Raw genomic sequence first — 72089 nt, forward strand, 5'->3', positions numbered from 1 at the left:
CTAAACATCTTGAATCATTTATAATGTTCACACTCCTGATAAATAAACACAGGGTGCAGATCATGGAATTCAGTAATTTCAAAGACAGAAAATGATCGAGAGTGCCAAGATCATCAAACACTGTTATTAAAACTCAGGCTTGAGCAGCAGCTTGCAAATCACACGGATACTTCCACATTCACACTCATATGAGTTAAATTGAATAAGATCTTTAGTAAACGTTTCTGCTTGCCTCCTTATCCAAAGTGTGAGGCATGGAGAGACATATGGGAGGAGGTATTCTTCATATCAAAAACTGTGAGAAGGTATTGATTTTATATATATGTAAAGAGAAAATATAAAGAGATTATATTTGTTGTTTTTTCCAGATGTTCATCCATCTGTTCAAAAACAATTTTTCTAGGAGATGTTGTAGAACTGCCAAGAACAAGCAAGGTAAACAAACAGGAAGATGTGGTCAATGACCAATGGTTTTCCTTTAAAAAGATGACTGTAGGAAAAGAGGTCAAAGTATTGTTTCCTTGACAAATTACATATTAATGCTTATGACCTCATAATTTTTAATCAAGGTTTTAGTACTTTGTAAGCATATGGTCATTAAAAGTCCTGAAACAAAATATAGACAAACTACACTGATGTGGTTTTCTTTTTTTTCTTTCTTTTTTATATTATGTGACTATAAATTATTCCCTAAGAGTCAAGTGTGGCATCGCGAGTCATGCATTGGGCTGTGAACTGAAAGGTCAGCAGTGAGAAATCAAAAGCCATTCTCCGGGAGAAAGACGAGGCTTTCCACTCCTGTGAAGTGTCACAGTATCCGAAGACCAAAGGGCATTTTGACCCTGTCCTCCAAGATTGCTTTAAGACAAAATTGACTTAATGGCCATGAGTTTGAGTTTGTAGTTCATTGTGAGCTGACCACATTTCCTTACCTCATCCAACCTGCCATGGAGGCTATGTTGACACACAGTGACCCTGGAGGGCGGAGAAAAACTGCTCCCAAGGGCCTTTTTCTCTGTAAACCATGACAGGAGGAAACGTCCTAGGTTTCTCTTACAGAGCAGCTGGTAGGTTTGAACTGTCAGTCTTGTGGTTAACGGCCTTGTCGTTAACACACTGGGCCACTAGGATTTCTAGAAAGTGAAGAACAGGTCTAACAAAGGAGCAAGGAGAAGGCTGTTAATCTGCCCTATGACTTAAACTCATTTTGGCTTGTGACAGAGATGTGAGATCATTATGGGATGTCACAACAACACAGTCACATATAACATCAGCTTAAACAATTCACAAAACAGGATAAGGAAAAGGTACATAATGAGAGACTAATCATAAATTTGGGGGAAAAATGTTTTTGTTGATTGGTGCCACCGAGTTGGCCATGACTGATAGCAACCCTATGCAAAACAAAAGGACACACTGCGTGGTCCTACGTCATCCTGACAATTGTCACTGTGCCTGAGCCTACTGCTGCAGCCGCTGTGTCGGTCCATCTTATCGAGGGCCTTCTCCTTTTTCTCTGCCCCTCCGCTTTACCAAATATGTTGTTCTTCTCCAGGGACTGGGCTCTCCAGACAATATGTCCAAAGAACGTAAGACAACAATCTTGCTACCCTTGCCTCTGAGGAGCAATCTGGGCTCACTTCTTGGATAGCCATGGTACTTAGCTGGTCATGATACTTTCAATATCCATCCCAGCACCAATATTCAAATAATTGATTTTCTATGGCCATCCTTATTCAATGCCTGTCTTTCACATGCATATGATTATGTTAGACCCGGTTAACTACAGAAACAAATCCAGAGATATTCATATGTATAAGAAAGAGCTTTATATCAAGAAATAATTGTACATCAATGACACATCCCAACCCAGTCCCACTCAATTCTATGAATTGCTAGTCCATAAGTCCATCTTCCTACTCATGCAGCCACATAAAATGTTCTTCCTACTACAGGAAGATCACAGGCTGCTGGGTGCAGAGGTGTGTGGATCCAATGGCAGTGGCTGCTTTCTAGGGCTTGGATTGCACAGGTCTCAATGAAACTAACCAACAGGAAAGTGAAAGTTCAGAGAAAGAGAGGGACCAGCCTTCAGAGAGCCATTTATCTCAGTGGCACCTCCAAAGGAGGTTATCAAGCTTCAGCCTGATTGACAGGATAACTCCACCCACATCACCTTAAAGGTGCCATGTTGGCACAAAAAAACCTATCCCAATGATCCAATGGAGATTATCATGGCTTGGTTCAGTCACACCTTAGTCCTCAAGGTAACATCCTTGCTCTTCAATATTCCAAAGAGGTCTCGGGCAGCAAGAAAAATAGGATTTCTCAGAATATGGTACAATGGAATTTCTAAAAAATATATAGATTTATACATTGGAAGTTTGCATTATTGCTTGAAAATGTGTTTGCATTTTAATACAAGTTGTCTATTTCATCATTCATAATATAAGCAAATGTAGTGATAAGAGACACATGATGTCCAAATACTGTCCTCAGGAAAATCCTTGATATTTTATAAATGAAGACATGGGTCATCGATGGTTGCAGAACTTAACTGTATATACATACCTTGTTTCTCTACAAAGAGAAAAGCATAGGCTGATAAAACAAAGTACTGAAATGGAACTTTGCTCAGGATCTCTGTAGTTTATAGTAGGTGTCTATTGTGTGAAATTGTTCTTGTTGTTAGGTGTTGTGGGGTTGGTTCTTACTCATTTTGACCCCACGCACAAAAGAACTAACAACAATCAGTTCTGTACCAGCCTCATCATCGTTTCTACATTTGAGAATGCTGCTGCAGTCACAATGTCAATCATCTGATTGAATGTCTTCCCCTTCCTCTCTGACCCTCCTCTTTACAAAGAAAGCATCATGCCTTTTCCCAGCGACTGGTCACTCCTGATAATGTATCCAAAGTACATCAGAGCAAGTTTCACCAACTTTGCTTCTCAGGAACACTCTGCCTTTCTTCCACGAAAATTTGGCATTCTAGGATGTATTTAATATCCTCCACTAATGCCATAATTCAAAGGCATCGATTCATCTATTATACCTTTTAACTGCCCAGTACTGTATGAAGATGAGAACATTTAAATACCATGACTTAGGTCAGGCATATTTTAGCTTTCAAAGTGATATTGTTGCTTTTTGACATTTTAAAGAGTTTTGGGGTTGTTTTTATTTGTTTTCTTTTGTTTCGCAGCAGTGCAAGAAGTCTTTTGATTTTTTTGACTGCTGCTTCCATGGATTATGATTGTGAATCTAAGCAAAATAAGATGACTGGAATTCCACACTTTTATACATTCTTCCACTTATTCTCATTTCTATTCATTCCAACTGCAATCTACAATCTGCAATTAATTCCAACTGCATTTGGGTTTTGAAAACTGGGGGGGGGCGCGGTTTATTGCTAAGTTCCAACAAATGTAGGAAATGTTCAGATAGTACAATAAGAATAGAAATAGTTGGCTGCTTGTTAAGTTGAGTTCAAGTGGCACTTAACACTTATAGAAAGTATGTGTTTGGAATACCCTATGTCATGTCTTTTATTGTAAAGGAAATGATCATGATATTTTCAATTGCCTACTTGAAATATAATGTATCATATCAAGGGATGATTCCCTGCTTCTCTAAGGGGGCACTGATAAGAAGCAAGATAGAAGGAGGGCGAGGGAGATAGACACTGGAAATGATGACATGTCATGGAGATAAGAGAAAAGGAAAGTCAGTGGGAGACCGAAAATGAGAAGATGGAAGTAACCAGACCTAGGAGAGGTTAAGATGAAAGAAAATACAGACACACATCAAGAAAACAGAAGGAATAAAATCCTACAGAGAAATAAAATAACAAAGAAACCTCTACCAAAGAGAAAATCTTAAGAATATAAGCAGTTACTATAATACATAAAGATTTACTGCAGTATATTGTCCTATTGAAAGAGAAATTTCAAAACTAAAATCAAAATTTGACGGCAAGGTTTCTATTTAGATTTCTTTTGAAAGGATGCCACCTAAGCTTCTCTGTGCTCAAAGCCGAGTGAGAATTCTCACTGATGTGCTCGGCTGCCTTGAAGGAACGAAGAAAGCCCCGCAGTAAAGACTCAGGAAGAGACGGCATTAATAAGTGACCACACTCAAAATTGAGTGGTTCAGTATATTTATGACCTAAGACAATTTAATTACATGGACTATTAATTAAATTTAGTGGTTTATATGTGTGTAATTGGAAGCTTTAAAAAGTCATAATATATTCACTTATGTGAAATGACATAATCTGTTGTATATGCTCCATCATCTGTCAAACATCCTCAGTAATATTCTGTTAAAGCTGGGATTTTCAAGGGTCTTTTGGTTGTATGAGAAAGAAACCCAGCTCAAATAAGCTTAAAAAATAATACATTATACTACTGTACTTTCTTTAGACATGGCTATACCCAGAGACTCAAAGTGACATCACAGGTATCTGTTTCTCTTGGTATCTTTGTTTGGGTCCCATGGTGGAGGACTTGTCCCTTAATGTCCATTTTTAAGGATGACCTCCTCTCTCCCAGGATGAATTAATAAACTTTCAGAGTAGCACCATGTCAACCACAAAGAGTGTGGACGAAATGTTATCCAAAGGAAACACTTTTTCTTTTGTTTTAAATTAAAAAGATGAAAAATAAAGGAATACTGGACAGGCAAAAGACAACAGATGTGTATCTACAGTGCACTTCAGCAACCTCATACACACAGCAATGTTTCTAATTTCAAAATTTCCCTTGCTAATCTAATGTGCACCTGGCCTAGTCATCTAATACTCAAGTCACAGTGGGCTGTGCATAGGGAAGACAAGAGAGGCATTGGTGCATTTGAATTGTGTTGTTGGTGAATATTGAAAGTACAGTAGACCATCCGGAGAGCAACAAACAACAACAACAAAGCTGTTATGGTAGAAGTAAAGTTTGATTGCTCCTTAGGAGCCTAGAGGGAAAACTGTCTCACATTCTTTGACCATGTCATCAGGGGACATTATGCTTCTTAAAGGGGAAGGTCAGTGACAAGAGGAAGACCTTCTGGGAGGAAGACTGACCCAGTGACTGCAATAAAAAGCTCACACATTACAATTACAATGGGGCCAGTATAAGTCAGACCTGATTATATTTGATAGCACCTGACAACAGCAATATCAGACAATCATCCCAACTACAATGAAAATACCTCTGTCTAAAAAACGAAAGATTCCAAGCTGTGTGTTGCAACTTCTCTGTTATTTGTATGCTGCTGTTACCGTAGTGTCTGTGATTTATTTCGATCGTGTCCATCATTTGCTTTACTATACTGACTGCCTCCAAAAAGTTAACTCTTGGCAAATGCTTTCAAGTTGCTTTCTATCTAAAGAGAAAGTACAAATGCAAACTAACATAAGTGATTTTACTTTAATGTACTTAAAATATTTTAAAAGACTAGCTTGAATGTGGGAAAAGCATACTTTGAAAATTGGCTCTACAATTTTCTTGCCTTATAGATAAGGTTCTAATTACTTGGAAAACAGCAACAGAAGATAATTGTTCATTTCTATTACCTCTTCCCCTTTCTTTTCAATAATGCATTTTGAAGAGACCCGAATACTCAAATGGAATGTTTTCTTTGAATTGTAATCTAAACTAATCAAATGTCCTAAATATAACTTCGTAAAATTTTATAAAATTATAATATAAATGACCTACAACACTATCAAGATATTATTTAGAATTTATTTATAGTAAAGACTTATATCTATAATACAAAGTAAAATAATAAGAAAATCTTTCTTAATTGGTAATAAAGTTTTAAAATCCACTAAGTTGATTTTCACTCAAAGTGACTATATAGGACAGAGAAGAATATCTCCTCACCTTTTCTGAGACTGTGAATCTTTAAAGGACCAGTCAAATTAGTCTTACTCCTACAGAGTGGCTGGTGCGTTGATTAGCAGCCAATGCTTATGTCATTGCACCACTAGTGATCCTTAACTGACATAAATAGATAGTGTTACTATGTTAACAGAATATATTATTTGAAATCCATTCAGGTTTAATTTAAGACTTCTTTTTGAAGAATAGCAATAATTCATCCTTGGCCCAAGGTTTATTGATTGCATTCCAAGTCACTAGAAATTCTCTCATATTACTTGTATGAGGAGTTAAGGATTTTCTGTTGACTCTAAATAATCGGATTAAAAATGTTAGAATATAAGAGAAGTTTTAACAATCTTGTCGAAAACCACCAGAAAATGCCTTGTCCTGTAGTTTTCCTTGGCAGTAAAGATCCAGATCATAAACATGAAATACAATCCGCCTTTAGGATAAAGTTGTTGACCTCGTACGACCTTTCTAGCATTTACTTAGTCTGAAGCTTATTAATATAGTGTGTCATGCTTTCAAGAGGGAAATTTCCATTTATTATGAAAATTCGTACTTAGAATACCGAAGTTAACACACTCCACCTGCCCACACAGAAGCAAGAACAAACACTGATTGCTTCCAATGTGTGGTGACCTCCTACGTTATCAAGTTCAACTGTTCCACAGGGTCTTCTTGGCTGGAATCTTTGAGGAAACAAATCCCCAGGACTTTTTTCTGCAGCGGGTGGGTCAAAAACTTTTAAATTGGCAATGAATCAAGGGAAAACTGTGGGCAGATTATCTTTTTTTAAAATCATTTTATTAGGGGCTCATACAACTCTTATCAAAATCCATACATACATCAATTGTGTAAAGCACATTTGTAGAGTCATTGTCCTCATCATTCTCAAAGCATTTGCTCTCCACCTAAGCCCCTGGCAACAGCTCCTCATTTTTCCTTCCCTCCCCACTCCCCCCTCCCCCATGAACCCTTGATAATTTATAAATTATTATTTCGTCATATCTTGCCCTGTCCAATGTCTCCCTTCACCCACTTTTTTCTTGCCCATCCCCCAGGGAGGAGATCACATGTAGATCCTTGTAATTGGTTCCCCCTTTCCAACCCACCCTCCCTCCATCTGCTCAATATTGCCACTCACACCACTGGTCCTGAAGGGATCATCCACCCTGGATTCCTTGTGTTCCCAGTTCCTATCTGTACCAGTGTACATCCTCTAGTCTAGCCAGATTTGTAAGTTAGAATTGGAATCATGATAATGGGGGAAGAGGAAGCATTTAAGAACTAGATGAAAGTTGTATATTTCAGCATTGCTACATCGCACCCTGACTGACTCATCTCCTACCTGAGACCCTTCTGTAAGGGGATGTCGAGTGGCCTACAAATGAGCTTTGAGTCTCTACTTCACACCCCCCCCCCTTATTCAATAGGATACGATTTTTGGTTCTGATGATGCCTGATACATGATCCCTTCAACACCTCGTGATTGCACAGGCTGGTGTGCTTCTTCCATGTGGGCTTTGTTGCTTCTGAGCTAGATGGCCGCTTGTTTACCTTCAAGCCTTAAGACCCCAGATGTTATATATTTTGATAGCCAGGCACCATCAGCTTTCTTCACCGCATTTGGTTATTCACCCAATTTGCCTCCAGCATTTGTGTCGGGAAGGTGAACATCATAGAATGCCAGTTTAATAGAAGAAAGTATTCTTGCACAAGGGAACAACAAGTGATCCAAATTGGTGGTGAGGAGGATGTAGGAGACTCATTAGGGCATGATCAAGGGTAATGTAAGCAAGAGGATTTACTGAAACCCAAATGAAGATTGAGCATTAGTGGGACAATAGGAAACTCAAGGGAAATAGAGGAAAGAGCTAGGAGACAAAGGGCATTTCTAGAGGTCTAAATAAAGGCATGTACATATGCAAATATATTTATACAAGAGGATGGGGAAATAGATATATGTGAATTTTTATAGGTTTAGTATTATGGTAGCAGAAGGACATTGGGCCTCCACTCAAGAACTCCCTCCATGCGATAATACTTTCTTCTATTAAATTGGTATTCTATGATGCTCACCTTCCCGACACAACCACTGAAGACAAAGTGAGTGAATAAGCAAATGTGGTGCAGAAATCTGATGTTGCACAGCTATCAAAAGATGTAGCATCTGGGTCTTAAAGGCTTGAAGGCAACCAAGCATCCATCTACCTCAGAAGCAGCAAAGCCCACATGGAGGAAGCACACCAGCCTGTGTGATCATGAAATGTTGAAGGGATCAGGTACCAGGCATCATCAGAAAAAATCTTATCCTAGTGCATGAGGCAGGGAGTGTGAAGTGGAGATCCAAAGCCCATTTGCAGGCCACTGGACATCCCCTTACAGAAGGATCTCAGGGAGGAGACGAGCTAGTCAGGGTGCGATGTAGCAATGATGAAACATACAACTTTCCTCTACTTCCTAAATGCTTCCTCCTCCTCACTATCATGATGCCAATTCTACCTTACAAATCTGGCTAGACCAGAGGATGTACACTGGTACAGATAGGAACCGGAAACGAATGGAATCCAGGGCAGATGATCACTTCAGAAGCAATGGTGTGAATGGTGATACTGGAACTGTAGAGGGAGGTGGGTTAGAAAGGGTTAACTGATTACAGGGATCTACATATAACCTCCTCCCTGTGGGATGGACAACAGAAAAGTGGGTGAAGGGAGACATTGGACAGGGCAAGATATGACAAAATAATCATTTATAAATGATCAAGGGTTCATGAGGGGAGGGGGAAGTGGAGAGGAAGGGGAAAAAATGAGAAGCTGATGCCAGTGGCTTAGGTGGAAAGCAAATGTTTTTAGAATGATGAGGGCAATTACTGTACAAATGTTCTTTACACAATTGATGTATGTATGAATTGTGATAAGTGTTGTATGACCCCTTAATAAAATGATTTTTTTTAAAAGTATACTTGCATTGAGGGAGTTCTTGAGTGGAAGCCCAATGTCCTTCTGCTACCTTAATACTAAACCTATAAATATATGCATATAGATCTCTTTCCCCATCCTCATATATAAATGTATTTGCACATGTACATGCCTTTATTTAGACCTCTATAAATGCCCTTTGCCTCCTAGCTCATTCCTCAATTTCCTTTGACTTTCCTCTTGTCCCGCTATCATGCTTAGTCTTCATTTGGGTTTCAGTAATTCCTCTTGGTTACATTACCCTTGATCATGCCCTACCAGGACTCCTCAACCCTCCTCACCACCGATTTTGATCACTTGTTTTTCCCTTGTCCCTGGTTTGTTAACACCACTTCCACTCCCCCTACCTCCCCTTCTTCCATGTACCCTCAGAACTGTTGGTCCTATTGTTTTCTGCTCCAGATTGTTTATCCAGCCTATCTTATTTAGACAGACCTGCAAAGATAGTAACATGCACAAAAACAAGACAGGACAAAGCCAAGCAACAATATATAGCAAAACAACAACAAACCAATGACAAAAAACAAACAAAACAAAACTCAACAAGAAAGAAAAGTTTGTAGTTAGTTCAAGGACTGTTTGCTGGCCTTTAAGAGTGTTTTCCAGTCCAGTCTGTTGGGGCACCACACCCTGGCCCCAAAGTCCACCTTCAGCATTCCCTGGGGACAAATATCTTTAGTGTAGTCCAGCAGGAAGAAAAGCCAAACAATGCTGTGCTTAACAAAGTGAAAACACATAGATTACAAATAATTTCTAAATCCAAATAAAGATTTGGAGAAATCCAACATTGATGAACTTATAGAGACAGCAAGTCGAATAAGGGTTTCTGGAAGGTGCAGTTATGGTGGTGGTGGGTGATGTGGGGAATCTGGAAGGCCGCTTGTTTTGAAACCGGTTGTGGGAGAGATTGTAAAATCCTCATTGATGTGACTGAACTATGGAATGATATGATATCTGTATTCGCACGCCATAAAATGGTTTTGGGAAAAAATATTTGGAGAAAGAATATAATTCAAATATTTTTAAATAAAAATAAACCTGTAAATTTGGTGGGGGTTACGTTTCAGATCAATCGTCTGTCCATTCCATGATATTTGTCATTGTTTTTCACAATGTGTAGTATTCCCTGATGTATACACCCCAAAGTTTATTCATCCAGTCTTCTAATAATGGGAATTAGGTCATTTCTGTCTTCTTTATATCATGAAAAATATGTAATAAATTGGAGTGTACACAGGTTTCTGTTATGAATATTACTTACTGAGTGTAAATACCCAACAGAGGTATTACTGGAAGGTATCAACTATCTATGTCCAGGTGTCTGAGGTGACACCGTGTTGCTGTACATAGTGGTTGCACTTAATGACATTCCTACCAGTCACGGATGAGGGTTCTGATCAATGCACCCTCTCTGCAGCCTTTGTGATTATTTATTTTATCCATGCCAACCAACCCTCTTTGGTAATAAATGTATCTGTATATCTACCACACTTGTTTAGCAATAACACAGTGCGATACTTATATGTGGGTAAATCCTTATTTGTGACTGCTATGTGGTAAATAGGCAAGAAGTATATGGTTGCTTAGTCTTGATAATGAGTTACAATGATTCTATTTTCTCTTTTACACTGGAGTTTCTGCAACTAATTGATTAGACTTCCATTCGGAATTTTTTTTTTCTGTAAAAATCGCCAAATTTAACTTGGCTTAGATGTTCATAAATTTCACTATTCTTTGTATATTTAAACCATGTTGGTCATCAATTGCAAAGTATCTAAGTAAATACAAATTCCTCCTGGGTGCTCATAAATTTGCAGGATATTAATGCTTTCACACTGGTGAGCTACATAATATTGTACTGTTTCCAAATTCCAAAGAAACACTTGGCATCATGCTGTTTTAAGAATATAGTACACATCAACAAATGTAATAACATCAGGCAGTTGATGGTTTTCATTCCAGAATTTATAAACTCTATTAAGAATATAAAGAAAAAATTATTTGCATGACACATAGGCAAGATTGTTTTATTATTTATGGTGTTCAAAATGACATAAGCCTTAGACAACTTCTGCAACAATTGTTACTGATCATCCATATTTCTTGTAATACAGATGCAGCTTGCAAAGCAAATTGTAAGATGTTAGAAATTCCTTTTAACTTTCATTTCTCTGGATAAAATATTTTGAGTAATATTCTCACAATAAATCAGATCTTTTATAGACATTTTACTAATTCTAACAGATTTTTAAATCTTGTTTTCTAAATATCATTAGTTCAACTATATCATATCATTCATATAAAATTAATAATGAGTTCATTAAAAAGTTTCATAATGAAATTTTAATACTTTTTATATGTTTTTGACAATTTGATGGATGATAATAAAGGTGGGATAGCTTTAAATCACTTTTATTATTTATTTTTTAGAATTAACATCTTTAACTGTTCAAAATAAAAATAGATATATTTAGCATTATGACTAATACTTTTTTCATGATATAACAATTAAAAAGGGGCCTACCAAAAACACTTTAAGCGTTGTGTGTTAGTCAGGGTAGTCTAGAAAAACAAATCCAGAGACACTCAAATGTATAAGGAAGAGGTTTATATGCAAGAGCAATTGAATATTGAGAAAACATCCCAGTCCAGTCCAGGTCAAGTCCATAAGTCCGATATTAGCCCATGTATCTGATACCGATCTACAAAGTCCTCTTCAGACTCACAGAACACATGCAATGATGCAGAATGCTGGAAGATCACAAGCCAGTGGGTTGGAACTCCTTAGGATCCAGGGGTGTTGTAAGCATCTCAGCAACAGCAGGGGTCTCTAAGTGACTTCCCTGGCTCGAGAGGTATGGTTGCATCAGGGTAGGTCCATGTTGCTTATCCAGCTTCCAGGGCTGGATCAGGGAAGGTCCATGTGACTTCTGCTCAGGGATATCTCACAGGGAGTGAGCCTTGTCAGTAGAGAGTCTCCAAGGGAGAGAGAAATGTCTCCGCCTCCAAGGAGGAAAACAGGAATTCCCAGAATCCTTAGGTGAAGGCCATGCCCACAGAGGCCTCATTGGCTATCTCCTGATTGTCAGTCTAGACTCCACCCCTACACTCTTAAACCTCAAATTGATACCAGATAATGTAACTACTACCACAGTGTGGATTTTAGTCTTTGTTAGGGAGTATTGCTTAAATCATTTAACTGTCTTTCTACAAAGGATCTCTAATGTTAAATGTTAGTCTAGATAGATTTTACAATTCTTTTTAGGTACCATAAATATGCTGGAAATTTCCAAGCTCTGTCTGTGTTTTATGCTAGATATGCTTGAGTATGTGAGAACATCAGAGTCTCACTATCAGTTATACGGCTAGCTGGTGCTAATGTGCATATTTTATATCCACTTTTAAAAGCACAGCTGTTTAAGCAACAACAAGATATACAGATTCAATTATGGATTTCTGCTTTGAATCCTGGCCCTCCTACCCTGTACTTATATGATATCAGGCACATCTTAGCCATTCCGAGCTTCAGTTTTATACTTCAGTTTACTAAGGATAGTAATTCTTATCTTAAAAGGTTATGAAGAATAAGTCGACTACTGTGTATAATGCTTATACATGTAATGTCTACTTCTAACTATAGGTGATACTTTGAAAGACATCTTTCCATGATAAAGTATATATATTTTAATATTGCTAGTAATACTTTTAGTTTTCAAAGCTACTTCATATAGCTCTTAATAGACATTATATTCTCAGTTAATATTCACTATTTTGTTATTTTTTTCAGTTTGATTTTGTCTAATATCTGCTTATTATAATGATATAAATGTTCACTGCTAATATCAGGACAGGTAGAGTTAGCATTGTAGAGACAAACATAAATGAATTCTAACACTACAATTAAGGTTACTTAATTAATAAACTTTTATTCCTATTAATTAAGCATGAATTAGGGAGAATATTTTTATATTTCAGACATCAATTAACTCGCTGATAAGAATTTTTAAATTATCTTTTGATGTATAAAATGATAACAGTTTAGAAATGGATTAATATGAAGTAAATCCAAGCACATATTATAATTATGATTATCTTATTATTAGTTAGGATTTAATAATATATCATATAATTCCAAATTTCAATCATGTCAAGTAGAATGTACAATTGCTATCATAATGATTTTCCTAACATTGCCTATCTCCTTGACATTGTCTCCCTTTGACCCCCATCCACTGCTATGTCCTTCTCCCCCCAAATTGCTGTTCTTCTGGGTTCATTGATCCTAGGCTTCATGTACTGAAAACTGGAAATGCTTCAAGATGATGACTCCCATTGATAGAACACCTCTGAAATACACTCCAATATGAACAAAATTCTAAGAAAACAATAAAACCAAAATTACAGAAAATTTTGGATAGCAGACCAGGTTCAGCCCACATCAGAAGGGGGATATACTGGCAAAGCTTTAATTGGTCAGGTCAGATTTAGGCTTTGGTCTTCTATCGGCCTCTCTCCCAAGCACTCTGTTTAGTGACCGCTTACCTCCCATACCTCAATTTTAGATAAGGGGAGTTCTCCGAGGGCTTATTTCCTAGGTAGTTCCACAAATGAGTCTAAAGCTCCCACTGTCAGCCATCGACTTCTGTGCACCAGATTCTCACAGCTTAGGCTCTGCTACTGGCCCTATCTTCCAGTTCAGCTTATATAGCTTCAAATCCTTCGGTGACTGATGATTCTGTGCTTCTTCCATGTGGGCTTAGTTGACATCTCACCAAATGGCTGCTTATATGGAGACAAGCCTTTAAGACCCAAGATGCTATTTTATCTGGTAGTCGGGCACCATCTAATTTCTTCACCACACTTTGCTATAGCACCTTTATCTTCTGTGTTCCCTTCCAGAGGGCGAGTATTGAGCAGGGCCATGATGTCATAACTAATTGTCCTTAAGTTGGAGCTAGGATTTAGTGAAAGCCCCAAACCCATTCTTGACTGTATGCTTTCTTTTTTAATTTGATGTAACTTGGGAGTTAACACATGCCATATAATTCCATAGTTCATTCATGCCAAGCAGAATTCCACAATTGCTTCCATAGTCAGTCTCCAAACATGCTTTTCTCTCCTGTACTTCTTGACATCAGCTCCCTCTTATCTCCCCCAGCCGTCCATGTCCCACCTCCCCGCCCTCTTTCCCCAACCCGAAACCCTTGTTATATTGGCTTTCCCTAGAGGCTCAATGTCCCAGGGTCTCATTTCCTGTAAAATAGAGAAACAAGTAACACAGCTTCAAGAAGGTGACCCCCAGGGAAACTGCACCTCTGAGATATACCCTAGAGTGAACAAGCATAAGCAAAATATAAAGGAATGGCCATCACAGGATTGCTGGCAGAATGCGTATCTTAATACTGCTTCCTCAGACATCACGTACGTCCTAGCTTATTTCCTCTGGGTAAAAACGTGTGTCTGAGGTACTGTGCAGTTCATCCAGTAGATTCCCGTATGGGGGGTCTCACGATGCAGATTCTGGAACATGCTGTGCTTCCCCAAATCTAGGATTCAGTGTCCCCACATTGCACAGCACCCGGACTGGCTTCCCAGGATACCCACAGATGCCCTAGGCTGATTCTGACCACTGGCTGCATGCCACTAAAGACCCTCCCCACCAAAGGTTCCCAAGAGCATCCTCAGTCTCTCCTCCCACCACCTAGAGATCAGCCCTCCCTTCTCTGCCCTCAACAGACATGCACCTATGTTCCCCCAAATGTGACTAAACCTCTCTCTTGTTCTGTCCTATACCTTCCATCAGTAAGCCTCACCCCTCTGACAGGGCCACCTCCTTCTCCTGGGAACCTCACCCCAGATCCATATGGCAGCCACTCTGCAGACAGCATCTGCCCCCTCTCCCCAGACTACTGGATCCCAGCTGTCATGAGAGACCTGCCCTCTGGCCCACTGACCTACTATACTTCCCTGAAGGTGATGACGTGTGTTCATTGGCACAGGTCTGGCCTTATACCTGACTGTTTGGCCCCCATTCAGAAAAGTGGCTGGCCTGCAAGCTTGAACTTGTGCCCATTCTGCGGCTCATCTCTACCCCAGTGGACTCACAGTTTTTGTCCTTTTGTGCTTGACTAACTTCACTCAGCATGATGTCTTCCAGATCCCTCCACAAGTGGAGGGGTTTCATGGTTTCATCGCTGTTTTTTAGGAATGCATAGTATTCCATTGTATGTATGAGTATGCACACACACACACACACACACACACACACACTTTTCTATTGATGGGGATTTAGACTGTTTTTAGCTTCTTGCTATTGTGAACTCTCCTCTGATCTTCTCAGGATCTGCTTCTTATTTCTTTAGAGTAAATGCCTCAGAATGGTACCACAGGGTAGTTCAGTAGCCATCTATTTTAGGGATTGCCATATCACCTTCCACAGCAGCTGTACATAGTTACAAGTCTACCAGGAGTGCATAATATTTCCTATCTCACCACAGCCTCTCAATATTTGTTGTTTTCTGTTTTTGATTTTTTGTAATTGAGCTTCCAGGGCTCTTAAGTACAGGAAAATTATATTATTTTAAATTTAAAATAGATTTCAAAAGAGTGATGAACATGATTAATGTAACTGATTTAACTAAGTTATATACCTGTAAAGTATTGAGTTGGCAAATACTGTGATATATAAAAATATTATTTTTATACATATTATTTTATATATTAAACAAATAACATATTAAAAGGTACAAAATAACATTATAAAATGATGCATTATAACAAATGTTTATTTCGTCTTCATAGATTAATGTTGTCCAAAAGGTTAATTCAAATTCAAGTTATAGGAGACCAAAAACACTTCAGGATGGCTTGTATAGCATGGATGCATATGTGTTTTATGACGGCTCATCATGATAGAACTGATTCCTAAAGCTGTACTACCAAATATTTGCTCTGATTGGCCTGTAGTCATTGAGGAAACAAAATCTATAGCTATGATTAGTTACTTGCTATAAGTTTAAGGTGTTTTTTGTTTGTTTGTTTTGTCTTATGCATAGCCTAATGCATCTGCACAAATAATGGTATAAACCTAAAAATAACTTAAATGTAAAACAAATAGCATTAGACTAGAGAAAACAATGAAATCAATTTCTTCAAGTGTCTTAAAAATATTCTTAAGCATAGGCAGTGCAGTTAGTAACCTTAATAATAAGACAATAATGAAAACATCTAAAACGGTGCAATTTCTATATCCAGAGCACAAATATATTTAATAAGAGAAAATCAAGGAGAGCCAAACTAAACTCGCTGCATGGAATCGTTCCTGACTTGCAGTGACCCCTGTCACGGTTTGTGGGAGCAGAAAGCCCAGTCTTTCTCCCGCAGAGCTGCTGGGTTCTGCGAACTGCTGGCCATGCTAATCGCTGTCCAGTATGTACCCACTACACCAAGGCGACATTAAAAATTATGTCTGGATTCAAAAAATCTAATTAATTGCCCAAACTGCCTTCAAATCCAGATCCCTTTTACTCTGTTTATACATCTTATGCACTTCATTTTGAAGAATAGACTAAGTAGAAATTATTTAAGTCAGAAAGATTAAACCAAGGAAACAAAATATGGATATGTTTAACTTCACCTCTGTGACTCCACCTGTGACTACCGATTGCATTGACTACTGTGCAGTCGGTATTCTCACCGGCCTATCCAGCCGATTCTAATCCACAGTGAGCCTGTAATGGGTTGTTGAGGTGCAGATCTCTATAGAGATAGTCTCAGATCTCACAGGTAGCTTTGAACCGCAAATCTTGTGGTTATCAGTCCATCACACACTCAAGAGCTGGACCAGGACACCTAAAGGAACACAATGAAATATATAGCAAAAGATAAGTATGGGAGGTGCTGCTGGTATTTTATGATGATGTCATAAAATTGATTATAATATCAGAAGTCCCTAGAAAGAAAACCTGGGCTACTTTTCTTTTTTTTTTCACTACGTCTGCACAATATTTGAGAGCAAACTATATCAGTCTGGCTGATTTTTGTTTAAATCTAATAATTTAAACATCAACAATGTTTTGAAGAGCTTTTTTTAAAAAGGATCTTATTTATTATGATAAATAAGTGGAATTCTGGGTTTTACAAAAGGAATTAGAATTTGTAATAGCAAACTATTTCAAATATAAAATATCTTATTATAATAAGGAGAAGAGAGAGGTAAAGTTTTAATTCTTTTAATTCATACTTAGCTTTAATTGAGGGAATATTAATCATTACTTAAGAAACAAGGAACAGTTTAATTTAAGCAAACTATATTACATTTCTTCTAAGTATTGAACAAGGGTTCTTCAAATTGTCTTCATTTTAAAATATATTTCTTATTGCCATGAAAGTATCACGCTTGGCTTGAGTTCCTTAGATTTACACTTATGAGTACTCACGGTAGTGGCTTTGCTATGTTGAAATACATTGGATTCAAAGGCTTGCTTTTATTCCTACATCTAACAAGCTGTTACTTCCTAGAGCGTTCCCACATTTATTATGTTAACTTTGTGATCTCCGTGAAGTTATCTTTGTAGACATTAGCATTTGCTGAGACATTTTCACCCTTTGGAAAATAATAGGCATAGAATTGTTCCCTTCAGGTAAAATTGTTCACAAAAGGAACAAACAGCTATCTCAGCAGAGGAAGAGAAGGAACAACATAACAAGGAATCTCCTGTCCAGAGGCACAGGGCAATGCATTGTGTCTGTCTATCTAGAAATAATGGGACATTAAAAAGAACCAGTTTGGCATGTAAAAGCAAAATCCTTCTCCTAATAAGCGTTTTCTCACCCTGTTCTCAAAATTAAAACAACTAAATTGAAAAGTAACCCACTTCCAGTGAGTGAATACTGACTCATAACCATCCTATATAGAATTTTCAAAATGCTGTAAATATGGGAGTAGTCTTTAAGACCCTAGACGCTATCTCTTTTGATAGCCGGGTTCCAACAGCTTTCTTCACCACATTTGCTTAGGCACCTGCTTTGTCTTCAGCGGTTGTGTCAGGAAAGTAAGCCTCATGGAATGCCAGTTTAATAGAACAAAGTATTTTTGCATTGAGGGAAGATATAGTGTCTGGGGTCTTAAAGACTTGAAGGTAAACAAGTGGCCATCTAGCTAAGAAACCACAAAGCCCACATGGATGAAGCACACTAGCCTGTGTGATCACGAGGTGCTGAAGGGATCAGTTATCAGACATCAAAGAACAAAAAAATCACATCAGTGTGAATGAGGGGAAGTGTGGAGTGTGGATCCAAAGCCCATCTGTAGGCAACTGGACATCACCTTATGAAAGGGTCACGGGGAGGAGACAAGCCAGCCAGGGAGGAGTGTAGCAATGATAAAACGTGTAACTTTCCTGTATTTTTAAATGCTTCTTCCCCCTTTCCCCCCTCCCACCACTATCATGATCCTAATTCTAGCTTACAAATCTGGCTAGACCAGAGGATATACACTGGTACAGATAGGAACTGGAAACACAGGGAATCCAGGAAGGATGATCCCTTAGGATCAGTGGTGAGAGTGGTGATGACAGCAGGGTGGCATAGAAAGGGGGAACTGATTATAGGGATCTATAATCCCTGGGGGATGGGCAACAGAAAAGTGGGTGAAGGGATAGTGTCAGATAGTATAAGATATGACGAAAGAATGATTTATAAATTATCAAGGGTTCATGAGGGAGTTGGAACAGGAAGGGAAGGGGTAAAATGAGGAGCTGATGCCAGGGGCATACATGGAGAGCAAAATTTTTGAGAATGATGAGGGTAATGAATGTACAAATGTGCTTTATACAATTGATGTGTGGATGGATTGTGATAAGGGTTGTATGAGCAACCAATAAATGATTTATATATACATGTATATATATATATATATGCAGTTTGTCACCCCTGTGTTTTGCAGTCCACTATTTACCCAACAGCACCACCAAGTCACGGAATATGAAAATACGTGAACACGTTTATCAGAGAAGGCTTGTCCAAAGTTTCAACCCAAGGCCCTACAAAGTCATATTTTGGGTCTTTAAAATTATATATATATATAATCTTACCATAGTGAATGAAGGGTGGAGTGCAGAGTGGAGACCCAAAGCCCATTTGTCAGCCAGTGTAGATCCCCTCACAGAGGGGTCTAGGGGAGGAGATGAGTCAGTCAGGGTGCGACGTAGCACCGATGAAGAATATAGCTTTCCTCCAGTTCCTAAATGCTTCCTCCCCCTGCCCCCCACTACCATAATCCAAATTCTACCTTGCAAGTCTGGATAGAGCAGAGGTTGTAGTCTGGTGCAGATAGGAGCTGGAGGCACAGGGAATCCAGGGTGGATCATACCTTCAGGACCAGGGGTATGAGGGATGATACTGGGAGGGTAGAGGGTGAGTGGGTTGGAAAGAGGGAACCGATTACAAGGATCTACATGTGACCTCCTCCCTGGGGGATGGACAACAGAAAAGGGGGTGAAGGGAGATGCCAGATAGGGAAAGATATGAAAAAATAATAATTCATAAATTATCAAGGGCTCAGGAGGGACAGGGGAGTGGGGAGGGAGGGGGAAAAAGAGGACTTGATGCAAAGGGCTTAAGTGGAGAGCAAATGCTTTGAAAATGATGAGGGCAAAGCATGTACAGATGTGCTTTATAAAATTGATGTATGTATGGATTGTGATAAGATTTATATGAGTCCCTAATAAAAATGTTAAAAAAAGAGGAAGTAAAAAAATGCTATATACCTGAAATTCATTCTTTTTTTGGGGCTCATACAACTCTTATCACAATCCATACATATACATACATCAATTGTATAAAACACATCTGTACATTCTTTGCCCTAATCATTTTCTTTTTTTTTTAATTTTTTTTAAATTTTAACAATTTATTAGGGGCTCATACAATTCTTATCACAGTTCATACATATACATACATCAATTGTATAAAGCACATCTGTACAGTCCCTGCCCTAATCATTTTTTCTCCTCTTTTCTTTTTTTACATTTTATTAGGGACCCATACAACTCTTATCACCATCCATACATATACATACATCAATTGTATAAAGCACATCCATACATTCCCTGCCCCAATCATTCTCAAAGCATTTGCTCTCCACTTAAGCCCCTTGCATCAGGTCCTCTTTTTTTTTTCCCCTCCCTCCCCTTTCCCCCCTCCCTCATGTGCCCTTGGTAATTTATACCTCGTTATTTTGTCATATCTTGCCCTATCCGGAGTCTCCCTTCACCCCTTCTCTGCTGTCCCTCTCCCAGGGAAGAGGTCACATGTGGATCCTTGTAATCAGTTCCCCCCTTCCAACCCACTCACCATTCATTCTTAGTGAAATAGCTTAGAGGAAAAAAAATATGCCCTTTAAAACATTTTGTTTTCTCTTTATGACCACTCCTCCCTTATCAACATGATTTGTTTCAAAACAACCGGTTGTTGTAAAAAAATTGGAATTTTGTGAAGATGGAGAAAGACCACATAACATCACAGAATGAAAGATGACTGGAACATTATATTGCTACAGTTACATCATTACATGACTGGAAAACATGGGCAATCATGGTCCTTATAAACTGACAAATAACTTTAACCACAGGAGCCATTGATATTTTCACGTCATATCTATGCATCACTTACCAATAAGCTTATGCTGTTAATATGTAAAATAGTTGGATATTTAAGTTTCAATATTTTCATAGATGGGAAAAGTTAATGAAATAGTTAATATGTGAGTGGTAGATATATTATATTTTAAAAGACTAGTGTTCCAATGGACATATGCCCTTGTGGGTTTTTCCCCCACTCCTTGTACCATAATGTGTTAGTCCTGGCTGACTAGAAAAACAAATCTAATAAATTCGAGAGAGTTGTGAGATACTAATAAATATGTAAGAGATAACTTTATATCAAGAAATAATTATGCATCAAAAATATCCTAGTCTAGTCCAGATCAAATCCCCAAGTTCAGTAGTAACCAGTAGCCTATAAGTCTGATATTAGCCCATGAATTCCTCTTCAGACTCACATTGCACATGCAATGGCCCCAAATGCAGGAAGATCCAGGCTGGTGGGTGGAAGGTCTTGGGGTCCAATGGCATCGTGGCTTCATGTGGCTTATCAACAGGAATGTCAAGCAGAGAGTATGTGTCCTGCCTCTAGGGGGAAGAAGAAGTTCCCAGAGTCCTCAAGAGAAGGCCACACCCACAAGGAGGGATAAATCGGGCTATGACCTAATTGACAAACTAGACTCCACCCCTTCATTCTCTTATCAAGTTGGCATAAAATTATGTAACTACCGCAGTGCATACCTTTTAACCCCTAAAATATATTGTGAATATATGAATTGTGGAGTGTTATATCTATGTATAAAGCTCTCTATCTGCATTGTACCGGGAGACAGGTTGTATCTTAAACTTCTAGTCAAACATAAGATTGGTAGATACTAAAAATATACGAGGATATCTATGAAAGTATTGCTAAAATAATATATGGAAACTGTGTTACACTGGGTTCTCTAGAGAAGTAACACCACGCGCACACACGCACCCACACACATACATTTATTTCAAGAAAGTAGCTCTCACAGATATATAAGTGGCGAAGTTCAGCCTGGTTCAAGTCCCCGTGTCTGTGCCTCAGATGTTCCACCAGGGACTTTTCCTGACACATGTAGCAGCTTGGGCTCAAGAACAAAGAAATAGGAAGAAACATCAAGAGGCAGGAGGATGAAGCAGGAAGACAGAGCAGGGAGATCTTAATTTTGTTGGATCTGGATTCAGCATCTGTATTAGACAGGGTCCTCTAGACAGAGAAAACCAGAATGCTGATAATTTATAGATATATAACACAAGAAATGAACTGTTAAATTATATACAGATAGTTAGATATATAATATAAGAAATGAATAGTTAAATTATAAAGCAGTAAAAATGGCTTAGTGCAACTCACTCTCGTGAGAGAGTTGTGAGACACTAGCAGTCCATCAAGCCTTGAGGGCTGCTAGGTAGTACGCTTAGAGAGAACTAGTCTACCTCAGCACAGGCAGCAAACAGCAAGGCAGGTACCAACTGTCAGCCAGGTCACCAACAGTCAGTCCCCAGCTCCAGATAGGTATATTTCCAACCATGTGGTCTTAAAGGGACCTCAACTTACGACACACTCCACAGCTAAGTGTCCCACAGGTAGTGTAGCCTGTAAATTGAGGCACAGAACAAGCAAGGTAGCTGCACACTGATCCGATGATCAATGAGTGAGAGACGAGAAAGGCGAGGTTTGCCGAGCCATTTATCTCTCCGCCCTTCAATTAATTCCGCTTGTGTTTATAGGCCAGGCTGGCACAATAAACTGTCTCAGCATCTGTTGGCTGACCTCTTGTCATATTGCTTGCTGATTGCAGGAGCTATATGGAGATTGCTGAGTTCTTCAAATGTGTGAGCCTAAATACAGACATGTACATATGTCAATACATTTATGATTATGGGGGAAATAGACCTATGTGAATATATTTATAGGTTCAATAGTAGGGTAGCAGGTGGACATTGGGCCTCCTCACACGCATTCCCTCAATACAAGAGCACCTTGCTCAGCTGACATGATCACTGAAGACAGACGTGTCCATAAACAAACATGGTGAAGAAAGCTGATGGTGCCCGGCTATCAAAAGATATAGCATCTGGGGTCTTAAAGACCTGAAGACAAACAAGCGGCCATCTAGCTCAGAAGCAACAAAGCCCACAGAGAAGAAGCACACAAGCCTAAGTGAACACGAGGTGTTGAAGGGATCAGGTTGCAGACACTAAAGAATAAAAACCATCATTCTGTGATCACCTTCCACACATAAATGCTAAAGATGAATGTGCACATAAGTAAGTGTGGTTAAGAAGGCTGATGGTGCCAAGCTATCAAGAGATATAGCGTCTGGGGACTTAAAGGCTTGAAAGTAAACAATCTAGCCCAGAAGCAACAAAGCCCACATGGAAGTAGTACACCAACATGTGTGATCATGAAGGGCCACGGGGAGACCAGGTTTCAAGCCCCAAAGGCGGGGGAGAAAAATCATATCATCGTTAATGAGGGGAGTGCATGATGAGGACCAATGCCCATCTGTAGACAACTAGATATCTATCCCTTGCAGAGGGGTAGTGGGGAGGAGATGAGTCACTCAGGGTTTAGTGTAGCAATAATGAAGCTCACAACCCTCCTCTAGTTTGTTTTTTTTAAACATTTTATTAGGGGCTCATACAACTCTTATCACAATCCATGCATATACATACATCAATTGTATAAAACACATCTGTACATTCTTTGCCCTAATCATTTTCTTGTTTTCTTTTCTTTTTTTGCATTTTATTAGGGGCTCATACAACTCTTATCAAAATCCACACATATACATACATCAATTGTATAAAGCACATCCATACATTCTTTGCCCTAATCACTCTCAAAGCATTTACTCTCCACTTAAGCCCTCTGCATCAGCTCCTCTTTTTTTTCCCCCTCCCTAAACGCTTCCTCCCCTCCAGCTATCATGATCCCAATTCTACCTTGCAAACCTGGATAGAGCAGAGGATGCACAGTGGTACAGATGGGATCTGGAAACACAGGGAATCTAGGACAGATGAACCCCTCAGGACCAAGGGGGAGGGTGGTGATACTGGGAGGGAAGGGGGTGGCCGAAAGGGGGAACCGATCTCGGGAATCTACATATAAGTTCCTCTCTGGGGGATGGGCAACAGGAAAGTGGGTGAAGGGAGACACTGGGCAGTGTAAGATAAGATAAAAATAATAATTTATAAATTATTAAGGGCTCAGGAGGGAAGAGGGAACGGGGAGGGAAAAAAGGAAAATGAGGAGCTGATTCCAGAAAAAAGGAAAATGAGGAGCTGATTCCAGAAACCCAAAGTGGAAGGTGAATTTTGAGAATGATGAGGGCAATGAGTGTATAAGTGTGCTTTACACAATTGATGTATGTATGGGTTGTGATGAGTTGTATGAGCCCCAATAAAATGATTTTTTAAAAATGTGAGCTATTTCCCTGAGATAAATATATTTTATATCACATATGAGCTTCCCTGGTTTTGCTTCTCTATAGAACCTAGCCAAACACACAAATAAGCATCACACATCCTGTTTTGAATTTGGCCTGGATTTCGGGCAACTCCCTGTTGATGTATTTCTTCATCTATTTTTTTTTCATTTTCATTCATTTTTACATACTTTCAATGAAAATTTACTTTCATATAGTATTAATATTATTAGATAACATGCATTATTTAGGTCACTTTTCTTTGGATATGAATATGAGTTTATTCCAGTTGATTGTTGAGGTAGCTGTCTTTCAAATGTTCCGGATTACTGAATGCTCCCAGTTCTACATCAGCTCATTGCTCTCTTTAAGCAGGTTTTCTGTCTGGTCCTGGGGCTTGTTGTCATCAGTCACAGCGCTGGGGCCTTTGTTACAGCTCGGGCAGCTTCTTACACTCCCATCAATTCTTGGTCCTACGCTCACTCTTGAAGTGCTAGAATATCGACTAATTCATTGCGTTGCAGTGTTTCTGCCAGTCTTCTAATGAGGCTTTCTATAACTACATCTCTCTCTCATAGACTCTTTCAATACTGAAACTCCAGGATTGAATTGTTTTAGTTCAGTTATTTCAGCTTGAAACTTGTGGAGCATATTCTTACCTTTTGGTTTTCTCACTGTCTATTCACTGCCAGCTAGTTGAGTCTGGTTGATAGCGACTTTATAAGTCAGGATGGGACCAACTGCCTCTGTGCCTTTCTTAGACTGTAACTCTTTATGGGAGTAAAAAGCATCATCTTTCTCCAGCAGGGCAACTGGTGGTTTCAAACTACTTACCTTATAGTTAGCAGCTCAAATTGAAACCACTACGCCACCAAGGTGCCATTCATTATAATGGTTTACTTTGGTTTTCCAGCTGTCTTTGAAATTTTCTATTTAGCTCTTTTGCTTCATGATTTCATATTGGCTATTATTCTGCTCTGGAAAAATAATTTCAGTCTCTTCTGACATCGATGTTCATTTTAGTTTACTTTTCAATATTTTAAATGGCTTTTTGCTTTCGTTCTTTATGATATTTTTCAGCTCATCACACAATGCATCTAGTCTTCAGTGATTAACTATTAAAGGTGTCAAACCTGTTTTTGAGATAGTTTCTCAATTCAAGTGATATGTACTCAAGGTTTTATTTTGTCGTTTATGGACTAGTCTTAATTTTCTCCAGCTTCATCTTAAATTTGCATATGAGTTATTGCGGGTCTATAGTTATATAGTTAAGCCCTGTCTGTCTTTGGGTGAGGATATTGAACTTCTCTTTTGTATCTTCCCACACATGTTGTAGATTGATTCCTTATATTCCATTTGATAAATTCCATGTGCATAGTCACCATTCATCTCATTAAAAATATTTTCCATGAAGAAGTCATCAGTTTAGAAAAATTATTTCATACAATCTCCAATTTCATTTCTAGTATAATATTTTTGTCTTTTATCCACTGATCCTTCCTGTTTCCAACTTTCACATTCTAATTCCCGACAATGATCAATGCACCTGATTGTGTGTTTTATCTTATCAATTTCAGACCGAAGAGGTTGTTAGAATTATTAAACTTATTCATCACTAGATTTAGTGGTTGGTGTGAAAATTCTAATCACAGCTTTATTAACTAGTCTTCCTTTTAGAATTATATGTATTATGCTATCACATACAGCATTCTACTTCAAAATAGATTTTGAAATATATTTATGATGACAAAGATGATGGCATTCTGCTTACATTTGCTATCCTCTGCATATTAAATCATATTATTCTCTACTTCAAAATATATAACATAAAGCAACTCTATCTATATATGTCTGCCTTGGAAGAAGTATGACCCAAGTGCTCCTAGAAGCAAGGAGAGCTAGACTTCATCTTACAATCTTTCGATATGTTGTCAGAAGGGACAAGTCCCTGGGGGAAGACATTATGCTTTGTGGAGAGGCAACAGAATAGAGCAAGGTCCTTATTGAGATGGATTGACATTATGGCGACAACAGGCTCAAGCATAGGGACTGTTGTGAAAATGATGCTTGACTGGGCAATGTTTCATTCTGTTGTGCGCTGGTGGTTATGGATCAGAACCAACTCAATGGCATTTAACAGCAACAACAATGTCTAAGATATTGACCATTTTATTTTTTTTAATCTTCCAACTTTTCTAGTTTCATGCTTAGGACATCCCACCTTTCGATTCCTAGATTTCAGATATTTGTTCTCCTTTTGCATCATGTCCCATCAACAGGTGAATATCCCCAAAGCTTTGTGCCATTTACATCATTAAGGCAGAATTTGAAGAGACAAGTCTTTCCCCAGTTATAGTGTCATTTTGGGCACCCTCTCAAACACTGCTTTATTGCATTCAGTGAGGTTTCCACCACCAATCCTTCTTCCTAGTGGTATTTTCAGGATGGAACCTCCACTGCAGCATGTTTACTACGGGTAACCTTCCTGCATCAATAATATTGGAGGCGTGGCTTCCAGTATCAAGCAATACTAAGCCACCACAGGATGGCAAACTGACCGATAAGCAATAGATTTAGCAAGTAGGAAATTATAAATTGAAAATGTCCAACATTGTATAGGTATGTGTGTTCTGTGATCATTAAACTGAACCAAATTAACCTTGGGATAAATTCCAGCTATGAGAATGCAATGTTATAAAGACATGGATCTTGGATGATAGCTTGGGATGAATTAAGCATTTAGTAATCAAACATCTAGGGCCGAATTCCAATAATATCACTGCTGACCGTGATTCAGTCAGCATACAATTTCCTTTTTATTAAATTTTAATCATTTATTGTATCTTTTCATTTATAAAACTGTAGAGTGAATTTGAGATCTATGTTTATAAGTTTGATGTGGAGCTGAAAGGAAGAACTGAATTTCATATTTAGCTCCTATTGTTCTTCTGGTTATTATTATTGTTATTTTCCTCCCAGAAAAAATTCCCTGGTTTGAGGGGAGATAAAAAATATACTCACCATTTCCTGAATGGTGACTGAGAGCATTTACTTTAATTGGAGGCAATGACATCAGCATAACAGAAGCTGACAAACAGGAAGAGATGTGTGACCTCCCCAACCATCCCAGAGTGAGATTCCCACCTAGGATGCATGATGTCTTGTGGGAGAAGAAGGGAGTGGGGGAAGTCAGAAGAACACCTCCCTTGGTTTTAGAATAATTCTTTTCTGTGATTCAAAGCAGCTTTGTCCTATCTATTGCTTAGGAATTGAAACCAAACTCACCGCCATCAAACCAAACTCAGCGGGACTCCAGGTGGGTTTTGAGACTGTAGCTATTTCTGGAGCTGAAAGCAAGACTCCAGATATGTGACAGGAATGATCTTTCTTTTGGTTGGAATTGCTTATGAATTTGCCACGTATAGATTGTGCTTAAAAAGTTAAAAGGACAGTTTCAATGAAAAATAGAAAACTCTCTGAACTTGGCTATTGGATATGTTTTGAAAGTATTGAAAATAAATATGATGAACAAAATAAATATTTTAAAGAGAAAGGTTCAGTGAACTTATTTATTTATATCACTGATCAGAGGATATTTTGATTAATACCCCAATCAATTATATTCAAGTTGCCTAAAAAGACTACCTTGGCCCCATAAAAAAATATCCCTTAAAAATCAATTCCTCTGTTCTGTAATTCCAAGTACATGTAACTATATTAGAATTACTGATTAATTTCCCCAACCACTTGGAAACTGTTAAAGAAATGTGTTGGCCAATATTTAAAACACTATCAGATTTACACTATTTACATAGTGCTTTTACACATTGGCCAGGTTCTAAATCATCTCCCCTCCCCTTTGTTTATCACATACTCAGACCTGTACTAATTTGAAGTGGGGGCGAGTCATGTTATGGTTCTGAGAATGGAATCTCATAAGTGATAGCGCTATGTGGAGACCAGCCAGTAACCCCCTGCCAGTTCCTACTGATTTCAGTTCAATGCCCATATCCTATGTTGTGAAAGCAACACATTCATCCAGCATAAATCAGTGGACCTATGAGTCCTTACAGAGAGAACTTGTTTGCACTTAGGAGACTTATTCTATACCTGTTGATTCCTTGTGTCTGTTTGTACAGTGCTTCTGATTAGATCAGCTTCTTTCATTCTCATGTGTTCTACAGTTTGTATATAAAAGGCTTTGGTTTTTCATTTCCCCATTTCTTTGAATAGTGTTCCCTGTGGTTAAAGGCAATCAGCAATCTGACTTTCACCTGAGCGCCAATCACATGCAATTTATACAATTTTAGAAGAACACAAGGTATGTACTAGCTAGTAATCAACTTAGCAATGAAAGGACAATTTATTTACTTTTTCTCCTTTTACACAGTCATAAGCCTGGGAAGTTGATTAAAATCAGTGAGGTACAATTACTTGTGAAAGACTTGATTTTGACCCCCTTTCGTGGAGTATTTCTTAACAAAATGAAAAAATACAAAGGAGAACAATATTTTTTAAATTAATATGATATAATACCACAAAGACACTTTAACATATAAAATTTGGGTGAAGAACATATTTTTAAAAACTGTTCAAAAGGTGATTTTCCATTTTTTAAGAAATATTCTCAGAAGAAACCCTGGTAAGCAATGGTGAAGTGTTTTTACAAAAGTACGAGATTGTATTGCTGTTTCCTCCCTCATCAGGGAGCAAGTGTGCGGTTTCCTCAATTGATGCTTCAATCTGCTACAAATGTCGTCCTCAGAATTTCCTTTACTGTGTCCCTACTTACAGCCAGGAAAGGAGAATTATCTTTTATAACCCTTTGATATTCCTTAGAATATATATTCTGATATATATGTATATATTCTGATGATAATGCTATTATTTTTATAGAAACTTTCCCTATTCTCTAGGAATGTCCTCATCTTTTTAATTACCAAGTACTGTTTAAAAAAAAAAACTACCTCAATTCTTCGTCACTTAAAACGCAACCAAGTGCTCAGCTGGGACTACTGTCATTTCAAAGCTCTACCTGTACCTGTACCTGTACCTGTACCTGTACTGTACCTGTACCGTGAATCAAGTAGTTGTTACTCAAGTAGTTGTTGGGGGTTTAGATCTTCCAGGGGGCGGGGAGGGGGGTGGCGGAGGAGGGTCAGAATTTCACTTTCTCCTTGCTTGTTGCCTTGAAGCCTCAGTCAGTATATTGCCTCAGGGGCTTTGTCTGCGCATCTGATCAGAGTGTGGACCTGGCTTCACTGGAGCAAGCAAGTTCGAGTGCATGAGAGAGTGAGCAAGACAGAAGGCAGTCTTTTATAACCTCGTCTCTGCATTGATTAATCAAAAGGAGTGGTTCACTGAAAGCCATTTCAGAAGCTAACTACATGTGCGCACGCGCACGCGTGTGCTCTCTGGGGGAAACCGTTAAAGCCATTTCATCTGAGTTTCTTTGATTTTCTTCGTACAGTACCCAGCGCATGAGAAAAACGGCAAACAGCCCAGAGCCTGGCACACTTAATATTAGCTTAGGAGCATAGCATCACCTAGGTGTGTTAAGGATGCTAATTTGGTTTGCAATTATGTGATATGAACATATTCATCTCTCACTATCTTTTCTCTCTCAGGTGGTGGGGACTTAATGTAGATTAAAGCTAACTATGAAACCGAATTGTAAACTGCATACAGGGTGTTAGTGTAAGCATATTCCAGTAAGCTAAGTGGGTCTCTTTACATCCTCATCATCTGCCTCGTCCCGCATTACTTCATTTAGTGTCTATTTGCATCTAACAAAATGCAGCTTCCGGAAGAGAAACTTCGGTATGAAATGGAAATCAGCAGTGGCTAGCCACGAGGAAGGAATTGTAAAGTCATAAAATGGGACTTCTTGATATGGGATTTTTCAGACACTTTTGAAAGACAAAGGAAGTTTTGAAAAGCTTTTGAAGCTCTCTTAAATACTCAACAGGGCTGGTCTATGGGCACTCAACACCCAGTCCCTGTACCTTCACCTCCCAAATGAGTATTCCTGACTTCACTAGTCTTTAAAATCACAAATGCCTGACTGAAAAGCCTAATCCTCAAACATATTAATTATATGTGAGGCATTTAATAATTATCAGATGCTGAGAAATGTGCAGTGACATGTGTCTATCAAATTCCATTCAGGTTTTCCATTATCAACTTTGTTTACCATCTTTCCCATCCTTAACCTCTGGCCACATTTATGCACGTGACTCCTTTCTGACTGGCCTTAAGCTTGAATGGCTTTTCTGAAAACACTTCAACCAGATCATTGGCACTTACCATCTTTTTTATATCCGCAAAGTGAGAGTAAAGCTTATATTGTAAATTTTGACAAAATTATTGCGACAATTTTATGGTAAAGATAGTGAAGAAAATTACAACCCAAAGGCATTTACCACTCACTGTCCCTATAAGTCAGGATTGACTCTATGGTAGTAAGGTTTTGTTTGTTTATGCACACTGTGCATAATGCTTCATAATAGCCCCTTACACAGACATTAATTACTTGTGGAATCTATCAATTTTTTCTCTAACTCCTTGTCAATCTAAATACAGGAGTCCGTATATGAAACCACTGGATGTGGCCCTGAGCATGTCATTTTTACCAAGAATTCAGGCCTTACAAGAAATCATACAGGAAAAGGTATCATTAGACTTTCTCTAGTGACACACCATGACGGTCTCAGTGGAAATCGACAATCCAATCAGGCGAAAAGCTCAATGGCACACTGTGAACTTCTCTGTCTCTCCCGCCGGGCCTCGCTCCTCCCCCATCCTCATTATGCTTCTTCGAGATTTGTCCTCTTGAATAGAATTGCGGAACTTACATTTTCTTTTCCTCTGCTTTCTGACTAAGGCCAAACTAGTGCTTTTACGAAGAAGGTATATTCAGACACACACACGTAAATGCTGCAAACTATCATGTGGGGGGTGATAGGATTGAATAAATACAGGTATGAGACTATATGAGTTCTTGGGGGCGGGGAGGGTTTTTCTTTGCCTGATGTGAAGAATAACCTTTCTAAAAAATGAACAAAACTCATTGGGTCTCATTAGATATTAAATGATGAGTGAAAGAAGAGGTGAAAAAGAAAGCGAATATGTGATGCAGGTGATGGTCATAGTAGATTAAAAGAGTTGAGCCAGGGTATGTGTTTGATAACACTAACTTGTTCTAAAGTGCATGTGTGTATGTGTGGAGTATATGTCTGTGCTGGAGATAAACATTGAAATCATTTTTCAAAAGCTACTTTATTGAGAATAATTATAAATTTTTGGTCATGTGAATCACTACATTGACAAAAACATCATACACTTAACTCTAAAATACAGTCCATGATAAGCTAGGGACCGCAGTTTTATCAAGAATACCCAACCATCTACTATAGAGGAACATTGCGATGCTAATTTTATATAGGTTTACATGCTACAGAGTTGGCTGAAATCCCTAGATTGTTAGACTTCTAAAGATTCATGAGAGATGGAATAGAGTTTGCCTTGGGAGAGAAAGTGAAGATTTTGACATTTACAAAACAGGTTTCTGAATTCCCAGCTCTTTTTTCCCCAGGCAATACTTACCTATATGTTCACTACTTTAAACAGTTAAGAAATTATATACACACACACACACACACATATATATATACACATACCTACATATATACACACATTTATATATACAAAAAAAGAAACAGAAAACTAACACATTTAATTCTCCCTAAATCAGATAGGCCCTTAACTTTAATCAAACCTGATTGCCACTCTCATATCTTTTAGTGGCTGACAAACCTAAGTCAAGAATTGATTTTAATGAAGCTGAGGTGTAGTGAATGAATCGCCTTATGTGGAAGTGTGAGTAGATATTTTTTCATTTAAATATCCAGAAAGACTCATCATTTTCTTAAGAGATTGTTCAATCTGGATCGTGATGCTCATTTGCAATTTAATATTTTGTGCGTGCGTGTGTGTGTGTGTGTGAACTGTTGTTGTCGTCAGGTGCCATCAAGTTGGATATGTACAACAAAACAAAACATGGTCCGGCTTGAAGTTCATTACTAATTGATCCATATGAAGTAGACAGTATTTCTTAAAATAATTTTCTAATGCACCACATATGTAGTTTCTAACATGAAAATTCTTATGGAGGGACATCATCATGAAGCAGATGACAACATACCAGATACTTTATTAAAAGTCAGTTGTAGCCTAATATATTTATGTACAGTAAAATTTACCCCTTTAGATGCAGACTGTAGTGATTTAAAACCCATTGTTTCCATATTGGGAAATTCTCACTTTTTGAATGTAGTATATTTGGAGCTTGGTCAAATGCATAGAGTTATGTGTTGTTGGTGTTTATTGCAGTCACCTAATCTGGTGTCAATTTAAGGATTAAGAGCATAGGGGTGGATTCTAGGCTGTCAACCTGGAGACAGCCAATGAGACACCTGCGTGGGCATGGCCTTCTGAAAATTCTGGGAAATCTGGTACTTCCTTCTTGGAGGCAGAAGACACCTCTTACTCTGCGACTCCCTGGAGACATTGCAGAAGACAAGCCACATGGACGCAACCAGAACTCGGAAGCCAGAGAGGCCACAGAGAGACCCCTGCCAGCCCTGAGATGTTTCCAGTGACACTGGAGCCAAAGACTCGCTTGTGATGGTCCTGCATTTGGCTTCATTGCATGTGCTTCGTGAGTCTGAAGAGGACTTTAGAGATTGGTATCAGACATATGGGCTAACATCAGACTTATGGCCTTGGACTGGATTGGGTTGGGATGTTTTCTCAATGGTCAGTTCCTCTTGTATATAAACCTCCACCATTATATGCGTGTTTATGAATTTGTTTCTCTAGTCTACCCAGACCAACACAGTGTTCCTTGCCTCGGAGGCTGTGTTGTATCATATGGTCGTTTAGTTTGCTTCTCCCTAGTGGCTCTTGGTGCAGCGTCTTCTGCTTTGCTTAGTCACCATTTCACTTTCTTTTTCAGTTCCATAGGTCTCTGTTCAGTAGTTGTGCGCACATCGCTTTTTTTAACCCAATTGATAATTCTTTAAATATTATTGATGCAAGCACTTCATCAGATATGCGACTGCAAACCAGTTTGTTCTGATCGGTGCCAAGGGGGTTGTTTTTTTCTCTTGTTAACATAATTTAGTATAAATGCTAGGATTCCTATTCTTTCATCACTTTTACTGCTTGTGACATGGTTTTCTATCTACTTGTGTATTTTTCTTTTACTGTAACGTGCATTCCTGTCAAAGGAACAGCAGACAAGCATACATATACATGTATCTGCATCAGTGCTAATGCTCTGGACACTAGATAATTATATAAAACTATGTCTATGCTTCTTTTTCCGGGGACCTCTTGGAAAGAAACTGCCCCAGGTCTCTCGGTAGCTCTCAGTAATCGATCACACATCTTAACTTGCAGCTGCATGTGCCTCCGGAGTCTCACGGATGCTCGTCCCTGCTCTCTCCTCTTTATGCATCTTCTTTCACGAGGACACTGGTCATATAGAGAGACCACCCCTCTATTCTAGCATTAACTCATGTGAACCTTCAAAACCCTATGTCCAAGCAAAGTCACAGTCACAGGTACACATTTTGGGAGAAACTATCCAATACTAAACAGTATGTTTTGTGAGTTTTTTTTCATAATTACTGATCAATAATAATCATAATGATTTTTTAAGGGGAAGGAAATTACACTAAGCTGTCTTGTGGAATTTGCTTTAAGTATTTCTGAGATAGTGGTCCATTTTTCTGGCTATTATTGACAGTTTGCATTTCAGTAGAAAGGGGTGTGAAATAATTGTCATACTCTATTCATCTTTGACAATGCAAATAAAGTTAACAAACAAATAAAATGAACATGTAGAAGCACTAGAGAAAGCTCCCTCTCTTTAGCCTGACCTTGGGCAAGTACTTGTTTAAAAGGCAGAGCTGTGCCCTCAGGTTTCATGATTATCTCTGTCAGTGCTGTCTACATGAAACCAGACGCATTTCTGTTTAGATCTCTCTCAGTTCAAATGCTGACCTGTGACAGCCAAGTCAGTGCACATCAGAATTATTTCTCACCAGAAGTGAAGCCTGACATGAAACTCCTACACCGATAGTTTCTTTGAGTTCTCGATTTAACCTTTCATTCTCACCTTTGCTGCCAACTATTATTAAGATCAGTCACTCACACAGATGCTGTTTTCCCTTTTTCTCAGTTTTAACTTGAGAATGTTCTTTTTTGGTGCAAGGGAAAAAAAATGAAGCTGTGAAAAATAGAATGGTTAGGCCCATAAACACATTCCTAACTAACTTGGAGTGATATACAAGGTGTAGCCTATTATATCATGAACACTTCGGTTGCAGTCTGTTCTAAGCAAAGAAACATGCTAAAATTTTCTGAATTGTAGCTACGAAATGATCCAAATTTAAGTCCATGGTTATTACATATTGCATCTATTTCTTCTCAATATAATTTTAACTATAATTCATTGAAACCAATCATTCTCTTTAATGTATTCTTAGTTGGTGGCTCCTATTGCACTACTGTAATTTTAACATGAATTTATATTAAATTATATGCAGTTTTATTAGAAATAGTCAAAGCAATAACATCTGTTATTGTCATTTGTTTCTCAAAATACCTCCTGAACTCTAAGAGTTGAGAATTTCTATAACTCATTATGAAATGTCTTATTTTGACATTTGAAGCATATGAAATTTAATTTTGTGCTTGTAACAAGGAAGCATAAGAGCCCTGGTGGTGTAGTGGTTATATGTTGGTCTGTGATCCACATGATGCACAGTTCGAATCCCCCAGCAGCTATGGGGGAGAAAGCTGGATTTCTCCTCCTATAAACAATTGCACTTTCAGAAACCCACAGGGACTCGCTATGAATCACCATTGACTTGATGGCAATGGAGGAATAGGCACATGCTCTTTGTGACTAAGTATATAATGAGAGACACAAAATAATAACTATAGAGCTATAATTAGGACTTTAAACAATTGCGGGAAATATTCACTTACGCACACATTTTTGAAGTACCATCCAATATTTATATTTACCAAACTCTCCTCATTGCTATCAAGTCAGTTATGACTCATACCGAACTTACTGCCATCTAGTGAAGCCTAACTCATAGCAACCATATTGGACAGAGTAGAACTGCCCTTAGGATTTCCCAGATAGTCAGGACTTACTGACGCTGAACTTGTGTCATTGTCCTATGAAGCAGCAGGTGGATTCAAACTGTTGACCTTGTAGTTTATAACCCAATGTGTAATGTACTACCTCACCAGGGCTTTTACTACTCATAGCAAACCTATATAGGGCTTCTAAGACTATAACTCTTCCTGCGAGCAGGCAGCTTTATCTCTCTCCCACAGAGAGCAGGTGGCTTTGAATCGCCACAGTCTTATTTAGTAACAATTCCTTACTCACAGAGCCACCAGTGTGTCAGCTAGAGAGATAGGTGATAGATAGATAGATAGATAGATACACACATGTGTACATATAAATTATATATGTGCTTATCTATAATGTATTTACCTATGTTGTTGCTATTTTTATTTAGCTTATTACCATGCATTGCCAGAGAACAAACAATTCAATCTTGAAAGAAATTCAACCAGAGTGCTTCTTTGAATTAAAGAATGACTTTCAGAAAGGATAAGTCCTTGAGGAAGGACACTAGGCTTTATCAATAGAGGGTCAGTATAAAGAAAACAAATACAAGGAAAGCCCTCACTAAAGTGGATTGACACAGTGACTCCAGCAATGGTCTCACACATAACATTCGTGAATGAAGATGGTGCACGGTCAGGCAAAGTTTCTTTCAGTTGGATAGCGAGCTCTGTGTATTGTACAACTAGACAGAAACTAGTAGCAACAACAAGATGGCCCAAAAGACCAAACCCCATATTGTGGCTCCATCTACTGTGTTTATATAATCCCACTGCAACGGAGCCAGGCACTGTATTGAGAGGCTAATTCATGAAATCTAAACCCGCTCTAGGGCCACAGGACCTCATGTCCTAGTTCTAGGTAGTTATTAGGAGCCATGTTGGCTATGTTAGGTAATTGTTGGGCTGGGCGTTGGTGGTTTAAACCCATAATCAGTTTTGTAGGAGAAAGCTGAGACTATCATTTCTAATAAAGATCTATAGTCTCAGAAACCATATAATGGCATTTCTATCAGTTGGAATCTACTCAATGAAAGTGGATTGGGGCTAGGGGCTAGGCTCGGCCCTGGGCCCCGGGCGAGGTTGATGGAGCGGCCTGAGTCGCCCACTCGAGGAGGGAGCGGGCTGCAAGCTCTGGGCCCCTGGCCTGCCTCCAGACCCAGGGCCCGCCCCGCCACCCCCCCCCCCACCGCCCCCACCCCAGCGCCGGCTCGCTGGGCAGCGCAGAGCTCCTCCTGGCGGCTGCGCGGTCATCAGGCTTGGGTGCCTTCTGCAAACAAATCCTAAAAGAATTGGATGAATATTACGAGAGATTTAAGCATGAGACCACGGTACCCAGAAGAGTAGAGTTCTGCATTCAGAGAGCCCTGATTCAGAGCCAGGAACTGGGCGATGACAAGATTCAGATTGTGAGTCAGATGGTGGACTGGTTGAGAACCGGACCAGACAAGTGGAAAGCCATGTGGAACTATTTGAGGCTCATCAAGAGAACAACGACACCACGGGCTACAGTGGCAAAACCAGCCAAGATAAGTCCAAGAATGAGACAATCACTCCAGCGGAGAAGCCCAATAATAAGCGCTCCCAACGACAGCGCAACAACGAGAGCCGGGAGAATGCGTCCAATAATCACGATCCCGAGGACCTCACCTAGGCCACGCTGCGGGAGAAGAAAGCCAAGACGTCCAAGAAGAAGCGCTCTAAGGCCAAAGCCGAGCGGGAAGCCTCTCCCGCAGAGCTTCTCATTGACCCGAATGAGCCAACGTACTGTCTGTGCAACCAGGTCTCCTACGGGGAGTTGATCGGCTGCGACAACGAGGAGTGCCCCATCGAGGGGTTCCACTTCTCGTGTGTGGAGCTGAATCACAAACCCGAGGGCAAGTGGTACTGGCCCAAATGCAGAGGGGAAAGCGAGAAAACTATGGACAAGGCCCTGGAGAAGCCCCAAAAGAGAGAGAGCTTACAACAGGTAGTTGGTGGACATTTCTCTGAATGGCGAGGAAGGAGTGAAAAGAAACAGTGTATTTATTACATTGTCACCTTGGTTGAGGTGTAAGGAATGTAAAATGTATATTTTTAAAGGATGTTAGAAAAGGAACCATTGTTTTCCATAGGGATGGCGGGGAACGTTTCCTTTTGTTCTCATTGGTACACATGTGTAAGAAGACAGTGGTCCGTGGATCAACATTTTAGAAACTACAAATAGAGGTTTGAGTTAAAACACTTGTGTGAGTCTCAGATTGATATTTTTTTTTTCACTTTTGGTGACTTTGGAAACAACCTGATATTAAAATGTGGAAAGAAAATTCATTTAGCTAATATTTTAATAAAAATAATGTTATTACTTTAAAAAAATAAAAGAAAGTGGATTGATTTTTCTTGTTTGTTTGACCCATCAATTTGTAGGATTAAAAAGACTATATATAGAAGAACCATACCAAGGAATTTATGGACACACAGTTATGTATTTTATTGAACCATTTCTTTCTATAATTTTTAAATGAAGGCATTCCAATCTCTATAGCTACTAATAAATTGTTAATAGGTAGCAACATCAATTTTTATTGAAACAGTTTATACAATATTTTATATTACCAAAATAAAAATCTGTTTTGTCAAAGTACATCAATCATTTTTTTAAAAAACAACTAGTGAACATATTCCATGGTTAGCATTTTATTGGTGATATAATCTTGCAGTAAAAAGGGCACATTTATAATTCCTACATAACTCACAATAATTTCCTAAATATATTTATTCTGAGAACAGACCCCAAAATGATAGAAATTACCAATTTCAATGTTTCTCAATGTTTTCCTTAACAAACTTGCACTTAATATTTACCATTAGCATATTTTGAAATCAAGTCTTCACCTTCTTAATAAAATGACTTCTCTCTTCCATATTGATTAGGTTGACTAGGTAACATCATAATGAAAGAAAAGCGATAGAAACTTTCAAGGATTTCATGGTGTTTGGATCCCTAATCAGCACTCATGGAAGCAGTAGTGAAGAGATGAAATTGTGCGTTGTATTCAGCCTATCGGCTCCCCAAGAACTCCCTAGAGTGCTGAAAGCTGGGTTCATCCTTGGAGGACTAAGGGGCACCTGGCATTCTCAATTGCCTTGGACACGTGGCAAAGGTGGGCAGTAAAGAAGAATAATTCATGTACTCGAATCGTGATTTTATCCAAAGTACTGAAAGCATCTTGGGCTGCCGAAGCAAAACAAATTTGTCTTGGAAGAAGTACATCCAAAATGTGCCTTAGACACAATGATAGACTTCCTCCCACATGCTTCTGACAAGTTTTCAGGAGAGACCAGGACCAGGAAAAGGACATTACTTTGGTACATTAGAGGAGGGGAGCGATAACAAGGAGGGCCCTCGGTGAGATGGATTGGCACGATGTCTGTAAGAATGGATTCAAACAGAGCAACAATGGTGAAGACGGTGCAGGACCCAGTGGTGGTTCATTCCGTTCTACGGTGGTTTGCTACGATTCAGAACCTACTCCATGACCCCAAACAACAAAATATACTGGAATGAAAGAATTAAAATCAGAGTTTTAACTTTTGATACTTAAGTCTTTTTAAAACATTTGCTGAGTTCTAGTGAAAATACAGATAGAGTATTTCACAGTAGTAATATGAAACTATGTGTATCTATATCTCTGAGCATATACCTAGCCATTGGACAGAGACACAATCTGTGTGTATGTCAAAGTTCTGTTCTTTGCTCTCTTTCCTTCTACATCTCTGAAGGAGTCTGCCCTTTGCTTGTGACTGGTGCAGCTATTTACAGACACTGGTGCTGTTTACGACAGACAGTTCACCTCACAAGAGACCTGACACCTTCCTCACAGAGATCTCCTACTCCGATTCCAGTGTCATGTCCCACTTTAGCCTGTCTGGCAGTGTTCTTTCTATGTATTGTCAGCTGTTGAGTTTCAAAAGTAAATAACCAAAGTACAGAGAGCCTGCTAAGTGGCCAACGCTCCTGATGTGAAAATGTCGACTCTGAGGTTAACTACCTTTGGTGAGAAATATTTCCTACATTAAGACTCGATTCCTTTTAGTGCACTTTTTTTGCTTCATTGAGAAGCATTGGGTACTGAATTAAGATGAGATGTTTGGTTCTTCTGGGAAAACAAAATACAAAATATCATTCCAATATTTATGAAGTCAAAATCCATTTTGGAATTAGCAGGGAAAGAGTTCAAGCTTTCAAATAAACATAATAAGTTCTGCTTCCTTAAGGCTATAGACAGATATTTGTTTTGAAGATTTTTAAAATCTATATTCAGAATCTCATTAGATCCTGATAGAAAAGAATGCAACTTAATAAATATATGGCCAAAGAAATAAAATGCTCTTAAGGCTTTATCATAAAATATTGTGTTTTGTAATAAATTATATAGGCATTCTGATACTTTTCAGAGGCATAGATAATGTTATCATGTTACTATTTTCATAAACTAAACTATATATCAGTTTCTAAAATCCTGTATAACTTAGAGAATACTGAATAGTTTATCAATACATTCTATTTTAAGCAGTTATTTCCTTAATTAAAAGAAGGCTACCTTAGGATTGATAGAAAAAATAGCATATATCAAAAATATTAGAAACCAATATTAAAAGTTATATAAAATATAATACAGGTTTTTTAAAAAAACTTGTAATATCCCCAAGACTAAAACCCTTTGTCACCAAGTCAATTCTGACTCTTCATGACCTCCACAGACAGAGTAGAACTGCCCCATAATGTTGCCAAGTTGAACAACCTTTATGGAATTTGAGGGCCACATTTTCCTCCCAGAAATCTGTAAGTGGATTTGAACCGCCAAGATTTTAGTTTGCAGCCAAGCACTCAACCACTGTACCACCAGAGCTCCTTTATTTCCACTTAATATATGTTTGACTTCCTAATTCTATTAGTCTTTTTCTTCTGTTCATGGAGTTAACCTGGGGGCTGTCACAAGTTATTAGCTTTGACATTTTCTCCAGATGGGCACTACTAAAGCGTTTTTCCCTTCTATTTCTCGAAAACTTTGTCTGGCTTCAAACATATATACCTATGTAATCATGCCAATTCAGGCAAATTCCACACAGCAAAATCTTCAACACTCCTCTACATTGACTTCACTTCATTGGAAAAAAGTTAAAAATGTATCTGTCTATGCCCCTCATGCTCAGGGCCATAAAGAGATCATCTCTTTGAAATTGTAAGTAGGCTCTGATGACTAGGTTTTCTTTCTCATCTGTGCCAAGTACTTTCACACATCTCATTCAGAACGATTGTCAGCATCCATGCCAAAATCAAATCCACTCTCATCAAGACAGTTACCATTTATAGGGACCCTGACTGCCGTTTCTAAGGCTGAAAGTCTTTAAAGAAGCAGCTCGCCTTCCCTTTGCCCCTTGAGTGGTTTGTGGTATTTTATTGCCCACCTTGAACTTAGCCGCCCAACATGTACATGACAGTGCCGTCGGGGCTTATTTATGTAAGGACAAAATAACTCCAAATGAACTCACTGCCAATTATGCCTCCGAGCAACCTGATAGGACAGAAAAGAACAACACTTGTTGGTTTCCATGACTGTAGTCTGTTTTGTTTTAAAATAATTGTATTGGAATATGCCATACAATTTAATCATTCAATCATGTTAAGAACAGTTGTGTAATCAATGCCACAATCAATTTCAGAATATTTTCTTCTCGAACTCATCGCTCTTAGCTCTCTGCTTTCTCCCAGCCTCCCCTGCCATGCCCCTACGTAATTATTAATCCAGTTAGTGTCTCTATAGTTTTACTTATCTTGGAATTTGTAAACAGAAAAGCCTATAAAACACAAGCAGGAAGGAAGCAACAATAATGGTAAAACAAATCAGTAAAAAAACCCAATCGAAAAGAAAGCAGAAAATATTTAAAATTGAAGCAACTCTACAATGCAAAGATCAAAAAGGGAATGAAATGATGTTAGTACATTTTAACTTAACTACATCTGTAGTAGCAGCTTTACAGTGCTCTCTGCCTGATAACAAGACTACTCACATCCGTGGATTATGGTCAGAGGAAATTCACCAAGGCTTGATCCATATGGAGACCCGGGAAATGGATTTTGGGCGTCTGCCATCATCCACAGCCTCCAGCTATTCAAGTGTTCAAATTTAAGTTCTGCTGCCAGCACCTCCTTTTATATTCAGACTTTATTATTTGTAAACCTTGATTGAAAACCTTACTCAATACTCCCCCTTCTGAAGAGACCTCTGAAGATGTAAGTGCCATAGCAACGCGTGGTGAATAAACCAGGTGTTGCCGATAGCACCTGGGGAAGAGGTTCTCAATCTGTGGGTTGTGACCCCTTTTTTGGCTCAAATGACCCTTTCGCAGGGGCCACCTAAGACCATCAAAACCACAAATACTTCACAATATATAATTACATATTATTTCGTGATTGATCACTATGCTTTAATTATGTTCGATTTGTTACAATTAAAATACATCCTGCATTACAGATATTTACATTACGATTCATAACAGTAGGAAAATTACAATTATGAAGTAGCAATGAAAATAATTTTATGGTTGGGGGTTGCCACAATATGAGGAATTATATAAAAGGATCACAGCATTAGGAAGGTTGAGAACCACTGACCTGGGGTCTTAAAGGCTTGCTTAAGACAAGCAGCCACCTAAGTGAGGCATCAACTAAATCCACAAGGAAGAGATTAAGTCCTTATGGGAGTGGAACTCTCATGCTTTTCCCTAGAGCAAGTAGCACTTTCCAACTGTTGACCTCGAGGTTAGCAAACCCATGCTGTGCCCACCATGCCGCCTGGGTGTCTATATTGCTAAGCATAAAATGCAACTCTGTGGTTTGCCACTGGGGTGAAGTGAAATGACTTCATACGGCTCTTCTGAGCATCGTCACAGAGTGACTGTGGAAGCATGTGAACACATTGTGGATGACTCGGGATTGGTCAGGTTTGCCATCTTGCTGGATATAAAGAGAGCCATTTCATAAGTATGATTCTTGAGAAAGAAGGGTTATCAGCCAACTGCATGGGAAATCACTGCCTAAAGTGGCAGAGGCGGCAGAAAAATCACTAGAAGTCATAGCACTGAGACCAGGAGACAGAGCTGCGTGCGTCTTGGCTGGCAGAACAGTGAAGCTGAATGCCTTTGGGCAGGAGGCTGACTTCAGAATGGAACGTCCTTTGGGATTTGCCCTTTGGCATTGTCAGCACTGAAAGATCTCTGTTACCTTGACTTGAGCAAGGCAGAAGCCTAGGGACCTCATAACGGAGAGGAGGAAGACCGAGGAAACACGGCTGGCAGTGCCTGAGAAGAACACTCCACATCTAAGAACTGCTTCCTCAATGCTTTGTGGGTTTTGTTTTCCTCCTGACTTCTAAGCAGTTGAACAACCTAGCACCCCCCATCATTGTGAGTCATGTATGTTGGTGCTGTGTGGTCTCTGTCTTGGCTTATCAAACCCAGCAAAGAGGTAGCGCATTCAGGGTCCATGGTGGGTGTCAGAACTGGAGAAGGGAAGGATGAGGGCAGAGGCACATCTGACTTCTACTTTGGGGCAGGCAATCAGCTTTGGGCTGAGATGGTCTTGGATTCTTCCTCCCCCTTCTCTAGTCAGAGGTCAGACTGGGCCCCAATGCCATTTCCTCAAATATATTTTAAATTTCAAACTTAATTTATAATTTTGATCTACTTATAATTATCTTGATTAAGTTAAAGGGCTGGATCTCAATACTGTATATACCATAAAATTATGAATCCTTGGTATATTTTCATCTTAACCTCTAATACTCCTGGCTAACTATACATTTCATTCCTCACTATCATGAACTGAATAAAGGCCTGTCAAAAATGTGCATGAATGTGGCTAGGTCAAAATTCTCAGCAAATTGGCAGTTATAAAATAACTCAGTTCAACAGTAATGTAATTATGTAGTTTGACAGCTATGTGACAATATAATTTAACCATTATGGGCTGATGAAATCACCTACATGATGTGATAATCCTCCATTTTTTATGTATTCTAAATCCTGACCTATATGTGCTAATGAAAGAGATTATGGTAAGAAGTATTATGTTCTATTTTTTATACTAAGGCAAGATTAGAGCAGAACATGACACCATCACTCAAACTATCACCACCCTGATCCGAGGAAAGGTGAGTGCTGGAATGTGCCCTAAATCATGTTCCATCTTACAAAAGATAAAAGGAGAGAGAAACAAGCAGAGAAAGGGGGCCCTTGATGCCACCCAGAAATTGAGTTAGGAACCGAAAGCTCTGGCTGTAGGATCCCTGTGCTGGGAACTCCGTCCCCCAGCGGAAGACTGAGGCCAAGTCCCATGGAGATTGCCTGGCGACATCAAGTGCACAGATTTTGAACAAGGACCTCTCTCCAGTGCCAAGGAGAGCAAGCCTTCCTCCACAGCTGGCACCCTCAAGTGGGCTTCCAGCCTCCTAACCTGGGAAGAAATACATAGAAATAAATTAATAGAAAATATGCCACCCGCGTGTGGTCTTTCTGTTATAGCAGCACCTCTTAACTGAGGCATTCACGGGTGCTACAGAGTCCACTCTGATTTAGATGCCCCTTGAGGCAAAGGATAAAGGGTCCATCTATTTTCCAAGTCTGCAGTCTTCACAGAAACAAATGGTCACATCTTTCCCCTGCAGACTGGTTGATGGACTTTTCAACCCCCAATCTTTCAATCTTTTAATCATCGGGCTCTTATCAATCACTGCCCAAGGCACCACCAGAGGCCCTTCTCACCACTGCACCGGGTTGCAAACGTACCCCACCCCCAGGTTTTCGTTTAAATGTTACACTTCACCCCTGTGCAAATGCTGAAATACTATTTTCTGGGATTTCAACCTACCCCGCCCTCAGGAAAGCCACTGCCAGCCAGGGAGCAGACGAGGATTCTCCTTTAATTATATTGTCACAGGCAACCCTTTCTTCACGTTGACTATATATTTCTAGGTATTTCAATAGCACGTCACCTCTTTCAAGAAATGTTAATTAGTGTAAATCATATCAAAATGAATAGCCTTTCCATTATTATCTTTCTCACCAATAACTGTTCATATTTTTCTTGCACTATGTATTGTATTCTGGTACTGTTTCAGCTGTTATTTGAAACTTTAGATCTTTGAAAAGTTTAGCAAATCTATGTTTTGAATAAGAAGTTTAAAATGTTTTGTTTGAACTTGAAAAAGCAAGGCCTTCTTCTTCTTGCCTAAATGCTCATAAAAATGCAGGCTATATTTCTCTCTTTCCCAACAGAAACTTCTGGGACATGTAGACATAATGTATGTTTTGCATCTTCTATAAGATTTTTTGTACCAGACTGAGATATGAAATGGAAAAAAAGCAAATGATTTTGTGATATCTCTCAAAAATTACTATTTCCTCAGCTGTATATTTTATCGTATTTTATCTTTCCCCCAAATGTCAAATTTAATAGTGACTCCAAAAATCTGACCCTGATAGAATATAAAGGAACTATTTGTAGATTTTTTAGAATTCAACAATTTTAATGGATAGTTTTATAATCAGAGATAGAGAATCCTGAACCAATTAAACTTTATATACCTGAACATCAGCAAAATTTAATAATTAATTAAATATGAAATAGTTATAGAAATAGAGTAACATGTATGAAAAAGTCCATTTACATAAAATTTTGTAGTTTTAAAAAAATACTTGATATTTATCATTTCAATAAGTGAATTAAAATATTCTCCATAGGTGTAGATGTCCAAAGTATTGTGAAAATACTGAAATAATATAATAACAAAGTCATGGATTTGAAATAAAAATTAAACATATATAAACACATTTATACATGTAGAAACACACACACACAACAAACATACTGCCATAGAGTTGATCCCAATTCATAAAGATCTAATTTGGGGTTTCCAATACTGTAAATATCTGATGAAGAGTCAGTCTATCTTCCTGTTGAGTGAGTGGTGGACTTATACAACCGAGCTCTCAGTGACAGTGGAGTGTTTAATGCACAGCTCATATGCTAATAATATATAACACATCTATTTCATATATATATAAACTCATTCTTACATATAAATGAGAAGTTCATGTGATGACAATTTCTCCCATTTTTAGCGGTAATACTCACAGGAAAAAGATTCCCACAACCCATAGATTTAATCCTTAGGCTTGTGGAGGAAATAATTTTTGTTTAATTTGGGTTTTGTTTATTATTTTGGTGAAATGATATGCTATATAGTGGATCCAAAATTCTATACCTACTCAAGATCATACGTTTCTTGAATTTTTGTCTATGTAATAGTAGGTTTTGATTCATTTGGTTTTGCTTTTAAATTGTTTTCCCTGAGAAGGCACACCATGGCTTAATAATGGCTGTATGAGTTAAGAAATTGTTAAGTTGATAAGGCAGGGTTAGGGTGTGCTGTATCTTGAGTTACTGCCATATATATAGCCAAGGTTCCTCTCCTGTTGGTCCTTCATCAGAGTCATCTTCCCTGTCTTCAGCTGTGGACTCCAAAGCCTGTAGTAGGACTTACTGTTTGATTTTCTTACCCTCTATAACCTGATGAACCAGGAGCAGCCTCCACAATAATGCTGCACCTATGGATTTCAGACTTACCTGCTTCCACAACTATGTAAACCATTTCCTGGGTGCTCCATGCGTCTGTGAGAGTTTACCGCATATTATGGAACCCAAATAGAAGTAAAATACTGAGTGCAGGAGGAGTGGTTGATTTTAGAGGCGATGAAAGGTACCAAAATAAGTTTCAACACGGCTTATCTTTCACGTCCACCTCGTAGGAATTAACTTTGTGCTGAGCATCAAAAAGAAATTATTCGTTCACACAATGTTTTTTTACTGTTCATTTTTCCTTCTCATGTAAAAGATGGATCATTTTGCTCCACACCAAGTATTTATTCAGCATCCAGATGGGATACACTTGATTTCTGCCTCTTCCATTTTACGGTAACAAGTTACAGCGCAGTGGTGGTTTGAATTGGACACGAAGCATAATTCTAAGTCCTTCTGACATAAACGGGTTGAAAGGTAGTCCGCGGCCAGTGCAGGGGCCGACGTCTCCGCTCTGCTCCACAGCCAGGCGATAGCGAGCAGGGCAGAGATGGCGGAATGCATTGCTTTGGGCAGGTTCCCAGTGGTGAGTGGGGAATCTTAAAGAGCAATGTTTCTCTCCGAAATTTAACCAACTGTAAGAGTAACATCAACATCTATCTTAAGAAAATTGCATTTAGCATGATTAAATTAGAAACGAAAAGTATCTTCACAATGTTTTTCTAATTGATTGATTTCCATGTTTATGGCCCTTAGAGCGGAGTTCTTTGCCAGTAGTATATTTTCTGTATCACTTTTAGGAAGAATCATGTCACTGAGTGGACGCTGACTTTTATCTGATTCAGAATAAAAATAGGGAGAACTACTCAGATATTTGCTTGTTTTAATCATGTCAATTGTTTTTATAATTTGTTATTTTATGCAGAATATGGTACAGAATTAAGACTTTCTAAGATGTGAGTATTCCTTTCTGCATACTATTTTGGGCTCTTTCTGATTTAATCTTCACAGCGATATAAGGTAAATATTATTCTCAGTCTTCTTATTGTTGCTATACTTTTGTGCATTTCACAGAAAATACAACTCAGGCTCCAAAAAATTAAGTAACTTGCTTTTTGAAAGAAATGGATGTTATTTTTCATATATATCAACATACGTAGTTTTATTTCTCACACTCTTCCCAGTTTGTTCCTGGACAATACTGGAACCAGGGGAGCATAATTCTTATTTTACAAAAAGCTGGGTTCTTTTTTTTTAATGGCATGTGATTCGCATGATGAGCAATGTTTCCTAAGACTTCGTTTCACAAATTGTAGCAGCAGACTCTTAATTATATAAGGGCAACAATTATATAATGCATTGCTTGCTTTCTCCTCCCTTTTTCTTTCTTTTTTTGGGGGGTGGTGGAGGGATGAAAAAGATCACAAATATGTATGCCAACTTAAAACAAATATCTGATATCATGTATTGATAATCAATCTAGAATTAGTCTCCACTAAATAAAGACATTTCGACAACATGGTGTTAAATTCTTTTTTAATTCAAGAAGTTAAGAAATATAAACAACTCTAAGGTATTCTAAAATCAAGTGTTTGCAGCTGATTTTCTGAGGCGCAGTTGTAAAACTACAATTGTGTGCTTCAAAAGTGCATCATCTCACTACATGCACACAAGTGCATACGTTCATTTACTCACATCTAGTGCTTATGGAAGTGATGATAAATTCTTTAGGGGAATAAGACTAGGAAGAGCACATTTAAAGAATTCCTATTTAGAACCAGAAACGAGCCCCAAGCTGTGAAACTCATTTAATTAAAAGTTGAGTGACAGTCCTAAGAATCAAGTAAAATCATAATTTTGGAGATAAAGCAAGAAGAGAGAAAGTAAAAGCAATTAGCAAAAAACAAAGCTAGTGAGATGTCAGAACAATGGGGACAGTAACGATCAAGTGGACTCACTGTGGAAAGAAAAATTATTTCTATATTTAGATGTATATATTTAGAAAATAATAATTAAATGTGTATATTTCAATGTGTATATTTAAATATAATTTAAAGAGTTAGATGTGTATATTTTAATAGTTTAGATGTGTATATTTAAAATGTGTGTATCTGTGTATATTTAAAATGTGGATGCCCCTTGACTAAAGATAAATATTAAAAGAGGAAAAATATACTGTCATTGTTATTTTATTATATGAATTAAATTTATTAACTTACAGATCATTCTTAGAAATATTACCAAACTACTTTATTTCAAAGCACTGGTATTTCTAAATTAATATATTAATTATAATCTCAATTTTGCATTCTTTAATTTATTTGTCAATGAAATTTAATCTCTACAGTTTTAGCTGTATCTGAACTTTTAATGTGTTGGCACACATCAATATTTATCTATAAGAATGTTAAGATTTCTTTTTGAAGAAGATTCAATGTCCAAGGAAACTTTTCTCCAAAAGTGAAGGCAACAGACATCACACATACACTTACACATACACAACACAAAAAACACACACACATGCATGCATAATTTATTCTATTCATTACCCAAGAAGAAGAAGAAATGCACTGCAAAACAAAACTACAGTGTGGTTAAAATCTATATGACTTCAACAATATTTAATTAAAACTCACTGTAATGTATTTATCACCATCAAACAAGAGCCATTTTTGTACCTTATATGAGTTTAACATGGGCAGGATTTGTGCTAGTCTGTGAAATGCACTTATACATTTTAATAAAAAATCCTCAACTGAAAGTTTAAGTTTGCCATAGTCTAACCTGAGCTCCTCTGCCCACCTAATTCAAATTAGAAATGAAAGTTAAAATATAATCCGTGTCTCCTTTTTGCATCCCTGAAATCCATCCTCTGCTTGTTGCCATCGTGGTTCACCTACAAGATGAACCTAGCCTTATCACTCTTTTTAAGCAAGTCCATGGCTCCACTGTGATCAACCATATAAAAGACAGCTTTTTCTTCTCTGTCATATTCCCAAATTGCTTCCCTTGACTTAATCACAAGCATTCCTTAAAATGACATTTATGTTGCAGTATTTCAGAGCTGGCAATAGTTTCTCAAATGCATTTACATTCTTTTAGAATAGGCTACATTTGATCAGGATTTTCTTCTGCTTAAAACATGATATTCCTGAGTGATGTACTTACCTGGCTCATCATCTGTTTAAGCCATACCAAAGAACTGTATGCACCAAACACCTTCATTCCTAAACTCGTGACCTTATCCCTATTGCTCCTTCCCCCCCCCTTACTGTCTGAAAAGTGTTTTCTTATTTATTTTTATAGGGCTTATTCATCTATATTGTATGACTTCTGAGGATGGGTCCTTATTGTTTATCGTTGTTTAAAACTGCACCGTGAAAGAGGGGGAGTGCATGATGGGGACCCAATGCCCACCTGTAGACAGCTGGACACCCCTTCCAGAGGGGGTAGTGAGGAGGAGATGGGCCACTCAGGGTTCAGTGTAGCAATAATGAAACTCAAAACCTTCCTCTAGTTCCTGAATGCTTCCTCCCCTCCCAATCATCATGACCCCAATCCTACCTTGCCTTGCGGACCTGGTTATACCAGAGGATGTACAGCGGTGCAGTGGGGATCTGGAGGCAAAGGGAATCTAGGACAGACAAACCCCTCAACACCAGTGGTGGGAGTGGCGACACCAGGAGGGAAGGGCATGGAGAAAGGGAGAACCGATCTCGGAGATCTATGTGTAACCTCCTCTCTGGGAGATGGGCAATGGGGAGGCGGGTGAGGGGAGACACCGGGGAGTGTAAGATAAGATATAATAATTATTTATAAACTATCAAGGGACCAGGGGTGGGATTGGGGAGGGAGGGGGATGGGGGGAAAAAAAGGGAAACCGAGCTGATTCCAGGAACCCAAGTGGAAGGTGAATTATGAGAGTGACAAGTGCAACGAATGTATAAGGGTGCTTTGCTCAATTGATGTAGGTACAGATTGTGATAAGAGCCTTATGAGCCCCAATAAAAAGATTAAAAAAATAAAATAAAACTACAAAAGTTTCAACACCAGTAACTTACAACTTTGGCATGTAATTCTTTCCTTCAGTAATGAATAGGAGAGAGAGAGAGAGAGAGAGAGAGAGAGAGAGAGAGAGAGAGAGAGAGAGAGAGAGAGAGAGAGAGAGAGAGAGAGAGAGAGAGAAAGTATAATAAGTGTCACTCACCTTCGTGGATGCATTAAGTCATTTTTTATGGTTAAGCATGACCCATACAGGACATGGAATAGAATCCTGAGAGTCTAATGCTAAGGTGCTGCTGGTTGATGTACTGATGATCTTCATATGGGGAGACTGCTCTTCCTGAAACAAATTCGTCAATGCATTCAAAGGCTCTCTATTCCTGTTTGGAAACTGACCGGGACCGTCAGCCACTATCAGCTTAGGTACTGTTGTGTCAGGGGCTGCTGAGTTACATCTGACTCAGAGAAACCCCTGTACAACACAGGGAACCACTGGTCTGGGGGTTCCCCCAGTTGTTCCTGTGTGAGCCCACAGGGGCAGCCTCTGTGTCAGTCCATCTGCTTGAGGATCTTCCTCTTTCTGTCCTTCCCCTTCTACTTTTACACGCCTTCCTGGCTCACCGGGTCGCCTGGGCTGCAAATCCCAGAGCTAGATGCACAGTTCAGGCAAGCAGAAAGTTGATGAGGGAACAATGATACTGTTCTGTGTCTGGCTCATAAAATGCTACACCTTAGTCTGTAACTTGACACTCCACCATCACCATGACACAAAATCTAAACATCACAACTAACACTTAACTTTGATGTTTATGTTTAGTGAAATGAAAATTACTTGCTATTGCTCTTCTATCCCGTGTCTGTCACTGCCACTCAGAGACTGGGTGTCATAAGGTGTAAGTAAGATGTAGAGGACTCTGACTTGGAAATCTATCAGTTCTGCTGGCTATAAAAGTGAACCATCTCTGCAGCAAGGCAGGAGCCCCACATCGATCAAGAAAGAAGTGCTAAAGCAGAGCATGTTGGAGACCCCTGCCTGGAGTGGCAAAGACACAGCGGCACCAGAGGGCGCAGCACTGAGACTACCAGACAGAACCAAAAAACAGTACCAAGCCTGCGGCAGACCTGCAGGCTCCTGGACCACACAGTGAGGAAAATGGGGTGTTTTGGGGCAGAGGCTTGTTGGCAGAGTAAAGGTGCACCTTGAACTTTCACCAGTGTAGCTCTTGGCCAATAAGAGCAGAGGCCCAGGGACTGTGAGGCTAGCAACCAGAGAGTGATGTGACTTGGGAAGTGACTGGGAAGAGGTAATGTTGCTGAAAAAGGACTGCATCGTTAGTGTTTTCTGATCCTGACTTGTTAACTTCTCTACTAAGCCCCATAATCATAATCATTGTCCATGAGTTCTGTTAGACCATGGTTACACAGAATTGAACCCAGCAGCAGAGAAGCAGAGCGTGCCGTGGGAGGGAGACGAGCATCGGGACTGGGCGAACACAGATGGAGGGCGGAGGCACGTCTGATCTCTGCCTCCCGTCTATCGGCCTCGGCAGGTGTGGAGTTGGTCTTCCTTCTCCCTGCTGCAGCCAGAGAAGGTCAGACAGGCCTCTCACACTATGGTTTCAGTATGCACTTTCGAAGCTTTTGTTCAATTGCAGTGCTCTTTCCTGGGAGGTAGGGACTAGATTTTATATGGTGTGGGACCTCATTTTTAAAACATGATAAACATTTTAATAAAAAATGTTGGCTTCATTCTCTTAAAAGGATAAAATCATATTATTCAGTTTGTGTTGAAAATCATAGGGAATGTGTTTTTTAAACTTTTATTCGTTCTTCACTAGTAACCCTCTCACTTCTCTGATCCACTATTTTGCTTCATTATCTTTACCCTCTTTTATGTCCACACAATATTCTTTAATTTCCATTGTATGAAATGAGCCTAAATGTTCTTTAAAAAGATGTTCATGGTTTAATCACTTGAGAAAAAAATAGAAAGATATAATTTTAAACAGCCCCCGAGGTACTCTAAATAACAACACTCAAATCTCCTTTGTAATCATTCTTTTTATCTTTCTTTTAAATATTCTGGCTTGTTTTCTAGATTCACAAGGAATGCAGGTTTTATAAGATCAGAGACATTGTCTTTTTTTGTTAATAATGTTTCCTCTGAGAAGAAAAATAATGACAAAGATGGTAACATTAGAGCAATGATAAATGTTTAACCATTGTGTGTTTATATTATGAGATAAAATCTCCACTATTATTATAAAGATATTGAAGATTGAGATTTCCTTTCCCTCTCTAAACCATGTTGAAAATCTAGCATACCATCTAAAAACATTGACATTTGTGTACTGCCAATTGAAAGAACATATTTAAGAGTGACATGCAGTGAAAAATTACAATAAACGTTTATGACATTTCATTTTCATATATTAATGTTCACTTGTTTTTAACTCTGTGCCATGTTACCAACCAGCAAACTGTTTACAACCTTACAAAATGTTAAAGGGTAAGAGAAATTATGAGGCATATTTCTCTACTAGAATGATAATTCTATAATGTTCCAAATGAGATTCATTGGAAACTTAGCCAGTGCAAACATATATTAGTTAAAATGTTGGTAAGAGACTACAATGCCAATTATATTTTTTTCCCCGCAAAGGCAAACGAGCTCCTAATAGTTCATTTGGACTGCCTCCCAACTTCTACAATTGGTTACTCAATAATATATATGTGAGAGACTGAACGCTAGTAGCAAAGGCAAAATAAGTCCAAAAATTCAGTTTCACAGTAAAATAAGAAGCACTTAGGAACCACGGGACAAACATGTAGATTTCTCCCCCTGCTGTCCTTTTCTGGGTGCTGGTGATGGTCACTTGACATCAGCACTTGATCATGAAATTGCCATGACCTTCGGGTCATAGCCCTCTGCTCCCTCTGATTCCACAACATGACAGATGGTTTTACTGTCGCACACGGTTATTTGCATGGAATTTATCATTTAGAATTTACAAGTCCTATTTGGAAAACCCTCATTTGTCTAAAGGTGACAACACATTTTAAAAGGTGACAACAGCATTTGAAGTGTCCTATGAATGTATTACATTGTCTGATTTGTTTTTGTTTTGTTTCTGATCCTCTGTCAGAATGTATGAAGCCTCTCAGACAATAGGCTCTGCCCGAAACAGTGAATATTTTCAACAAGTTTGTGCTCTTGGTTCACCTCCTTAGGAGAAAGACAGTTAATCCACTCATTTGACTCACGTTATATTACTTTATAAGAAGAATAAAATTCCCTATTTGAAAAAGGAAGGTTTAATTTTATCATTGAAAACAGGAATTTCCTATCTGGTCCTTCAACCAGTTTTCCTTCTTGAGAGTAAGAAAAATTAATTACTCATCATAAAAAGTAGTTTTATTTAAAATTTTTAATGAAAACAATTAAATAAACACATCTCTAAAATCAAAAGGAATATTGGCTCTATGATTATTAAAGAAGACACCCCTAGGGTTGAGGGTCTTTCCAATACATCACGCAATGATCCTATTTCACTCTCTTTCCCAAGAAAGTTGAACAAATTACACCCAGCTATTGTTTTCCATTAGATCCGAAAATCTCCAAATCCCTCTTCACAGGGAGCTTGAATATTGTAGCAATGACCAAATCGCCATATTTTAGATGAATGATAATACCTAAAGCCCATTCTTTCAATACAACCTTCTGTCAAGTGTACCAAACTTTTCCTTTGTCAGTCTCTGGCCACTGTATTCTGCGTGGTCTTTTCACTGTTTGAAGAAATCAATGTCCATAATTCTTTTATCTCATCCATTCAAACCTTCTCTTCTTTCCTAATTTTGAGGTGTACTAAGTATTTTTTAGCCTGCAAAAACAACTTTTCTCATTTTCATTTCCAATTGAATAAATGTCAACCATTTCCCCCGTCTGTTCTCTGTTTTGATCTCTTGCTTGTTTTCTGGGAGATTATGACTGGATTGAATGAAAGTTGGTTGCTGCAGATGAACATGGTTATTTCTTTCTTCTTGACTGCTTCAGCACTTATAAGCACCATCTATCCCACTCTGAAGCTTTCTGGCTAGATAAGTATTGATTTAAAAGTCTCTATGCAATATTAAAAAGGATAGGTGCAGAGTGTCACTGTATAGGGAATTCAGCATGTAGCTTAAATAGCATACTCAGAATCTCTGGGAATAAGAAACAGATAAGTGGGTGAAGATATGTTTATGTAAGTTTTGTTTAAATTTCTGTATATATATAATTTATTATAAGTAGGATGACCCAAAAGGAATATAAATGTTTTTGCAGTGATTAAGCATTGCCAATATGCAAATATATTGCTTTGTATACTTGTTGCTTCATATGTACACATGCTTAAATGTATATATATGTTGAACCCCCACCCACAAAATAACATTAATGTTAGAAACAACACAAATTGTCTAATATAAATTAATTGGATAAATTAAGGTGTATATTCAAGAAAATAATATCCTGTCAGCATTAATTGTATTCTCAACTGCTAATCCAATGTTGGTGGTTCAAGCCCACTCAAGGTCCCTTTGAAAGAAAGTCCAGGCGAGCTTCTGCTGAAGGACCAGCCACACAAACACCGTAGGGAGCACGGTGGACCTCTGACGCGGGTCACGTGGAGTGGAGACTGACTCCAAGGCAGCTCTGGTTATTTTTATTGAACTGCTCATCTTCACCTCCAGGTTTAGCACCCACTCTGTGTGGCATCCAGGTACTTCTGTGAGGTATAAAAATGGAATGCATGTATAAGATCACATTCCGTAACAAAACAATTTCACAGCAGACACTATGAAATAATGTAATCATCTGTGTAATAAATGACAGACTACCAGAGATACATAAAAATATTAATGAGTCTGTCCTTGAAATCTCAGATATGTATCCTTTTTCCTTTTTTAGAAATGTGTCCTTTTCATCTATTTGCCTCGCTTTTTAATTCTTACCTGCCAAAATGTATTATTTACATAATAGTTATAAATAAAGTCAAGGAATGAGCTTATCAATGGAAATAGGAAACAAGGACAAAATGCCTTTGTATCATCCAAGACAACAACCTGATACACAAGAGGAGTGATTAGGGGAAGGGGGAAAGAAAATGTGGAAGAATAGCCTTCCAGAGGTGACTTGTAGCTACATTGTTGCATTCATTGTAGCTAAAAGATTATATATTCTTAAATACTTACTGTCCTCACGTCAATTCTGTCTCATAACGCAAAAGATCAATCAGAAAGTTAAACATAGCCTGGCAGAAGCAGCAACAGTGTTCATGTAGGAACACTAAACTGGTTGATTTATTGATCTTTTTGTTAACATCGTTTATTGTATATTAGTTGGGGGCTTGCATTTCAGGCCACCAATTCTATATTCATTAGTTTAAACTGCTAAGCATCTCCCCAGTGGTTCATCCTTCACCCACTCCTTGATTTTCCTTCTCACTCTGTGGCCTTCTAGCTTCCATTTGACCTGAGTTCACAACCATCGACATTATCTGACAATAAACCCACTGCTGACTATCCCCTCCTCCCGTCCCTCTTCCTGGAAGGTTCCCAAGCCAGTCCTCTTGGGCACAGAGCTTCTTTTGAGGTTCTTCCTTACAGCCCCTCGTAATAGTGGCCTCCGATACTGTCAGTCCTTCTGGGAGGAGCTCAGTTCACGTCACATAAGGATCCCCAGGCACATCCATTCCATGAAATGCTGCATGATTTCATCATTGTTTTCTAGCAGTACACAATTTTCGATTGTGTGTATGTACCAGAGTTTGTCCATTCTTCCATTTGGGGGCATTTATGTTGTTTCCATCTTCTTCTATTGTGAACAGTGTGACACTGAACGTGAGTGTGCATGTGTCTCTTCAGGTGATGCTCGTTCTTTGAAAACAATTTCTACTAGGTCAGAAACTTGCTATGGGAATAGTTTGATTTTAGTCTACAAATGTTATTTTTGATTTCTGTATTTGTTTCTTTTTTGATACCAATAGGATGTATTCAGTAATGTTTCTGTTTAATTCCATAGTGCTTGATAAAGAAAAACAATTCCAGATAGATACTTGATTATATTGAATTTACTATTCATATAGTAAGTATGTTTTCGTTTAAAATACTTTTTTGATCCATTTAATTCTTATTTAAAATATTTTTTATCTCCAATTTGTTTTCTTCACTTTGGAATAAAAGTCATGCTATCTTTTTAAATTCCTGTAATGCTTAGCACAAAAAACGTAGTCGGCTGATTGACTTTATTTGGGAATTCATTTAAGGCACAGCTCATTTGCTCTGCAGAATTTTTTACTGAAGTTCAGAAAATTTACTTAGAATAATAAGCCAATATTTTTTTCCTGATTCACTCCTGATCATATTGAATTATTTTGTGTTTTGTGATAATTTTTAGAAGTATATTTAAATATACTTTTGGACTCATCCCTACCCTCTTCTGAATGGAGTAAACTCTTCAAAAATTGACCCTGTGTTTGAACTTCTGTTCAAATGTTTCTATATTTGAACTCCTCGATGCACACTGTAGTAGTATTAACAAAAGATTACTGTTTATGGAGAATTCCTTAGATGATAAAATATTTGCTAGCATGATTTCAATTTAACCCTTGCACTGTAACATTTACCCATTATCTCAATGGTGAGACACTTGAGGATAAAAGGACTAACTTTACTCACCACGGAAAAGGCAGGAGGCACACCCACGCCATAAATGAATCTGAGCTCCTGATGCTGAACCTATTTATTTGAGAAAAAGACCTCTATTGCATTTTTGCCCCTTATTTCTCTTTTACAATCAGATAACTCCCATCATTTCACTCGGTAAATGGTGCCGATTGACTGACAATCAGTAAAGTGTGAGAATTCCCCCCATAATTATCTTAGCATTAACTTCTGTACTTGATGGAGGCCTCTCCTCTTCCATTCAATACTCTCTCACTATTCGAACCAATCTAGACTCTCAAAGGATCTCAAACCTATACTTATACCATCTTTCCGTATCCCTCTGAAAAGGCACGTCTTCTGAAGGAAGAGTTGAGTGATTAGAAAAAAAGCAAAGTTACTGAACAAGCCAGTATACTTTTAGAGCCTATTTTTCCTCTTTAAAAACTCTAGTCAGTCTTAGTACCCTTCCATAACAACACTTATTTAGTTATAAATTTTCCACAACCTCTTACCTCTATAAGGTCAAGAAAAAGGACTTCAACATTTCTACAGAAAAAATAAGATATGCAATATTTTAAAACACCCAGTTCTCAGAAAATTCTCCACCAGTGTAGGATATCATTTGATTTTTCCATCATATGAGTTCACAGGGAGTGTGGCTTTAGCATGTTCATTTCATGCTATATATCATGATCTTCCTTACTTATATAAAATTTTCCTGATTATTGGTAAAGAAATATAAATAACTTTAAGTGCCACTATTGTCATCCTCCTCTAAGTACAGAGAAAACCCATGAGAATGGCAATCATGTACCTAGTGCTTCGTCCGTGCCAGCGGCTGTGCTAAACCCCTGGATACATGGATTCAGTCAGGGCTCACTACAGCCCATGTGTGTCGGGTCCTGGACTGCTCATCTCAGAGTGGGAGCCTCACACCCACACGCTGCTCTGTGGGAGAAAATCAAGCCTCTGTACTCTCGTCAAAATGTACAGTTTCAGAAACCCTATGCAGGGTCGTCATGAGTAAGGACTGCTGGTGTGATTTGATGGCAATGCATCTGGTTTTCAGTTTTTTACTTGAGATAATGGACTTTCTTGGGTTGGAAAGGGGGAACCGATTACAAGGATCTACATGTGACCTCCTCCCTGGGGGACGGACAACAAAAATGGGGGGAAAGGAGACTCCGGATAGGACAAGATATGACAAAATCATAATTTATAAATTATTAAGGGCTCATGAGGGAGGGGAGAGCAGGGAGGGAGGGGAAAAAGAGGACCTGATGCAAAGGGCTTAAGTGGAGAGCAAATGCTTTGAAAATGATGAGGGCAATGAATGTACAGATGTGCTTTATACAATTGATGTATGTATATGTATGGATTGTGATAACAGTTGTATGCGCCCCTAATAAAATGTTTAAAAAAGCAGTTTTATTGGTGCATCATCTACATATCTTACAATTCAATAGTTCAGTCATAATAGAAAGAGTTGTACAATCATTACCACAATCAATGTTACTTTTTTTCTTCTTCATCATACTCATTATTTTTTATATTCTTTATCAGATATATTTAATCTTTGGTTTAAGAGTAACTTTAGCATCTAGCTTAACAATTATGTATCTTATACTTCTAGAATGTACATAAATGGAAATCTGAAGGCTCAACAAAGTTTTATTTGTATACTGCTTATGTTGTTATAACTAATGTTCTCAATTTTAATTCTCTGGGTTCTAATAGCCACTTGAATTAAACAGTATTCATAACTCAAATGTTTATTAAGGAATCCAATAGTTTGTAATGCCAGGGAGAAATGCTCAGCATAGGTGTTGATCAGGACATGTTGCAAAATTCTTTCAGGTCTGCAAATAAGCATGCGGGGGGTCTCTATAAAGCTGTAAGCCTGGACCAAGGCCTGTGAGTCAGCAAAGTCAGCCCCCAGGATTAAGTGCCCAGAGCCCCCCCCCCGCACACACACACACACAGACCAGCCCCCTGCACAAAAGCACTCAGCTTCACTCGCTCCAGCGGGAGGCAGGTCTGCCCCTTGGTTTCATGCTCTGGCCCCTTGTCCCGCTGCTGCTCCGCTAATGTTATAACTGCTTTCTATATCCAGGAGGGTCCTTGCACTGGGCTCTTGGGTTCAGAGGACAAGCTCACATCTGTTCTCGCTGGTATTGAGACTCCTCCTGCTGCTTCACAGAGGGCTTATTTTATACAGAGCAGGATGGCATTCTAGGAAATGCTGGTCACAATTGCTCCCTATTTCCCCCCATCTTCTTCCCAGAGCCATGCAGGAAAAGGTGGTTTGGTAGAAGTTAGAGACTTTGGCTAGACTATACACATTAAATAATTTACTACATTTTCACTATTATCAATGAATTAGATTTTTAAGAAAAGGCTAAATAAGAAAGATTATCTAACCCAATTAAGTTGCTTCTATGAAGAATCTGAATTCGGCAATAATAGATTTTAAATATTCTCAAGCCTATAATAGAGTCTATTGAGTCATATTCAGTGAAACTTCAACAACTAGATCAAGGATATGAAGTTCAGAAGTGAAAAGCAGTGATACATCATTAACTATGAAGACAACCTGAACAGAATGTCACTTCTCATGCAGAAGTTGTCTATAGACTAAGAAGCAGTCATTTGAATACAGTAAAGGGAAATGGTGTGGTTTTAAATCACGAGAAATTTGTATCAGGGTCACATCTTCCAGCCATAATGATTGAATCTAATGGCTGAGCAAACCATACCACCAGCCAGACTGTCTATGAGGAATACTGGAATTGAAGATGGCTTATTAACAAACTGTGATGGGTAGTTGAAAAACTGTTGCCAGCTAAAAGCCAAGGTGACTTGAAATGCTGATAAAGATCAAAGACTACAGCCTGAAGAAGAGGGTGTGGCTCATTGTAAAGAAAGCACTAATCCTCACAATTGGACAAGTGCACAACATCATGAAAACTGGATAATTGATTTAAGTTGTCGAAGATGAAAGTGTACAATTGAATGGTCTATTACATTGGGCAAATCTGGTGCAAAGACCTCTTTTAAAGGGGAAGTCAATGGGAGGTTTGTAAGAGTTAAAGGCAACAGAGGCCAACAGTGATGCACCCTTACTATCTATCATATGTTCCCCTGCATGTTGTGGCACCAGTATATTACAAGCTTATGGCAGCGTGTCCTCACCACCGCTGCTTCTGCTGCTGCTGCTGCTGCTGCTGCTGCTGCTGCTGCTGCAGCCGGGGCTGCTAAAGAGTGTCCTTCCTGCCTGGCAGATGGAGCAGCGGGCACTGTTGCATCCACCTTCAATGCCTTGCTCTACTTGCTCAGCAAAACCTGACAGCTCAGATTCCAAGCTGCACCACGGCTTCACCTCCCTTTGTCCCACCCATGTTTCCATGCAGCAAGCATCTTGATTTGGTTTCTTTATAAGCAGTAATGGGAAGTAATAAGCAAAGGAAAACTTCTATCTTTATTTTAAAAAGCAGAAGCCTTAGCACCGTGGTTCTCCAGAGGGCTGCTCACTGCAAGGCCAGCAGTTGGAAACCACCAGCTGCTCTGAGGGAGACGGACAGGGCTTTGTAATCTTGTAAAGAGTTCAGGTTTCATGAGTTGGCATCAACTCGATGGCAGTGAGATTTTTTTTTTTTGTTTTTAACAGCCTTATGATACTATATATATTAATTAAGTGAAAATATATATTGATAGCTATTGATACTAGTGTTCCAGATATGCATGCACATTTTACTCCAAACATGGGAGAAGGGAAGTGACTTACTTATGGCACCTATGTCTATTTCTCTACAACTCCCAAAAAAATGATTGGGTAGAAACATGGAAATAAGGGGTAGAGGATTCTAATTCAGTGATCGGTCAGTTTGCCACGACTCTGGGTATAAAACAGATTCCTCAGAAGCAGGAAACCCATAACCATCAAGAAATAAGGACCACTACCCAAGCTTGCGAAATCCCTGCCTCAAGTTCCCGAGGCAGCTGAGGGACCAAAGGTGCCACATCAAGACTACGACATAGAGCCGATGATTCCATGCTGAGATTGTGAGTCAGGGCAGGAGAGTAGCACGGAGATCACAAGGCAATATACAGATCCATAGAACAAGACAGGACCAAGGGGCCATGTGGCTGAAAGGCTCAGAATCAGAGAGGGTCAACGCTGCTGGCTGAAGACCACACAGAGAGAAAGCTGCTGTGGACAAAAATTGTATCCATAATATTTTCTTACCCTGATGTGTGATTTCCTAATTTTCCTAATTAACCCCCCAAATATTATGGCTATGATCTGTGAGGTCTGTGTAGTCAGTGCAATGGAGTGTGTTTGCAAGATGAATAGGATGCTGTGAGAGGAATGCTTGGTATCCAAATAGAGGAGAAGCAGGTCTGACCAGCCTTGTGGCAGTCTTTGACTGGGATGGAGTGGATTATTAATTTTCTTCTTATTGAAGTTGAAGGGGATCAGACATTTCCTCACAAACAAGATATGTCTAAATATGTCTCTGTTATCAGAGGATGACTTCAGACATGTCATCTTAGTCTTATTAGATGGCCTTCAGAAATAAGGTCCAATCTAAATTTTCAGAAAGAATTAAATTAAAAATGGAGAGGTCAGATCAGAGAGTAATGATTATTGTTTTGTTTTGAGTTTTATTGCAAAGTGATTGTTCCTGTAGTGTTTTCTCTTAGGACACAGGATGATTTGGGGGGGGGGGTGGTCATTAAGAGAAAGTCTTAAGAACATCGAACACTGCATTGGTTGGTAAAACAATTGTGCCAGTGATGTTTCCTCCCCTATCATGACATGGTAAACCATTCTTTGAAAGTAGCAAGAACTCTTCTTCCTTTTAAAAAAAAAAGATTTTATTGGAGGCACTTACAGTTCTCATAACATTCCATACATCAATTATATCAAGCATCTTTGTACATATGTTGCCATGATCATTTCCAAAACATTTTCTACTTGCGTCCTTTGTATGCAAACTTCTTTGAGGAACTTGACCTCATCGCCTTACAGCCTGCATTTTATGCCTTCACATTTCTTTTTCTTTCCTTTAAACTTAAATAACAGAGAAAAGGAACTCAATTTGAGACCATAAAATTTATCAAAACTGTCGTTTGCGTGTGTCTCAATCAAAGATGGCGGAATTCTTTGCGGAAGGGTGGCTGTCGTTGAGGTCCCTTACAGTCAGTTCTGACTCGCAGGATCACAGCGACGGAAACACTGCCGTCATAATCATAGAGACCTCAATAGAGGATACATTGAACTAAATAGTAGGTTTACAATGTACTGTTTTTGATTAATAAAGATTTTAATAACTTAGTAATAATAATTTTTAGTTTCTTCATATGTGGTCAGATGTTATCTGAGATATATTATGCAATTCATATATGTATTATAAATAAAGTTAAGAGATAATACAAACCCTTCAAATTTTATATTGTCTCAAGTAATAGACTGCTGTTGTTGTTGTTCAGGGCCATCTAGTTAGTTCTGACTCACAGTGACTTTCTGTACATCAGACGAAACACTGCCCATCAGACAAAATTGTGTACTGTCTCCACAATTCTCCTTATGTCAGAAGCCACTGTCAGTCCACCTACTTGAGCGCCATCCTCTATATCACTATCCATTAGTTTTCTTTTTTTATCAAGCATAGCATCCTTCAACAGGGACTGGCTTCTCCTGACATGTCCAAAATGACATGTGACACTAAGTATTGGCATCCTTGCCTCTAAAGAACATTCCGGCTGTACTTCCTCCAAGACAAACTTGTTTTTTTGTTTGTTTGTTTGTTTGTTTTTGGCAGTTCACGCTACTTACAATATTCTTCAGGAGCACCATCATTCAAATGCATTTCTTTTTCTTGGATCTTCTTTATTTAATGTCCAAATTTCACATTCATGGGACAATTGAAAATACAATGGTTTTAGACTACAGCACACCTTATTATTCAGAGCAGCAGAATGACCCAATGCAAAGCATTATTTGATCCATTGACTGATAATACCATGAGCATTGACTTTGGATCTAAGCAAGGTGAAATTCTTGACAACTTCAACATTTTCTCTGTTTATCATGATGTGACTTCTTAGTCCTGTTGTTAGTCTTTGTTGACTAAAAAAACAAATGTAGAGGCACATGAATATGTGCATAAGAAAGAGGTTTGTAATACAAGACCAATTGAGTATTGAGAAAATATCTCAGCCCAGGCCAGATCAAGTCCATAATCTGATATTAGCCCATATATCTGATACTAATGTATAAAGTCCTCTTCATACTCATAAAACACTGCTGAATGCAGAAAGATCACAGGTCAGCGGGTGGGAAGTCTTGCAGATCCAGTGGCATTGTAAGCATCTCAGCCCTGGCAGGGGTCTCCATATGGCTTCTCCAGCTCAGGCCACTAGCATAGTTCCATGTGTCTTGTCAGTAGAGAGTCTCTCAGGGAGTAAGCAGAGAGAGAGTGTCTCCTGCTTCCAAAGAAGAAATAAAGGAGTTTCCAGAATTCCCAGGAGAAGGTAAGGCCCACACAGAGGCCTCACTGGCTACACAATGATTGACAGGCTAGACTCCACCCCTTCACTCTTAAACCTCAAATTGACACCTTCTTATGTAACTACCACATCAGTTGTGAAGATTTCAGTCTTCTTTACATTGAGTTGCAATCCATAGTGAAAGCTACAATCCTAATCTTCATCAGCAAGTGTTTCAAGCCTGCCCCACTTCCATCAGTCAAGGTGATGTCATCTTCATATCTCAGGTTGTTAAGAAGCCTTCCTCCGGCTCTGATGCCTCATTCTTCTTCTTCATATAATCCCCGCTTCTACTTATTTACTCAGCATACAGATGGAATAAGTATGGTAAAAGAGGGTACAATCCTGGGACAATCCTTCCCTGGTTTTAAACTATACACAGCATTCCTCTCCTCTATTTGTACAATTGCCGCTGGATTCATGTACAGATTCTGCATGAGCACAATGTAATGTTCTTCAATTCCAATTTTTCTCAAGGCTATCCATAGTTTGTTATGATCCACATCATTGAATGCCTTGTCATAGTCAATAAAACACAAAGTAATGCTCTTCTAGTAATCTCTGCTTTCAGCCAACATCCATCTGGCATCATCAATGATGTCCCTTGTTCTACATCCTTCTCTGAGACCAGCCTTAACTTCTGGCAACTCCCTGTCAATATACTTCTGCAAATGTGTTTTGGAAGATCTTCAGAAGAATTCTACTTGCATGTGATATTAATGATATTCTTCTATGGAGCATTCTGATGGGTTATCTCTCTTTGGAATGGATACAAATATGGATGTTCTCCATCCTGTTGGTCAAGAAGCTGTCTTCCAAGTTTTCTGGAATAGACAAGTGTGCTTCTTGTGCTTCATTAGCTTATTTAAACATTTTGCTTGGTATTCCATCAATTACTGGGGTCTAGTTTGGGTGTAATGCTTTCAGTGAAGGTTGAACTTCTTTTTCAGTATCATTCATTTGTTCTTGCTTATGTACTACCTCCTGAAATAGCTGAATGTTGACTATGTCTTTTTTGGTACAGTGACTGTATATTCTTTCCATCCTCTATTGACGATTCCTACAACATTCAATATTTTTCCTATGGAATGTTTCTATACTGAAAATTGTAGTTTGAATTTTTTTCATTTCTTCAGCTTAAGGTATGCTGAAAGGTCTTTTTGATTTTCTTACGCTAGGCCTTTGCATATTTTATTATTGTACTTGTTTCCTTGGGTTGATCTAGAAACGGTATGTTTAGCTCTTTGCCTTTATTATTCTCTACCTTGTACTCTCTTGTCATAGCCCTCTACAACTAAGAGCTAGGTTCAGAGTTTCTTCTGACATCCCTTTTGATCTTTTCTCTTTTTCCTGCCTTTTTAGTGACCTTCTGCTCCTTATGAATGATATTCTTGATGTCATCCGTCAGCTGATCAGATAGTCTGTCATTAGTTTTTGATGCAGCAAATTTGTTCTAGAGAGGTCTTGACATTCAAGTGAAGACGTACTCAGATCCTATTTTGGTGCTTGTGTGCGTATTTCAACCTGAATTTTCAAATGAGTAGTCGATGATCAGTTCCTCTGGCCTCGTTTTAGTGGCCAAAGCTTCTCCCTGGTCCCTTCCTGCAAATGTAGTCCATTTGATATCTGTGTATTCCATCTGGAGAATGTATAGTAGCTGTTTGTTTTTCAGGGACAAGGGGTGGGGTGGGGAGTATTTTCTATGCTATCAGAAAGCATTTATAAGCTGTTCCTCTTGCAAAATTCTATCATGTTATCGCCAGTTTTGTTTCTATCACCAAGCCCTTGTTTTCCAACTATTTTTCTTCCTTTTTATTTCTGATTTATTTTAGACTGAAGATGTTGGTAGAGCTCTTCAGTTTTTTTTAACTAGTTTTGTGGTGGGGGCATCAATTTGAATAATCATTTTATCGATTGGATGTGCTTGAATGGATATATATAGTCCTAATACAGAGACTTATACTTCAAGATGGACCTTGAAATGTCCATTTGGAAAATGGATGCAATGCCATTCCTCTTGATTTTGTCATTCCTGGCATAAAAAAAGCATACAATTTTCTGATTCAAAACATCTAACACCAGTCCATTTTAGCTTACTTATGCCTAGGATGTTCATCTTTATGTGTTCCAATTCATTTGTAATGACTTCCAATATTCTTAGATTCATGCATCGCACATTCAAAGTTCTGGTCATGAGTATAGTTTTGCAGCTGTGTATTCTCATTTTGATGAGAAATGAAGGTCCTGAGGCTTCACTGCACTCACGTCACTATGTCGTCATGTTCATTCCTCTTTGGGGAAGCAGCTCCTCCTCAGTCATATTGTGAGGGATTCCTGACCTGCAGGGCTCAGCTTCTGGCACTGTCTTTCGCCATGTTTTGCTTCTAGTTATTAGATATTCCGTATGTGACAAGGTTTCAGTGATATCCACAAAATCTTCAGTGGCTAATTCTTCCAACATAGACATTCGAGCCTTTCTTGGAAATCTCTTCTACATCTGGAAGTTCTGATGAAACCTGTTCACTTGGGTAAGCCTGCTGATTTCTGAAAGACCATGACATGGCATCTAGGAGCACAGCAACACACACCAGCATCGGAGTCTGACAAACTGACAGACCTGAGGGGGATCCAAGCAAGATGAAATTCTGTATAACTTCTATCCGTAATATGTGAGCACCAAAGTATTAAAAACACATTAGTACATCTTAAACACAAAGTTCTCACTCTAATTCAATGCTTATGTTATATGAATTTTTAAAAAGTACATTGTTTCATGAAATTCTGTTTGTAGTATTATTTGTAGAAATTTCTTTCTGCATGTTATTTGTGAAGGAATCTCACATTTTGTGTTCCTTAAACTTAGCAATATTTCGGTTTTCCTATAGAAATTTTGCAAAGCCAATGGCAGTAGCTTTCGGTGTGATAAACTACTTTAAATAGAAAGCCCATGAAAACATAGGGTATTCTTAGTGAGGTGGTTAAGCTCTTCCTGTACATATCATGTAAGAATAACAGGCAGGGTGGGTGTAAAGACATTTATTCAGCAATGTAATTTCCTTCGAAGGATGATGCTCAAAGCTATGGTATCTGTACAATGCAAATATTCAGATCACACTATGGTTTCAACCCATTGCCATTGCCCTGCTCTTACTGCTGTACTCAAGTACGTGCTGTTTAGCTTTCTGCACCAGAGAGCTTTCACAATTAATAAATTGCTGCAGGAAATCATATTCATCCCTTAATATAGTAGTCATGAGGGCCATATTGGTTGACTCTGAACCTGTGGACTAATGGCAAAGTGATAGAAAACTAATGGGTTTCCAGTTGATGTGTTCTACAGTTGAAAAATTACATTGAGAAATATCATGATATAAAAGCCAATAGTGACTTTGTACTATATTAGCCAACCTAGTAAATCATGCATAAAGGTTTTATGTAGTTGACCATCACTCATGAAATTTTTGCTGTTGTTAGCAAGATGGTATTGTCTGCTTCTCAATGCAAATAATATACAAAGTACATAAGAAACAAGTATGGCTTTCAAAAACACATCAACACATTTGAGAACTAAAGTGCTTACCTTTTGGACGGTTCTAATATCTGAAATTTATATAGGGAATGCTGTCTTTATAAAAATTCATAAAATATATGTCCATGTTCTCTGGTACACTGTCATGAAATTGTGGGCAGGTATTTATCTATCTTATTTATTTCTACCATAATATATTCCTTACGCCATTTGTGAATTCTAAGTATAGGCTCTATCTAACCAGCTTTTAAATGTTCCTATTTTTCACAATCTCCAAATTAAGGCAAAATTCCAACATTTTCCTGACTGAATTTCAATTCCCTAAAACTATTCTCAGATACTAGGAAAAGTAGCATCCTATGTTATGTACTTAATATTCTAGTTAGTTCTCATGAGAAACTGATGTAATAATATTCAGAATTTCATGTGTACTATTTTCAAAAAATTAAAGAATTGTAACAAGATATATAAATACATTTAAATTCTTATTAATTATTACTACTATTAATGATTTAGAGAATCACAGCTAAAAATGAAAATGCAAAATCCAACTTGTCTTACCTAAGATCACTCCTTGCTAGATCCTATATTAGACTGTGTTCTCTAGAGTAGCAAAACTAGTAATTCTTTTATATGTCTGCTTATGGAAAAATATTTATATCAGTAAGTGGCTTACATAGTTGTATAAGTCCAGTCATGTTCAATAGGTCAGATGTAAGCCGGAGGGTTCTTCTAACTCACGCAACAGCAGGAGCTGATGAACTGGAAGCAGGAAGATGAAGTAGGGGCGCCCTAGACTGGTGAACACAAACCTGAATGGATGTGATGTTGACTGAATAAATTCAAGTCTTGCAGGCTTCTGATGGATGGCTCCTGCAATCAGAAGGCAATACAATGGGAGATCAATGAACTAGATGCAGAAAGTTCAAGACCAGATCAAATGGAAGGTGAAGGGGCAAGAGGGAGCTCAGGTCTGCCCATAGCCTCTCATATAAAAGACCACAGTGCAAAGTAGGTGTTGTTAGGATGAGACTGGATTTGGTCGATTGTCCTACCTTTCCTCAAGATACGTCCCGTTGGCAGAAAATCTAGAGGTCAGAGACCACATATCACCTCTCCATGCTACTCATATCCAGCATCAGGGAGATGATAGATAGATAGGTAGGTAGGTAGGTAGGTAGGTAGATAGATAGATAGATAGATAGATAGATAGATAGATAGATGACCAATAGATAAATGTATGTATACACACATTTATATAATGTGTATATATTGGGTACATTTTAAGTACCATAAATGAGCAAATCTTTTTAATGACTGAAACACAGTGAAATATTTAATGTGGTTTTTCTAGCCATATCCTTTGCTACTCCATAAAAAAAAAACTTTGTTTTCCTTATGGGTCTGGGTAAGAAGTTGGGGGAAGATATTGATTGGATTAGGTGATTCTGCTGTGATCAGTAACATGATTAATTATGATTGTTATCCTGTGAGTCTAAAATTCATCACTTCAGAAACTGGAAGAGGAAGTGTTTACTACCAGCAAAAGAAGAGAGCCAGATTTGTAGCACGTTCTTTATAGCAGAAGACACATGGAGAGTAAACCCCTTAATCCAGGACACAGCTATGACGGTCAAGGAGTAGTAAAGGAGAAACAACAGCAGGTTCAGGAGCATGAAGATGAAAGTGAGCAGTGTATTTTCAGCCATCAGAGTAAGGGAGGAAGAGAGATTTTGGTCAGAGGCTTGCATGTGGAGGGGGCAGTCTCTGGGCACTTACAGAAGGGAGCTGGGTTTTGCTGAAGGTGAGTACCATTGGTTCAAGATATGGAATGAAGTGGCCTGTAGCATTGGGTATGTATTGGTAGCATTGCGATGCTCAGGAAGAGATCAATGGAGATCTGGGCGCCTTAGCAAAGTGTGGCAAAGGAATCAGATGGTACTCAGCTATCAGAAGTAATGTCTGAGGTCTTAAATTCTTTTCTTATTGTTTTTTATATGCCCTAGGCATGAAACAGCTCTGGCCACGATCTGGGCATCAAGCTAGGATAAACAAAGGGTTGCCAGTCTGCTCTGCCCCTGACTGATATAAGAGCACCACCACCAATCAGGTGTCTCTTTGCCCATAGCCAGGGGTTAATTAAATTCTTATAACAAGCAGCCACCCAGTAAGGTACACATCAATCAAATCCAAGATCAGAGAGACAGGTTGGCTCAGGACTTAAATTCTGAGTATCCAGTATAGCTAGCCCAAATCCAATTAAAGAATTCCCACACGGAGTAAGTCTCCATTGTAGTTCCTGGATCAACACAGGTATCATGAGGGTACAACTGAACTCTTTTCATTTGTTTTTCCCTTTAACCTATTTTTATCTTGTTCTAGTTATTATTTCATTTTGCTATCTTTTAGATTGAGGTTTTACTGTGTTTTATTCTGTTTTTGTTGCTGTTGTCTATTTTTTAATTTTCTTTATAGGATGCTCAGGTCAGGTATATCTATAAAGACAACAACTGGATTAATAGTTTCTTAGAGTTATTACCATTCCTGTTGGCAGTGCTCTAGGCTGATACCCTCAGGTTTAGCAGCTTTAAACCACCAGCCACTCTTCAAGAGAAAGATGAGGCTTTTCTACCCTAGTAGAGAGATACACTCACAGGAGCAATTCTACCCATTTTACTAGTCCTAGAGTCAAAATGGGTTCTAGTGGACTTTGATGCCAGATTTTTAGACAGTTATGTCAAAGAAGGTTGGGAGGAAATGAGGAGCTAATAAACTGGAAACAAAAATGAAGAAAATTTCCTAAAATTGGCATGATAAATATACAATTTTGTTTAATCTGCTTAAATATTCAACGTGTGAATGTTTCAATTAAAGTGTTATAAACAAAACATTGTAAAATCACACTAATATGGAAGAAGGCAGGCCAAGGGGCTGAGGGACAGAGAAGGCCTATCTTTGCACATGATGGATCTGTCCTGACTGAAGAAATGCATCCTGAGCATTCCTCAACTGAATTGTTACCTGTTAACTTCCCTAATAGCCTCATCGTCATGAACATTACCTGTGAGTTCTGTGTGACTCACAGTGAATTATGAAACCGCAGTAAATAGAGTGCTATGGAGTATGGGACAATAGCAAATACACCCAAGTGTGTGTCAGGCTCCTCCACGAAACACATGTTCAATCAAGATTTCTATGGTTAGAATTCCCAGAGGAGATCGGGGCTCCGAGTCTCCAGTTGGTAGCCATGACCTCAGTCATCTCAGTGCTCTGCTAGAAAGGCCTGCTCCCAAGCTTGCTTAGGGGGCCATTGTCAGGTCTCAGTTCCAAGTGACAAGGTCTGTTTGAAAAGGCTGCCTCACGATGTGGCAATAATGTTCAATGCTGTTTGTTTGTATGTGTGCTTGTTTTTACATGGCTTTGTTATAATAAAAATCCCCTAATGACTATACTCAGATCCAAATGTCATGATCTCTCCCAAGTCTTCTCTTCCATCATGATAACACTATTATTACCAGTACATCCCTAAGGTCATTGAAACGTGCACCAGTCTCTGATGTTACCGGCTTTGCCTGCCTATGACCTCTACCAAGAATGTGTAGGTCTATTTGATGGCCTGTTATTCGTCTTCAGAAATATTATACTACCTTTTATATGAAACCTATATCTCCCATCTCCAGAATGTTACATTTCTCAAGTTCTTAAAGGGCTAAGTGCATATTCTCTTATATAGCATGCTTGCTCCTAATATAATTTATTTTTCTACCATTCATGAACCAGACAAAAACATCTCAAAGGCAAAGATGATGAATCTTCACTGTTGACTGCTCCATGTTTAGCACAATCATAAAAGAAATTTGATATTCATGAGGGTGTTTTGATCAATACAATGCCAATATTTAGGTTCACTAAATGTTATATATCTCCTCTAATTGTTAAAAACTGTAAAGTATTTCCCATGTCTGATAAGTTAATAAGGTAATGATCAAAACAGCTGTTCTCAACATGTGGGTCACAACCCATTTGGGGGTCGAACAACCCTTTCACAGGGGTCACCTAATTCATAACAGTAGAAAAATTACAGTGATTAAGTAGCAACAAAAATAATTTTGTTTGGGGGCCACCACAACATGAGGAACTGTATGAAAGGGTCATGGCATGAAGAAGTTTGAGGGCCACTGGTATAGAAGGAAATGCAGAATTTGAGCTAGAATTCTTTGATACAGTGTTTATGGACACAAGTTCATGATAAATTAACAATTTGGAGAAGAACACTTTGGGGACATTTTACATAATATTCAATCTCTTTTTCTAGGATTTTAGGATTACTATATCTAGAATATGTTATTTTTATTAGAATATTTTTGCGGAGATGGAGTCAGGTAGATGAGGTCTAGATGTATTCAGGAAGTAAAAGATGAGGCTTGCCTGTAAAATTGGAGTGAAGGTGGGGCTGCAATGGGGGTGGGGGGGATTGTAGGTAGGAAGGTAGGTAGGTAGGTAGGTAGGTAGGTAGGTAGGTAGGTAGGTAGGTAGGTAGGTAGAGAGAAGCCTGTTAGCATTCGGGGGTATAGATTTTAATGTGATGAGCAGACAAACAATTTGTGCTTAGAAGAAAGTTTGAGTGTTCCTATGTGCTTCCTTCTTTCTTCATCTAACAATTTAACACTGACATAGTTTCAAAGTGTGAGAAACAATTACATCAATTTTCATGTACTCATGATAAAATATTTCTAAATGTTTTTCTTTTTATTTCTAAATTTTTTATATCATTTTCAGAGATATTTATCAGATTCCTTTATTTTTTCTATGTTCTTTTCACTGCCAATAGTCTTTCATATGTGACAATGGTGGGAATTAATGTTGCTCTTAGGTTCGTTGTAAGAAAAATGTGAACTTTGAAGATATCATTTAAATACTCAGGTGCTATTGATTTAAATAAATTTCCCACATATTGAGTAGTTCTGAAGTATGGAAAATGGAACTTTTATTCATGTTTATCCTAACAGCTTTCACATGCTAAAAAGCTTCTTTTTCTTATATGCCAGACAGATGAAAAAGAAAACAAAATAATCTACTTTATTATCATGGCTTCTGCTTAGGGAACATAGATTTTCCATTTCCATATGACAAAAATTTTCTTTAACTTATCAATCTGTAATTTTAATATATGATAAATAAGCTTTATATTAAATAGAGAAACACCAAAAATATTTTCACAGCTTTATGTCTCTATTGTAAAATATCCATAAAATATGTTTTACTTAATGAAACCTATTGCACCTATTGCTGTTAGAGTTTTCTTTAAGAAAACTTTGGATATTCAAAGTAAACATCCAAGTAGTGTGAATCTAAATAAATTTCCTAACTCTTTAACTATCTACTTGTAACCTAGATCATCATCCTATTTCTTGATGCAAATACTTGATTCTTAAAAAAAATAGCTGCATAATCTATCTACTGGAGCATCTTTTAGGCCATCTGTTGAGCTGTATGCTGATGAATTTGCCCAGGCAGCTATCTGAGGAGCTGTCCAGGGGGT

General features: G+C 38.4%; 1 non-coding gene and 1 pseudogene across 1 annotated transcript; one reads left to right on the forward strand and one right to left on the reverse strand.

The window, feature by feature from the left end:
- Positions 1-29718: 29718 nt before the first annotated feature.
- On the forward strand, positions 29719-37194 carry LOC142428621 (inhibitor of growth protein 1 pseudogene; annotated as a pseudogene).
- A 31346-nt stretch (positions 37195-68540) lies between these two features.
- On the reverse strand, positions 68541-68684 carry LOC142430114 (small nucleolar RNA SNORA48). The gene has a single exon (XR_012780585.1). It is a non-coding gene; the product is annotated as a small nucleolar RNA SNORA48 (small nucleolar RNA).
- Between the last annotated feature and the right edge of the window lie 3405 nt (positions 68685-72089).

Source organism: Tenrec ecaudatus, chromosome 16, assembly GCF_050624435.1.
Source record: "Tenrec ecaudatus isolate mTenEca1 chromosome 16, mTenEca1.hap1, whole genome shotgun sequence".
Lineage (NCBI taxonomy): Eukaryota > Metazoa > Chordata > Mammalia > Afrosoricida > Tenrecidae > Tenrec > Tenrec ecaudatus.